General features: G+C 38.6%; 2 protein-coding genes and 1 long non-coding RNA gene across 3 annotated transcripts; 2 read left to right on the top strand and 1 right to left on the bottom strand.

Annotated features, from left to right (window-relative positions):
* Nucleotides 1-36,304: 36,304 nt before the first annotated feature.
* Nucleotides 36,305-38,512, bottom strand: LOC105043370 (uncharacterized). The gene is made up of 2 exons (XR_012140752.1): nucleotides 37,606-38,512; nucleotides 36,305-36,739 (listed from the first exon to the last, which is right to left on the bottom strand). It is a non-coding gene; the product is annotated as an uncharacterized lncRNA (long non-coding RNA).
* A 343-nt stretch (nucleotides 38,513-38,855) lies between these two features.
* LOC105043552 (subtilisin-like protease) lies at nucleotides 38,856-46,143 on the top strand. The gene is made up of 3 exons (XM_073256040.1): nucleotides 38,856-38,903; nucleotides 42,464-44,546; nucleotides 45,938-46,143. Exons 1-3 carry the CDS (start codon nucleotides 38,856-38,858, stop codon nucleotides 46,141-46,143), a joined length of 2,337 nt encoding a protein of 778 aa, XP_073112141.1.
* Nucleotides 46,144-60,993: 14,850 nt separating this feature from the next.
* LOC105043372 (subtilisin-like protease SBT1.1) lies at nucleotides 60,994-65,645 on the top strand. The gene is made up of 2 exons (XM_010920892.4): nucleotides 60,994-61,176; nucleotides 62,936-65,645. The coding sequence occupies exons 1-2, from the start codon at nucleotides 61,128-61,130 to the stop codon at nucleotides 65,242-65,244; spliced, it is 2,358 nt and encodes a 785-aa protein (XP_010919194.3). The 5' UTR covers nucleotides 60,994-61,127; the 3' UTR covers nucleotides 65,245-65,645.
* The last annotated feature ends 6,444 nt before the right edge of the window (nucleotides 65,646-72,089 follow it).

The raw sequence follows: 72,089 nt of genomic DNA, 5'->3' as shown, positions 1-72,089 counted from the left end.
AAGAATATGCAAGGCCAAATTAAATCATTACAATCTTATCAACCATAATATTTAATTTCAACAATAATTCATAAAACTTACATAATTACAATTAACATTCCTTCAATCATCTGATCAAGTATCAACAGTACTCTATCTATGCATCCGCTCACTCACAAATCCATACCATAGCCAACCATGGACATCTTGTAACTCTGAGAAGAAAAGAAAATGAAGGGGTGTGAGCTTACAGCCCAGTAAGAATTTTCATATCACACCAATATAATAATATAATCTGAAAATAATGATAGGCAATAACACGTAAAAGTCGATGTTCACTGTCCAGAATACTGCAAACATTTATAGATTATCTGTTTTATCAAAAGAGATGTATCATCATAGGTTAAATAAGTGAAACAATTTTATTCAACGATTGTTTCATGTCTTATCTTTCTATTTTCTTCTATTATCACATCATCTTTAATCTTTTTTTTTTTCGCTTTAGCTTTAGCTTTGGCTTTGGCTTTGGCTTTGGCTTTGGCTTTGGACTACCAGGATCATGCGACGATCTTTTATTCAGATCGATTTCTGTGATCTTCCTCGGATCGAAATATTCATGATTTTTCTCGGATCAAAGTGGCCATGATCTTTTTCGGATCAAATCATTCATGATCTTTCTCGGATCAGATTCTTCATGATCGTTCTTGGATCATATTCTTCCACACATAAGCCTGTGGGGGCTGTCCCAGGCATAAGCTCCTGGCAGGCTATTCCACATAACAAGGTCAGTCCAAACCATATTTCTCTTTCTTTTCATTTTCATGAAATTATGATATTTAACTTCATTAATCAATTCATTTTTGCAATGTAATAAATATATCATACATATAATCATGCCATCAATCGCTGATACATTTGTAATGATATAGCATACTCATGCTCAAAATTACATAAATAAATAATAATATCTCAGATATAACAAATTCATCGATCTCAAATCCAACGATGCAAAATCAATGAGATAAAACCAACGGTAAAATAATATATATAATGATGATATGTGTAGGAATTCTTACCTTTACCGATGACTGATCCAAGCACAGAAATCAATGTTCTTTTTTTGACTTATGAATTTTTTTAACAAAATATTCCACTCAATATTATATGCAGACAATCATCTCTTCATAACCCTGATCAAATATAAAAATCATATATAGAGAAAATTATCGATAATCGATCTTAATAACACAAATCGAGGACCTCTCTTAGGATTAATCAAAATTAGGATTTATCTAAGTATCTAGATCCTCCACTGATCCATAAGACTTTTAGAGAGAGAAAATCCATGAAGAGAGAGAAAGTAGAGAGAGAAATAGAGAAAAAATCTTCATATTCTTCTGATGAGGTAATCATGATCGAGATCATCAAAGGTCCTATCAGGGTGACTCAATATGAATCAAGTGTTACAAATTTCAAATAGAATCGGACTGGGATCAGATCTACCGTACGAATTTCGGAGCAATCTCAAATCATCATATTTTTATTTTAAATTTATCCTAGGGTCTGTGATGTAATCAGAGAGAGAGTAGAAAGATTCTAGAGAGATAAAATCCACAAAAAGAGAGAAAGATCTAGAGAGAGAAAATAGAGAGAAAATCTAGAGAGAGAAATTGGAGAGAGAAGGTAGAGAGAGGAGAGAGAAATTTTTTCTCTCTTCTTCTTCTTCTTTATTTTATTTTATTTTTATTTTTTTTCTTTCTCTTTTTCCTTTTTTTTTCTTTTTTTTTTTTTTTCTTTTTTTTTCTTTTTCTTTTTCCTTTTTCTTTTCTTTTCTTTTCTTCTTCTTCCTTCTTCTTTTCTTTTCTTCCCGTGGCTTATTTTTGACCGAAACAGGGGATCTTTGATCCCCTTCTTGGTTGGCCGATCGACGGTGCAGTCGGTGCAGGGATGGTCGGCGGCCAAAGGAGAGATGATCCGACGGCAAGAGGCGGCCAAATCGGTGGTCGGCGGTGACCACCGGCGACGGAAAATGATAAAAATAAAGATTTTTTTTGCAACAAAATCCGACGACTCCGGTCGCCGGCAAGCGTGCACATCGGCACGGGAGGAAGGGGAAGGAGAGAGGAAGGAGAAGAGGCTTACCTCCGTCGTCGGCGAAGCTTTTTTGGTGAAAAATTGAACGTCACAGTGATGGGTCTCCGTGAGGAATTTTCGACAATTGCCGTCGTTTTGCCCCGAGATTTTTGATGGAAAGGAGAGAGGAGGGATCTCCTCCTTAAATAAGGCCGGAGGGAGCTTGTCTCCGACTCCGATTGGGAGCCGGTGAATGGAGGAAGAAGACTCCCTTCAGGAGTCTTCTCCCCTGTTTCTTTCTTTTTTTTTTTGATTTGGGCTGTGGCTGATTTTGGGCCGGGGTGTTACATTCTCCTCCCCTTCAAATAATTTCGTCCTCGAAATTAAGTTATGTTATTTGAAATATATTTCAAAGTATACATTCTTCATGTCATTTTCAAGCTTACGATAATGTCTTATATATTATTTATTTCTCATGATCTTCCAACAAATTTTATATGTAAACTCTCATCTTAAAAAAAATCTCAATCTTGTATATCAGTTCGAGTAACAATATTAAATTAAAAAAAAAATGAGATCTATGTCAGGATATTCTAAGTTTGAACTAATATCAGAACTATCAAGCTGTTAATAAACTTGAGATATCTAGGATTTCTTGGTATTATCTACAATGAAGCAACCTACTGACAAAAATTATCCAGCTATGATCAGATTAGATCATTCTTTATTTACAACTAATGTATTCTATAATATCTTCAGAATCAAAGAATTAATATTTCTAATCAATTTAACCCACCATACTTTTGCTGCGCACTCTGATCTTAATTTATCAAATTATATAATTATATCAAAGATAAAAATATCCTCATATGTTAGATCAATCCAGGATAGATCCAACCTTCAAATTTCATATAAGACTTAGGACAAAATTTTAAGTTTCTTCATCTTTACTACCTTTGGGCATAGCATATAAAAATTAAATCTTGATCTACTTCTTGTATTTGAAATCATTGTATAAGTTTCATCACTCTTCAAGAATTCAATATGTCTAGAATTAATTGGAGTTAATCTTAGATTTACCTTACAATCATTTAGATAATTTCTAAATCAATCTTCCTTTTTAAAAGAATTAATTCTAACTTGACAACTAAAAGAACTCAAGCCAACATCCTTAAGTAGAATCAACTTGATTATTTCTTATAGAGCTCTCTTCATCACAACCCTTAATATTAATCGATAAATCCATACAAAATCTTGTCCCTTGTATAAGTCATTCAAAAATTAGCACTAGCAAGATGTCTTAGTTCAATTTAAAAATCCAAACTTTGACTTGAACAATTAGTACACTTCACCATCTTCAACAATCACAAGAAAATTTTAAAAAAAATCCAATACAAAGATGGTAATACGAATTATTAAAGATTTCATCATAACCTGTATATCATACTCTGACAAAATAAATTTTTCTTCTTTAATTTAACAACAATATCAAAATACTTTTGATCCCCTTAAAAAAATAAACTATTGACTTGAAATTCAATGCAACTTGAAAGATCAAGGAATCATATTCAGAATATGATATTTTGAGTAACCAAAGATTTCACCAAAATGTGTATCTCATATTCTCATAATAAAATTCAAGTATATATATATATATATATTTTTCATCTAAATTGAGTTATATGACCTCTCATAGATTCAATGTTCAAAAATATTTCTCTCTCATATGATGTAATTTCTTCTTAGACCATACCCTAATTAACTTTCTTTAATAAGTCCAAAATTCATAATGCTCAGACAATTATCATCGAAATTAAAAAAAAATTATCATGATCTTCAATCATATAAGTTTTACATTCCAAAATCCTCTAGTATACTCAACATATCTTATCAATACCTCCCACTTTATTTCAAGGTCAACTCTTTCATACTTAGGTCAACCTTACTAATTGAAATCTAAGATATAACTCGTCAATTCTATTATAGATATCATATGCCACTTATACATAAATTTTATCTTAATATCTATTGATTCAAAATCTAAATATTGAATCTTCTCTTTTATATCTATCATGTTCCTCATGATCATAATCTAAGTTCAGATATCACTAGAATTACAATTCTGAATAATTATAACCTTAAACTCAAATACCACTTAAATCATATTTCCTAGTGATCATAACCTAAACTCTAATATCATTCTATCATACCTTTAATGATCAAAATCTTAAACTCCGATATTATCAATCATACTCTAGTGATTATAATCCCAAAATTTTGATATCACTTATATGACAATCCCTAGTGACCTTAAACTTGGGCTCTAGTACTGTTCTGTCATATCCTAATCACTTGTATCATTGTCTCCAAATGAACATAACCTATGCTCTAAGCTCAGATATCACTCTGTCACATCCTATTGATCTTACATAAAGTTTTGATATCACTTCATAATCTTAGTGATCTTAAACCTAAGCTCTGATATTATTCTATCACATCCTAATTATTTATATCGTAATCTCCAATGATCATAACCTAAGCTCTATTATTACTCTGTAATATTTAAATCACTTATATTATAATCCTTAATGATCATAACCTGAGCTCTGATACCATTCTACCACGCCTCGAACCCAACACCCGGGTCGGATACGTGATGGCCGCACACTCCTTAGAGCAAACCCTAAAGAATATGTAAGGCCAAATTAAATCATTACAATCTTATCAACCATAATATTTAATTTCAACAATAATTCATAAAACTTGCATAATTACAATTAACATTCCTTCAATCCTCTGATCAAGTATCAACGGTACTCTATCTATGCATCCGCTCACTCACAAATCCATACCATAGCCAACCATGGACATCTTGTAACTCTGAGAAGAAAAAGAAATGAAGGGGTGTGAGCTTACAGCCCAGTAAGAATTTTCATATCACACCAATATAATAATATAATCTGAAAATAATGATAGGCAATAATACGTAAAAGTCGATGTTCACTGTCCAGAATACTGCAAATATTTATAGATTATCTGTTTTATCAAAAGAGATGTATCATCATAGGTTACATAAGTGAAACAATTTTATTCAACGATTGTTTCATGTCTTATCTTTCTATTTTCTTCTATTATCACATCATCTTTAATCCTTTTTTTTTTCGCTTTAGCTTTAGCTTTGGCTTTGGCTTTGGCTTTGGCTTTGGACTACCAGGATCATGCGACGATCTTTTATTCGGATCGATTTCTGTGATCTTCCTCGGATCGAAATATTCATGATCTTTCTCGGATCAAAGTGGCCATGATCTTTCTCGGATCAAATCATTCATGATCTTTCTCGGATCAGATTCTTCATGATCTTTCTTGGATCATATTCTTCCAACATAAGCTATGGGGGCTGTCCCAAGCATAAGCTCCTGGCAGGCTATTCCACATAACAAGGTCAGTCCAAACCATATTTCTCTTTCTTTTATTTTCATAAAATTATGATATTTAACTTCATTAATCAATTCATCTTTTGCAATGTAATAAATATATCATACACATAATCATGCCATCAATCGTGATACATTTGTATTGATATAGCATACTCATGCTCAAAATCACATAAATAAATAAAATATCTCAGATATAACAAATTCATCGATCTCAAATCCAACGATGCAAAATCAATGAGATAAAACCAACGGTAAAATAATATATATAATGATGATCATGTACAGAAATTCTTACCTTTACCGATGACTGATCCAAGCACAGAAATCAATGTTCTTTTTTGACTTATGAATTTTTTTAACAAAATATTTCACTCGATATTATATGCAGACAATCATCTCTTCATAACCCTGATCAAATATAAAAATCATATATAGAGAAAATTATCGATAATCGATCTTAATAACATAAATCGAGGACCTCTCTTAGGATTAATCAAAATTAGGATTTTTAAGTATCTGGATCCTCCACTGATCCATAAGACTTTTAGAGAGAGAAAATCCATGAAGAGAGAGAAAATTTTAGAGAGAGAAAGTAGAGAGAGAAAATAGAGAGAAAATCTTCGTATTCTTCGATGAGGTAATCATGATCAGATCATCAAAGGTCCTATCAGGGTGACTCAATATGAATCAAGTGTTATAAATTTCAAATAGAATCGGACTGAGATCAGATCTACCGCACGAATTTGGAGCAATCTCAAATCATCATATTTTTATTTCAAATTTATCCTAGGATCTGTGATGTAATCAGAGAGAGAGTAGAAAGATTCTAGAGAGATAAAATTCACAAAAAGAGAGAAAGATCTAGAGAGAGAAAATAGAGAGAGAATCTAGAGAGAGAAATTGGAGAGAGAAGGTAGAGAGAGGAGAGAGAAAATTTTCTCTCTTCTTATTCTTCTTTATTTTATTTTATTTTTATTTTATTTTCTCTTTTTTCTTTTTTTTTCTTTTTTTTTCTTTTTTTTTTCTTTTCTTTTTCTTTTTTTCTTTTTTCTTTTCTTTTCTTTTCTTCTTCTTCTTCCTTCTTCTTTTCTTTTCTTCCCATGGCTTATTTTTGATCGAAACAGGGGATCTTTGATCCCCTTCTTGGTTGGCCGACCGGCGGTGCAGTCGGTGCAGGGATGGTCGGCGGCCAAAGGAGAGATGATCCGACGGCAAAAGGCGGCCAAATCGGTGGTCGGCGGTGACCACCGACGACAGAAAACGACAAAAATAAAGATTTTTTTTCGCAACAAAATCCGACGACTTTGGTCGCCGGCAAGCGTGCACATCGGCATGGGAAGGAAAGGGAAGGAGAGAGGAAGGGGAGGAGGCTTACCTCCGTCGTCGGCAAAGCTTTTTCGACGAAAAATTGGACGTCACAGTGATGGGTCTCCGTGAGAAATTTTTGACGATTGCCGCCGTTTTGTCTCGAGATTTTTGATGGAAAGGAGAGAGAGGGATCTCCTCCTTAAATAGGACCGGAGGGAGCTTGTCTCTGACTCTGATTGGGAGCCGGTGAACGGAGGAAGAAGACTCCCTTCGGGAGTCTTCTCCCCTGTTTCTTTCCTTTTTTTTTTTTTGGTTTGGGCTGTGGCTGATTTTGGACTGGGGTGTTACACAAGGTAAACCGGAAAACATCTGCTTGGATAAAGAACAAGGAGGCTTTGGTATTAAAGACATCTCCCAATTTAATGAATCACTACTTGCTAAATGAGGGTGGAGACTCATCAAGAAGGATATGGGGTTGTGGAGAATGTTGCGCCATCAGGATCCGGTACTATACGATGCAGCAAAAAAAAAGAAGACATAAAATAAGAAATACAATACAAATACGTGGATCGACCTCAAGCCTACCTCCATGGGATGTGCAAGCTTCATTATGAGAGAATAAAATAAAATCAATACAAGAGGAACTCACCACTCAACCCTTGTACAAGAGTCTTTCAATAAAAAGCTTCAAAATTCTCATAAAAGCTCTTTAAAATCTCTATTAAAGTTTTTCTACACCTCTAGAATGTCACCAACTTTTCAATGCAACTGACGGCTCATCAATCGGGGTTTTATAGACTCCAGAAACTCTAAAATTTTGTTATACTAGGAAATAGAGTTCTAATCAAGCCTAGAATCATCCGTGGTTGTCCGATCATGATCGGCTCACATCAAAACTGTCCAATCACACAAAACAGTCTCTGATCATGTCTGATCAAACTCAGAATCATCCTCAGCCATCCGATCACAATCGACTGTGATCTGGGGCCCTTCGATCATGCAAAAAGTAGACCGAACCGCACATGGACCGTGTGTTTAGTCCACGCCAGTCCCATGGACCGCCAGTGCCCTACAGCCAACAGTGGACCACGTGGGGGTGTTGGGCATCCGTGCACGCTGGGCCGGCCCATGCGTGCACTCGCATTGGACCCGCCCGCACCTGGGCCGCGCACGCCCGTGCTGGGCCCGCCCACGTGCTGGGCCACATGTGCCTGTTGCGCGCATCTCCATCGAGCTCGGTGATGCTCCATTGGTCCCGTCAGTCACCGTCGCCTCGTGCATCGTGCGTTCTTCTTTCACGTGTATCTTCATCGTTTGGACTTCGATTGGACTGTTCTTGGGCTCGTTGGACTCCATTCACCATCCTAAACCTCATTGTAGGCTCAATGTGAATCAAATCTTGAGATATTTTTTAATAATCTTTATCTCGACTCGATATTTGATCTTCATCTATCTCTGAGAGCCTGTGATCCATCTCACCCCCATGCCCTAGGGCATGCCTGCTGTCTCATGAATGGCCAAACGTGGGAGTCAAGCTAGGCCACTCGATTCCACCTCCATCATGGGCTGTGTCCACTCTAACAAAGATCTGCTCGAAGAAATCTCCTGTGGCAATAGGAATCTCATCCTATGATGTCGTCTCTTGTCCTTTCAAGTCCCATATCTCGTGTCTGATCCACCTCCACCTAGAGCTCCATCTCGTTCTGGGCTCCTCCTGGCTCCTAAAGCTTCATCTTGCACTGGGCTTCCTGCCAAGTAATAATATTCTCTCATTCTCTTCTTTTCCTTCAGAACAATCCTATCGTCGTGCAGCACCTTTAGGATTTCTCCATCAGCTACCGTACGTCCTGTAGCCTCTCGAATCCAGTCTGCTCAGTGAGATAAAATTCTGTCTAAAATCGGATATGTATCAGATCTCCCCCAATCTCCTTACTATACCATCATGTATCCTCCATCTGATAGTTTCAATGCCTCTGATCGCACAGTTCGATTCATCCGATAGATAAACAGTACCCTCACTACTTTCCAGAGAGTCAAACTACTCCTCTTTGTAACATACATGATAGGTGCATGTAGAATCTAAAATCCATTGTTGAAAAGAATTTGTTAGATTTGTACCCTAGAAGCCAATTGTTGGCTGACACATTATATATTTTCAGGACTTAAACTTGTACTTGTAATCTTTTTATTATCAATAAAGAATTTTTTCATTTCAATCATGTATGTGTCCATGATTTATTCTAAAAATTAACAAAGATGATTTTTGTATATTCTCAAAGAGTTAAGAATTTGAGACATACATTAATTAGTGGTTAATTTCTAAATATTTTCGATCAATGGATCGTCACGGAGGATAGTGATCAATCCATTTGAGTTCGATGCACGGTTCACCTCCCTTATGGACAGATGAGTCTTGGGTCTGCTATGGAGAGACATTGGGGTGAAGGTGTGGATGTTGTTAAAGAACAACTTGCATTGAGCATGACCAACACGAGAACCACATAGATATCTTCTCATTCATCAGTGGTCTTCTCGATGCTGCAGTGGTGTGAATGGTTCTTTGACCTGCAGTGTCATTGGCTATTTGCAACGAGGCTATTGGATTTGACTACATATTTTTTTGATCCCTAACCATTCGGGTCCTTACTGTGTATGTTGGCTTCAGTAGGTTCAAGTTCGTTATTTGGAGTAGGATGCACCTAAATAAAATCTATCGACCTTGGTAGAAAAGAAAAAGTCTTATGCCACTTGTGAGACTGAGTTCAAAAAGTCTTTAACCAAAGCAAGTATGAATACTGAAAAAAAGTTTTCATGAGATTCACAAATGAACTCGAGTCGAACCAATCTAGTATATGACTGACGATGGGGTCTGACGAGTTCTCCATGATCTCTGTCAAGTCGGGGCTCATGATAGAAGGACTAAATCATACGATAACTGTACCTAGAGGTTCATACTTTTATTCTACTAGATTGTCACTACATACTGCTAGATATCACTGGTAGATTGTGAGATCTATCGGGCGTCATCTTGATGATCGATGGCCCTCGAAGGATAGAATTAGAAATGTTCCAATCCATCGAAAAGAGTTTCAATGATATTGTGATGGAAATCATAATATATCTCACTACCAAATAGAATGAAACCTATAGGGTCACATATTAAGCGATTTAATCTTGAATTTATCAATTGAGCTTATGAAGTTCCAATTGGGTTAGGATTTATCGAAATCCTATTAGGTTTATGAGAACCATGCTAGCACACGGTTAAATCTAATTTTTCTCGAGACTTTGATTTGATCGAGCCTTGAACCTAACCTAAATCCATTTGGATTTAATTGGACTCTTAATTGTGAGCTCAAGAGGATTTGATTAAGTCAATTAGTTGGCATAATTATCCTAACATTATCTCTTCTTTATCTCCTAATTATTTCTAAGTGTGCATGTGGAATAGTTGGAAGATTGGATGGCGCATCCCTTTTCTCTCGGTAAATGTTGGGCACCATATTCTAGAGGTGCCCACCCCCTCTTATGTGTCATGGCGTGGAGGAGAGAGTGTGGGGGCCATACCCCATCTCTTTTGGCTTGAGATCCCTTTGTAGGGTGCCAAGAGTTGGCACCCCAAACTCTTAGCGCCCTAAATATCTGACAGGTATTTTATGGATGCCTCTTGTATATACTTTAAGGGGCTGATTATGTACCATTTATGTTTGATTTTAATTGACATAAATTAGATTAAAAAGGTAGAGGATTCTTATGAGATAAGGATCTATCTTTTTAAGATAATTGGGTTCCTAATATATGTCAGGATAGTATCTATATAAAGAGAGGTCTCTAGGATTCTTTGTTAATAGAATTTTTCATCAACAAAAATTCCTTTCTCTCCCTCTCCATGCCTCCTCTCCTCCCTCTCTTCCTTTCCACACACAAAGGTTGAGTGCCTCTCTTCCACACGTCCAAAAGTAGTGTTGGAGACTTAGAGATTGTAGATCAAGGAGAAGAAGAAGAAGGCTAATCAAGGAGTTGATCCTGCAGTCCAGATCAAAGAGGTTGATCAAAGTGTTCAAGATTGAAGTTCTTCTTGGGAAGAAGAATCTTCTACGAAGAGAAATAAGTTTGAGATTGATCTCCGTGGATACCGTAGAGGTCGGACATGTGTGCGGCTCAACCATCTACGAATCCAAGATCATCAGAAACGGTGAACAGCTATCCGTGCAAAGATAATAAGATCTGATCTCATAAGTATTTTTTAATTCTAGATTATTAATATATGTTTTCTCCTGGGTTTAGGTAGGTTTAGATTTGATATTTTGCATGTGGGGTTAAAGGGTTTAATTTATTTATTTTTTCACTGTCTATTTTTCAAAGTTTTGAAATCTACACATACTGTCTATCCGATTTTCTAGCAATGGTATCAGAGCCACAGGTTTTGAAAATACATATAATTTGACTTTTAGATTAGATCTAAAAGTATTAATGATTTAAAATTAATTTTATACTGATATAAGGTTGTCCTGATATCGGATTTACTTCCTATATTGCAAAGATTGTCCTAGCACAAAATTGATCGATTTTGAAAATAATTTTTAAAATAATTAAATCAAATATTTTAGATCTAAAAATTAGCATATGTGATATATTTATTTTGAGTTTAGATATGAAATTAGAATGATTAAAAATTTAGATCAAACTAATATAAGGTTATCCTGATATAGAGTTTACCTCCTATATTATAAAGATTGTCATAATTTGATGTGGATTAATTTTTGAAAAGATATTTTTGAAATATTTTAATCATTATTTTTGATCTGATTTTACATGTATTTGATATATATAAATTTGGTTTTGGATCTGAAATTTAATGTATATGTGATGTATATTTAATTTAGATCTAAAATTATATTTATTTAATATATAAAACTAGGTTTAGATCTGAAACAGTTTCAAGATCATAAGTTGTTAATTGCATGCAATAAAATATAATCTAAAAATTATTTTGAGATTTGAAATTATGTTGTTGCATGTGGGTATGGGTTGAACAAATTAAGTCTAAGTGAACAAACTACAATTAGGATTTAATTGATTAGATCAGGCTAGAATCCATTTTCGATTTTGAGCAGTTGATTGAACCTAATCGATCGATAGATAATTAGAATATGATCAAAGGGGCTCAAAATCGACTTTAGTTGTAGTTGATCGTATCGATTCACATTTTGATGTGAGTTGATTGACTCAAAACTGAATTTGACTCAGTGGTTCGGATCCATTTCAATAGGTTAATCTAATCGATTCTAATCAATCATTTTGGTGTCTAAGACAAGTATTTAGATGGTAGTTATTTAATTGGTTTCGTTATCTGACCTGATCAATTTTGATTGGTGTCTAAGGAAAGCAATGGGGGGACCCTCACGCATCTTAACTCACCTGACCATCTTGAGAGATTCAGTTTCATGTTAGGTTACTTGTTGACTCGAGTTCACCCATGCCAACTAAGATGGTTAGACATATTGATGTGCTAACCTGATTTAATCAGTCGGATATCAGATTTGCTGATTTAGAAGGGACCTAAATCTAAATCTCCTCATTAAATATTAAGTCTAGAGGTCTTCCATCATTGTAGAGATGCGGATGCCTTCCTAGCATTGATCATTCTCGACTGGTTACAGTGGTTCGATTGCATTGAAAAGGTACAATCATTCTATTGATATTTGATATCTCGAGGTAGAGATGTGGTTGGGTTCAATAACTGTTAGGTGAGGGTTTCAATAATGGCTTTGCACCCATTGGTGAACGATAGGTCTGACTTAACTAACCAATGTGCTAATAACTGTTAGATGAGGCCACAGGACTTAGAGACCAAGCCCACTGCATCTTACTTAGAGAAGCAATGGATAAAGTATTATCCACTCATTAGTCTGTGCTCACCAATAACTATTAGGTGAGGTGTGTATAGATTAATGAGACCATAGTACCCACTTGAAATCGATCGCATATAGATTTTCATTTCTCCATCCGAGGAGTGTGAAAGATTTGAGAAAATAGTGGGAGCCTTTGTTTGTTTTTAAAATTTTTAGAATAAATAATTTTATAAGTATAAAATTTAACTAGAAACTATTTTTTCTACAGATAACTATGACGAGTTCAAACCCCTTAGTCCGAATCCTGGATACAAATAGGTTGACTGGCATCAATTACAAAGACCGACTCTAAAATTTGAGAATTATTCTCAATTCTCAAAAATTCACCCATGTCCTCGATTAGGAAGCACCTGCATTATCTGCTCGTCCATCCGCTGATCAATGAGCTATACTTGAAAGTGGATGGATGAAAATAACAAGGTGAAGTGCTATATCTTAGCATCCATGTCCAATGATATTCAGCAACAGCATAAAGATATGAGGACTGCTAGAGAGATGCTGGTCATCTAATAGAGTTGTATGGTGAACAGAGTCGCACAGCTCGCTTTGAGGTCTCCAAAAAATTTTTAGAGTGAAGATACGTGATGGACAATCTGTCAATGATCATTGTTTAACAATGATCAAGGACATAGAGGAGCTTTAGAAGCTCAAAATGAACATGGACAATGAACTTCAGATGGATCTGATCCTCCAATCTTTTTCTGATTCATATGGGTAGTTCATCATGAACTACCATATGAATAAGATTGATGCCACTTTATCAGAGTTATTGAATATGCTGGTGACTGTAAAAAGCACCCTAAAGAGTTCAAGGAGCACAGTTCTAGCTGTGGCGTAGGCTTCCTCCAAAAGAAAGTCTTCTTTCAAGAAGAAGAAAAAGCTCATAAAGAAGCAAAAGAACAAGGCCAAGCCCAAGAAATAGGTTTTGAAGAAGGCCAACGATAAAGAAAAATATTTTCATTGCAACGTCGAAGGCCACTGGAGAAGAAACTGTCCGGCCTACCTGATGACTGTCAAGAGCAGGAAAAAAGATGGGTCTTATGAAGGTATGTCTGAGTTGCTCATTATTGAAACTAATCTAACGATTTTCTCTTTTTCTAGTTGGGTTCTTGATTCTGGTTTAAGTGTTCATTTGTGTACTTCAATGCAGAGTCTTGAAGAAGTTAGGAGGCTGAGGGAATGCGAAATCACTCTTCGGATCGGCAATGGAGAGGGTTGCTGCTGTGGCCGTCGGGACCTACCCTCTACGACTATTGTTATGATTTAGTTAGCTTTTGAAAGATTGTTACTATGTACCTGTAGTCAGTAGAAATTTGATTTCTATCTCTGTACTGGCACAGGATAACTATAATTTTTATTTCAATAATGATATGTGTTCTATTTATTTTGAAAATAAACTTGTAGCACGTGCTTTCTTGATTGACGGTCTTTACCATTTGTATATAAATGCAAGTATAAACATTAACAAGCAAATAGTGAATGCCATAGGATCAAAGAGATCTAGAAATAGGATCAGCCAAAAGTATCTGTGGCACCTTAGCTAGGTCATATTGGAGAGGACAGACTCAACAAACTGTAAAAAGATGGTTTTCTTGGACCATTAACTTTCGAGTCTTATTCAGTCTATAAATTGTGTCTTCAAGAAAAAATGATCAAGCTACCCTTTGTGGGACAAGAAAAAAAAATCACTGAGAATTAGCCCTGGTACATACTGATATGTATGGTCCATTTGATGTTTAAGTCAGGAACGGCTATATTTACTTTATAACTTTTATCGATGATTATTCATGGTATGGGTTCATGTATCTGATGCACCGACAGTCTGAATATTTTGAAAAGTTCATAGAGTTCAGACATGAAGTAGAAAAATAAACTGAAAAATCTATAAAGATTCTTCGATCAGATCGAGGAGGCGAATACCTTAGTAGAGAATTTCCGACCTATTTTAAAAATAATGACATAGTCTCACAGTGAATACTTCCAGGGATGCCTCAGCTCAATTAGATATCCATAAAGAGGAATCAGATCCTATTAGATATGGTCTGGTCCATGATAAGCTTCACAGATCTTTCTGACTTTCTATGAGGACATGCTTTGCTTATTGTGATTCATCTTTTGAATCAAATTTTCTCTAAATCTGTTCCTACTACACCATATAAGTTATAGCATGGTAAGAAGCCATCTCTTAGGTACCTTAAGATTTAGAGATGTCCAGTCTATGTCAAGTGACAATAGACAGACAAGTTAGAGGCTAGATCCTTTAGGGCTCGCTTTATAGGATATCTCAAAGAAACCATAAGATACTACTTCTATCTTCTTAAGGATCACAATATGATTGTGAGCCGCCATGCTGTCTTCTTGAAAAAAGAGTTTATCCAAGATAGAGGCAGTGGGAGGAAGATTGAGCTCAAAGAGAAAGTCTCTGAAGAGCATCGAGTCCAAGAACCTAAACCCAGTAATGAGCCAGATGTGATACCTCCTCCATCTCGTAGATCAAGTAGGATCTCCTGTCCTCCTAAAAGATACTTAGATATTCTTACAGAAGATTTAGAGGAAGCATTCCTTATGGAAGATAGAGACATTAGGAATGATCCAAAACCTATGATGAGGTGATGTTAGATGTAGACTCTGAGAAATGGATAGAAGAGATGAAGTCAGAGATTGACTCCATGCACTCCAATCAGATTTGGTCCTTAGTAGATCCACCTGAAGGTATTGTACCTATTGGGTGTAAATGGATTTACAAAAAAGAGATTGAATCGGATGGTAAGGTAGAGACCTATAAGGCAAGACTAGTTGCGAAAGGTTATAGTCAATGCGAAAGTATTGACTATCATAAAATTTTTTCACCTGTAGTCATGTTGAAATCTATCTGTACTCTGCTTGTCATAGCAATATTTCATGATTATAAAATTTGACAGATGGATGTGAAAACTATTTTTCTAAATGGATATCTTGAGAAAGATATCTGTATGGAGCAGTCTCTAAGTTTCACGTCCAGTGACAGTGATCACAAAGTTTGCAAGCTGAAAAGATTCATATATGGACTCAAACAAACATCTCGGAGTTGGAACACTCACTTCAATGATGTGATCAAAATATTTGATTTCATCAAAAATGAGGAGGAACCGTGTGTGTATAAAAAGGTCAGTGGAAGCGCTGTCACATTCCTCGTATTGTACGTGGATGACATCCTCCTGATTGAGAGTGACATTTTCATACTGACGTTGATTAGAAAATAGTTGTCGAAAAAGTTCATCATAAAAGATCTAGGAAAAGCTTCCTACATTCTTGATATAAAAGTCTATAGAGATATATCTAAGAGAATGATAAGACTCTCACAGCATATGTACATAGAGGAGATGTTGAAGAGATTCAGTATAGAAAACTCCAAGATGAGTCTTTTGCACTTTAGACATGGCATTCATCTCTCCAAGAAGATGTGTTCTGACACATCTGAGGAGATCCAGTGCATGAGCAAGATCCCTTATGCTTCGACAATAGGGAGTCTTATGTATGCCATGTTATGTACACGCTCTGATATAGCAATTGCCGTGAGTGTCACGAGTAGATATCATGTGAATCTACATGAAGAATACTGGATTGCTGTTAAAAATATCCTTAAGTACTTGAGAAGGACTAAGGATTTGATGTTGGTCTTTGGTGGAGGATTTAAGCTGAAAGTTGAGGGATATATTGATTCAGACTTCATGACTGATGTTGATGATAGAAAGTCTACATCGGGATGTATCTTCTTATGTAATGGTCGTGCGGTTAGCTGGAAGAGTTTCAAGCAACCGATCATTGCAGATTCGATCATGAAAGTCGAGTACATCATCACCTCTGAAGCTGCTAAAAATTCTTTTGATTTAAGAAGTTTGTTGCGGAGTTAGGTGTAATGCCATCAGATGTCATTATACTACACTGCAACAATAATGGCACCATAGTCCTTGCTAAGGAGCTCAGATCTCGTCAGAAGTCCAAACATATAGAGCGGTGGTTTCACATCATACGCAAATACTTTGAGAAGAAGTTCGTCAAAATATAGAGAGTCGACTCCGTGCTAAATATGATGGACTGACTGACCAAGCTTCTTAGCCAGCAGAAGATTGAAACTCACATTGAGAAAATGGGTCTTAAGTAAATGGCCAATTGACTTTAGGTCATATGGGAGTTTGTTAGATTTGTGTCCTAGAAGTCAATTGTTAACTGACACATTATGTATTTTCAGGACCTAAACTTGTACTTGTAATCTTTTTATTATCAATAAAAAATTTTTCATTTCAATCATGTATATGTGTCCTTGATTTGTCTTAGAAATTAATAAAGATAATATTTGTATATTCTTAAAAAGTTAAGAATTTGAGATATATATTAATTAGTGATTAATTTTTAAATACTCTTGATCAACGGATCGTCACAGAGGATAATGATCAATCCATTTAAGATCGATGCACGGTTCACCTCTCTTTTGGGTAAATGAGTCTTGGGTCTGCGGTGTAGAGACACTGAGTGAAGGTACGGATGGTTGTTAAAGAATAACTTGCATGGAGCGTGACCAACATGAGAACCACATGGATGTCTACTCACTCATCAGTGATCTTCTCGATGCTGCAATAGTGTGAGTGGTCCTTTGACCTGTGGTGTCATTGGCTATTCACAGCAAAGCTACTGGGTTTGACTGTATGTTCTTTTGGTCCCTAGCTATTTTGATCCTTGCTGTGTATGTTGGCTTCAGTAGGTTCAGGTTCACTATTTGAAGTAGAATGTATCTAGATGGAATCTATCGATCTTGGTAGAAAAAGAGAAATTCTATGCGATTTGCGAGACTGAGTTCAGAAGGTCTTTGACCAAAACAAGTGTGAATACTGAAAAAGAGTTTTTATGGGATTCACAAATGAATTTGAGTCGAGTCAATTTAATATATGACTGATGATGGGGTCTGATGAGTTCTCCATGACCTCCGTTAAGTCCGGACTCATGATAGAAAGACTGAATCATACGATAACTATATCTAGAGGTTCGTACTTTCATTCTACTGAATTGTACTACATACTGCTAGATGTCACTGGTGGATTGTGAGATCCATCGGACGTTATCTCGATAATCGATGGCCCTCGAAGGATAGAATTGAAAATGTTCCAATCCATCGAAAAGAGTTTCGATGATATTGTGATGGAGATCACAATATATCTCATTACTAAATAGAATAGAACCTATGAGATCACATATTAAGAGATTTAATCTCGAATTTATCAATTAGACTTATAAAGTTCTAATTGGATTAGGATTTATTGAAATCCTATTAGGTTTATGAGAACTATGCTAGCACATGGTTAAACCTAATTCTTTTCGAGACTTTGATTTGATCAAGCTTTGAACCTAAGCTAAATCTATTTGGATTTAATTGGACTCTTAATTGTGAGCTCAAGAGGATTTGATTAAGTCAATTAGTTGACATAATTATCCTAACATTATCTCTTTTTTATCTCCTAATTATCTCTAAGTGTGCATGTGGAATAGTTGGAAGATTGGATGGCGCATCCCTTTTCTTTTGATAAATATTGGATGCCATATCCTAGAGGGGCCCACCCCCTCTTATGTGTCAAGGCATGGAGGAGAGAGAGTAAGGGCCACACCCTATCTCTTTTGGCTAGAGATCCCTTTGTGAGGTGCCAAGAGTTGGAGTCCCAACTACCTGACAAGTATTCTATGGATATCTCTTGTACATGCTTTAAGGAGCTGATTATATATCATTTATATCTGATTTTAATTGACATAAATCAAATTAAAAAGAAAAAAAATTCTTATGAGATAAGGATCTACCTTTTTAAGATAATTGGGTTCCTAATATATGTCAGGATAGTATCTATATAAAGGGAGGTCTCTAGGGTTCCTTGTTAATAGAATTTTTTATCAACAAAAATTTCTCTCTCTCCCTCTCCACACCTCCTCTCCTCCCTCTCTTCCTTTCCAAGCCCAAAGGTTGGGTGCCTCTCCTCCACACGCCCAAAAGTAGTGTTGGAGACTTAGACATTGTAGATCAAGAAGAAGAAGAAAAAGGCTACTGATCAAGGGGTTGATCCTGTAGTCTAGATCAAAGACGTTAATCAAAGTATTCAAGGTTGAAGTTTCTTTTGAGAAGAAGAATCTTCTACGAGGAGAAAAAAGATCGAGATTGATTTCTATAGATATCCGTATAGGTCGGACATGTGTGCGGCTCAACCATCTATGAATCTGAGATCATCAGAAGCGGTGAACAGCTACCCGCACAAAGATAATGAGATCTGAACTCATAAGTATTTTTAAATTTCAGATTATTGATATGTGTTTTCTCCTGAACTTGGATAGATTTGGATTTGATATCTTGCATGTGAGGTTAAAGGGTTTAATCCGTTTGTTTTTTCGCTGCCTATTTTTTAAAGTTTTGAAATCTATACATGCTGTCTATCCAATTTTCTAACAGTGATACCTCGTTAGATATCTCTAGAACATCACCCTCTGAGTCCAAAAATCATCAAAGCTGAGCTGCGCCACCTAAGCTCGAAGCTGGATTCACCCTTCTGAGAACCTCGTTCTAAAGAATCACCGTGGTGACCTCATCTATCTGGATGGTGCTATTCTCTATTAGAAGAGCAGTCATCAAAGACTCATATAAAGGAAGAAGCGACACTAGCAAGACCAGCACCCTGATCTTCTCCTCAACTTTCTCACCAATGCTGAGAAGATCGATGAGGATCTTCTGAAAGTGGTTGAGATACTACTGCACACTCTGTCCTTCAGTCATCCACAGCTGGTAGAACTGCCTCCAGAGAAAGAGGATATTAGTGAGAGACATCACCATGTACAACTCTTCGAGCTTCGACCACAGCATCATCGAAAAAATCTCGCCAAGTACATAGATCACCACCTCCTCTGTTTGATACAAACGAATCATACTCACCACCTGCATCTAGAGCTGCCTCCAATCCTGCACCTCCATGGTGGTCGGCTTCTTGTTACACAAGAGAGCATTGATCAATCCTTGTTGGATGAGCACGTCTTTCACCCTTGTCGTCACAAGGAGAAATTACTCTTTTCATCAAACCTGTTGATCTCTACCTTGATTGTACTTATCTTCTCCATCTTCTATCTCGATCACCACCGCTGCAACCTATGCTCTGGCACCACCTTGCTCTGATACCAATTGTTGCGTCGAGATCCGATACCGCATAGTGCAGTAGGAAGAAAGAAGAAACAAAATAAGAAATACCATACAAATACGTGGATCGGCCTCAAACCTATCTCCATGGGGTGTGCAAGCTTCACTATGAGAGAATAAAACAAAATCAATACAAGAGGAACTCACCACTCAACCCTTATACAAGAGTCTCTCAATAAGAAGCTCCAAAACCCTCACAAAAGCTCTCTAAAATTTTTGTTGAAGCTTTTCTATACCTCCAAAACATCACCAGCTCTCCAACATAACTGACGGCTCGTCAATTGGAGTTTTATAGACTTCAAAAACTCTAAAATACTGTTATACTAGGAAATAGAGTCCCAATCAAACTTAGAATCATTCGTGGCCATCCGATCGTGACCGGCTCATACCAGAGCCGTCCAATCGTGCAAAACAGTCTCTGATCATGCCTGATCAAACTCGAAATCATTCTCAGCTGTCCGATCACGACCAACTGTGATCTGAGCCCTCCGATCATGCAAAAAGCAGTCTGAACCATGTGTGGACCATGTTCGGTCCACACCGGTCCCATGGACCGCCAGTGCCCCACGGTTCATGGTGGACCACACGGGGTGCTAGGTGCCCACGCGCGCTGGGCCGGCCCACGCGCAAGCCCACACTAGGCTCACCTGCTCCTGGGCCGCACGTACCCGTGCTGGGCCCGCCGCGTGTTGGGCCACGCATGCCTGCTCGCGTGCGCGTCTCAGCCGGTCCCCGCCGGCCCGCCACCGACCGCCGCCGTCTAGTGCATCGTGCCGTCCTTCTTTCATACGTATTTTCATTATTTGGACTCCGATTGGACTGTTCTTAGGCTCATTAGACTCCGTTCATCCTCCTAGACCTCGCTATGGGCTCAATATAGACCGAATCTTGAAACGTATTTCCTAACAGAGAAGACAAATTGAGTTTGCATATCCCAAGAGAGTTAAGCTTTCAAGTGTCTTGGAAACCTCTCAAAAGATGCTCCTCTCTTTGCAGAGGTGTTATCCACTCTTTATCAGCATTCTGGAACCGAGTTGGTTTTAGGATTGGGAATGGTAGCCAAACTCTCTTCTGGAATGGTAATTGGTTAGGGGATGCACCTCTTCAATCTCTTTTTCCCTCCCTCTACTTCTGTAGTCGCCATAAGACAGGTTGTGTTGCTGATTTTTTTAATAGAATATCTGATTTTTTTAATAGAATATCTCGTTCCTGGTGTATCAGACTGCCATCTCACCCATCCAATGATGCTCTCTATGAGTACAATCTTCTCTCAAATATGCTCTCCACTTTAATCTAATCACAGTGGATGATCAGGTTACTTGGACTCAAACTCCTCAGGTGAATTCAGCTCTGCATCTCTTTATCTATTTTTGAACAGCAAAGGAATTAAATATATGTCGCTTTGCCCCCTCTTTGGAATCAAAGTGCACCCTTGAAGATTAAATGCTTCTTATGGCTTTGTTGGAAACAGAAGTTAAATACAAGAGGTTTGCTCAGCAAGAAGCTTAACAAAAATCTTGGGGGATGTATCTTCTGTCCTCATTTACTTGAAACTGTTAATCATCTCTTTGTGGATTGTTGCCTTGTTAAGCAGATTTGGAAGATGATTTGTGCCCTTTTCGGCGTGCTGCCTTCTTTTTCCTCCTTTGAAGGATTGTGTCTTGATTGGAGGTGCAAAAATTTTGATAAGAACACTCAGCCTGTCATCCTAATGTTGATTGCTGCTATAACTTGGGCCACTTGGAAAGAGCGCAACAATCGAATCTTCTTAAACAAACAGTCCTCTGCTTCTTCCGTTGCAGCTGCAGGTCTCCTTTTTCTCAATGAGTGGTCCATCTTATGCAATTCAAAAACTCTACCTCACTACTGCAAGGTTTGGCATAAGTTGAAAGGTTTGGTACAAAGGTTGGCCAGTGCTTGATTTGATATACTGGCCGGGTTCTACTGCTGTTTATTTTCTAGCTGGGTTTCTTGTACTCTCAAGCTCAAGCTAAAGTATTCGCTGGCAGCAGACTATTGCATCTTCATCAACCAGTTCTCCTGGATCTTTTCATGGTCACTGTAACCACCATTGAAGGGCATCTTCAAACAAGTCAGAATTGGTTGGACTCAACCAACTCGAGATCGTTCTCCAATTCTGAAATCGAAGCAGTTTATCTTATCTACCTCTTTTGGTTGGTCGGATTTCAGTTTTCTATTTTCTTTGCGTCTCTCTGTGCTCAAAAGTTACTGCAAGAGACTGGGAGATCATCCAGCACTTGGTGATACTTCCAGGTTTCGACAATATGAGATGAAGTTTTCAATGTTTCAGAATGAGTATATATGCAACCTGTCTTCCGTTTAATTCGATCAGGTTTGAAGTTTCATATAGAATGGTACTTGGCTGCTTGATGCTAAGGATGCTTGTTAACCTCAGATGATGACATAGGGCTGCCTTTGTTCCACTCTATTTTTTTACTCTTTTCTTGTAATCTTGGCTAGAAAGTTCTGCTTTTACTCGTCTTTCATGTAATCTCTGTTTCTTAAGCTACTCTGTATCTTCCTGTACTTCTCTTGAAATAAAAGCCAGGTGGCGGCTGTAGCCTGTAGCAGCCTCCTTTATCATCAATATATATATATATATATATATTTGCTGCACCCAGCATCCTCTCCCATCGGAGTCCAAGAACTTCACAATTCGACGCTGGGAATGTTGTAGCTTCGTGCCAAATCCTTTTTGGCCCGGTATCACTTTTACATTATGCTTTTATTACAAGATCAAATCCTCCATGTGTGTGTGTTTTTTAAAATCTTCTAGTTTTTTCCTTAATAAAGGCATGTGACTACCGTGGCCAGTCTCCTTTTTTTAAAAAAAAAACTTCTAGTTTTTGTATTGAACCATTCTTCTTCAATTGATTCAACATCTGAAATTTGCTTGTATGCAAGTTATATGTGCAATTTACGACTGTGCTGCATGCTGTTATGCATTCTTAGGCCTTAATTAATGACTGCTTTTTTGCCACTCTTTTACAAGCGCTGAGAGACTGCTTTCTCTGCCTTTGCACTCAAGACTCATCCGCCCCGCTAACAGTGCAAAACGTTCTTTTTCTTGCATTTTTTGACAGAATGTTCTTTTTTGTTGCTTTGTTTCTTAAAAAAAAAACTTTTTTCAGGATTTATCTGTAACTGGCATCCCCCCATCGAAGAGGTGTTTAGTTATCTCCAAAGAGTAATCTTCTTCTTCTTCTTATTTCTGAGTGGTAATGGAGTTACTTTCAATTACTATAAGACATTCTCACATGCTAATTCCCGTCCCGGTAATTATGCAACCAGTCATCAAAATGTAGCTTAGAAAGCAGATTTTTTCGTCTCAAACACTGGACCCCATTATCATGAAATCATGGCAATAGGCACTGCTAGTGTCGCATGTGCTTTTCCACTGATGCCATCAAAAGCACAATGGCGATACTGTTGCATAATTTGTGATGAGACCATCCAGCTAGGCCCATCACAGTAAATGCATTGTCGTAGGTGGCTAACCCTTTTCTGTTTCTTTTAGATTTTATCCTTTTTCTGAATCAGGCGCATAACACTTTTCAACCGGAAAAATAAAAACCGATCGACTTACCATCAATTCCTAAAGAACCATATGGTGATGGTGTAAAAAAGAAAGAAAAATAATTCAGTAAAACAGGGGAAATAGAAGTCAAGAACATCAGAAGAAGAGAATGAATTTAGATTGGAGGAAAGAAGCCAAACTTGGTCGGAGGGCTTGAGATCGGTCGCCAGGGAGTCCATGGGGACACTTGGGTTTCTTGGGGTGGCGAAGATATTGCGCATCGACGCCATGCGGCAAGGACGGAAATGGGAGGAGGTGGTGGAAAATAGAGCGATTGCTGCTACTTATAAGGCGAGGCCGCAGTTGAGGCTCGAAGAAGAAATGCTACAATCTTATTTTGAGACTTTTTGTCTCTAATTAGTCTTCCCTCCCGAGGCCTTCCACGTTTCCCTTTTTTTTGCCCCCTTTTTTATTGCAATAGTACTTGCTAAAAAAAATAGAGACATGATCTAATAAAAGAAATTCTCTGGACATTGGAAGGATACACCGGTTTGTGTTTTTCAAAATCTTCTAGTTTTTGTATCGAACCATTTTTCTTTAATTGATTCAACATCGTCTGAAATTTGCTTGTACGCAAGTTAAATATGCAATTTACCACTCTGCTTCTTGGTATAATGTATTCTTTGGGCATAATTACTGCTTATTTTCCACTTTTCTACAAACACTGGGAGACATTGCTTTCTCTGCCAAAGGTACTCAAGACTCACCTGGCCCGCTCGCAGTGCAATGTTCGTTTTCTTGCCTTTTTTGCCAGAATGTTCTTTTTGTTGCTTAAAAAAAAAAAAAAAAGTCTTTTTTTCGGGATTTATCTGTATCTGGCATCCCCACTTCGAAGAGTTTCTTACTTGATCTCCAAAAAGCAATCTTCTTCTCTTCTTCTTCTTTTGTGAATGGTAACGGAGATACTTTCAATTACTATAACACATTCTTACATGCTAATTCCCGGTATGCAACCCAGTCATCAACAATTGATGAAGCTTTGAAAGCAGATGTTTTCGTCTCAATAACTGGACCACCAATACCATGAAATCATGGCAATAGGCACCGCTGGTATCGCATGTGCTCTTCCATTGATATCATCAAAAGCACAATGAAGATAATGTTTCACAGTGTGTGTGTGATAGACCATGCACCCAGCTAGGTCCACTACACTGCATTGTCGTCGTGGTGCCACCATTGGCCGCGGAGGGCCTTCCACGATCGTCGTCATGGCGTTTGGTCCACAACCATTCCCCTTCCACGACAGCAACATGAGGGGCTATCACGATTCCACCACTTTGCTTGCGTTGAATGGTGCGCATGGATACCCTTCAGTCTGCAGTGAGATTGCAATTGAGGTCTTTTCTATCTTGTGATTGCTCATATCCATTTGCAGATGGGTGTGGGTGTTTTGTGCCTTTCCTAGATGGCTAGTTTTTTCATATTTGATTACCTTCGGTGGACACTGCCTTTGTTGTGGGAGCGTACCAAAGGATCTCTTGAAGAGAGGCATTTGGCCTCATAGGGGCCATAGTATATCTAGACAGAAAACTGAAACTTGTAGAGATGGAATGACAATATGGAGAACTGCAAACGGTCTGGTGGGATATGAACTTTCGATGCAGTGCTACACCATTGAGTGTATAGAAGGAGGAACCAGGAGTCCTGACAGGAGAGCTGCTAAACCTATGATAGTTCCATATGGTTGTAGTACTGCAACAATGACCCTGAGAGACCTATTTCAAGATATATATACTACAAGGGCAAAGGAAATGAAGTTGAGTTAGCAGTATATTAAGCTGATATCCAACCAGAAATCCAAGACATCAAGCGGAAGGTTGCATCATAATCATTGAAGCTGTCTTGAAAAGGCTGAGCAAAGAGTATATACTTGGTGACATTTTGCCATCATACAGAGTCACTGTAAAAAATAAAAATCTTAGGTGATGTTCAGGCTGACCTTCCTGAGAAAGTTAGGAAGCATAACTGAGTATTATTAATTATGTAAAAATTTTTGATCTACCACCATTACCATTCTTAATTAATTCCATGCATCTACCCATATGATGTCACGTCGATCATATCTTTTAGACCTGAGGTGAATAACCAGAGGCATGCACCACAACGATGCATATGATTTGCTGCTATCTAAAATATTGTTAACTAAATGTTACCGGCTTGACCTCAAGGTGACAGGCCACGCTTGATGCAACAAGCTGTATACTTCTAAGTATGCAGCTGTTCTAGTTATTATCAGGACATAGGTTGTGCCTTTTGCACAAAAGAAGGATTCACCTTCTTTCAAACAAATCCACCATTGGACAAGGGTGGCAATTGGGTCGGACCAAATATAAATGGATCAGATCAGATACAGATTAAGTCAAAAAACTTTGAATCCAGATCTAACCTGTTTATTTAAGCAAGTCAAGTTCTAAATCCTGAATCTGATCTTCTTAATAAATAAGTTATCCGACCCGATCTGTTTATAACCTATTTATAATCCAATTTAAAAAAAAAAAAATGACCTATTTGTGGCTCGTTTAAAAAAAAATAAAAAATAAAAACTTGATGTCACCTCTCAATCTCCAATCTCTGCGGATCGCCATGCTCTCCACCCAACCACCCCTCAACCCTCACCCTCTGTCCTAGCTGGCGTCACCACGCTCTCGGCCCAACCGTCCCTCTACCCTCACCAACATTGCCGCTCTCAACCCAATCGCCCCTCCAATCTCTGCGGCTTTGCCCTTGCTGCGCTCTCGACCCGATCGCTCCTCCACCCGACCGCTCTGACTCCACCTTAGAAGGCTTGATCGTGCTTTCGGCCGCTTCTTGACTAACTGGCCCAAACCCTACTCTCACCACCTCCAGGCTCCAACTCTACCCAACTGCTCCTTCAACCGCTTTCGGCCCTCCGCCCCATCGAGATCTCTCGATCGCCTCCATCAAGCCTCTATGGTCATGGCCTCAGCACCGTCTCTAGAACGGCGGTAGTGTGCAGAAGAAAGAAAGGAAGGGCCGAGGGGAAGACCAAAAGAGAAAAAAACCCTAGCAGGATAGGGACTTGGGCCTCGGTCACTCGGCATGAAGGCTCGAGCGCCCTCCTCTTTATCTATTCTAGTTCCCAACACTATCGTTGATGGGATAATCAAAGCCGAAGTTTGCAAGATTCAATTGAACAATTCTTTTTTGTTCTTTTACTCTATTTTCTTTTTCTTTTATTTTTGATTATCTCCTATTCTGAAATGCTGCCGCTGCTACCGCCATCATTGGTTGTTCCCGGAGCCTTTGTATTATGAGTTAGGATGAGACCTTTGAGCTTAGATGATGGTTTGAGACTTGATCTAAACATAGACACCACAATCCCCAATTTTTCCTTTGGTTTTGTTCTTCCTTCTTTCCTTCCAACTGATCACCATCGCCAGCTGCCATCGGGCATTACCTTGGAACACCACTCATCCAGCCATGGCCATTGATGGGCAACCTTCTTCTTCTTTCCTTGGATGTGAGGACGAGAGAGATGCCATGCCTCTCTTATTTCCCTCTTCTTATTCTCTCTCTCCTTTTTCTCTATTTTTTCTTTCTTCCTCTCTACACACTCTATCTTTACATGGTTATTGATCTAGTAGAAGGATTTGGATTTTATGAATCTCAAGTTGACTGCTAGTAGAGGGTCTTGGACCAATATTGATGCAGCCCACTATATTAATTAATCTTCACTTTGATTTCTATAGAATATCTATCATTGACAATGCTTGCCGCATTATATTGGAACTTATTAGATTCTTACTTCATGACCTACTAGTCGAGCCAATCATATGTAATCTACTTGATTACCAGGCATCGTTATCTGAATAGTTACGATCTTCTTTCATAAATTTTCCAACTCGATCATGGTCACATTATGATTTCTCCTAATCATTGGTATCGGCTATATTTGGGTACATCAACTGGATGAGATGTTTGGTAAGAGGATCTGCACTTTGATCACTTGATTAAGTTGATGACTAATCAAGGATGAGCTGGAATTATAATAATTGATTTAATATGCTAGGTATAGACTGGTAGATACTATAATTGGATTTAGTTGATAATAAAGATAAGAACTTCTATACATGATCACCATTAATATACTATTTTTTTTGTTAAATTTGTATCGTTGGTTTTGTATTATTGGATTCATGTTCATCAATTTGTTATGTTTGAGACATTATTATTTTTGATGCAATGTTTTATCATGAATACATTATGTGTTGATTATATATGTATATCAGAGATTGATGGTATGATTATATAGATTTGATATGCTTATCTTGATCAACTATAAACTGAAATAGATATGATGAAAATTAATATGGTTTGGACCAGTCTCATCATGCGGATAGCCAGTCAGGAGCTTATGCCTGGAACAGCCCACTAAGAGCTTATGTTAGGAACAGTCAGTCAGGAGCTTATGTAGAAGCTTATACCTGGGACAGTCCGTCAGAAGCTTATACCTGGGACAGTCCGTCAGGAGTTTATGTTCGGAACAATCTGTCAAGAGCTTATACATGGGATAGCCCGCCACAGACTTAAGGTTGAGATTTTGATCAAATAGAGATTGAGGTATGATCTTGATTAGTCCATAGTCGAAAAGAAAAAGATGAAAGAATTTAGAATTGTAATAAGAGGAACAAATGACAAGACACAAAACTAATGTTGAATAAAAGGATTTACTTATTGACATACGATGACACATCTCTTTTGACAAGACAGATATTTGATACTTATTTATATAGATGCTTAAGTTATTCTAGATATTTGATATGAGATTTTATGCTTTATTACTTATCATTATTTTTAAATTTTATTATTATATTGGTGTAGATGTGAGGTGATTTTTACTGGATTGTAATGCTCATCCTCCTCCATCCCTTTTTTTTTCTCAGAGTTGCAAAATATTTATGATTGGCTATACTTTGGGTTCACAGATGAAAGGATGGATAAATAGAGCATTATTGATACCTGATTGAATAATTAAATGAATTGAGTATGTAATTCTATAAAATTTTGCTAAGTATTATGAAAGTAGATCGTTACTATTTATGAATATTGAGGTGTTGTAACGAATTTTAAAACCTTGCATATTTTTTAGGATCTTGATCTAAGAAGTATACGACCATCATGTATCTGATCCGGATGCTTGGTTCGGATATGACACTTTTGACCACCAACATAATGCGATATACAAAATGGTACTGATCCAAAAACCATAGATATATATTTAGAAGTGATAAGTAGGTTTTTCTTTTTTGGTGAAAGAAAAGACCAGCTTAAGTGGTATATTTTCATTAATTTAATTCTATCTTCAATCAGTAATATTTTATAACAAATATATTTTTTTTACAGATGAAAATATTTAGAAAAGGTTTTGAAAGTTTTGGAGGCAAATTAGCTATAATAATCAAATATAAGATGAATTTAGGTAGATTAGATATCAATAACAACAACATTTAGTTGTTACATAATTACTATATGATACATTAATGTACAATCTTATACATAATTTTGCAGCCTAATGGTTGATTCATTTTGATTTATCGATAAGAGATTTTAAGCGAGTTGCCATTTAAATTTTCTTTCAAATGATCTTCTTGAGTGACATAAGCGCAATTGGTTGATCTTCGCTCTCATCCAAAGCAAGTAGAGGAACTATCTGATATAGAATGCCACAATAATTTATATATATTCACTACAATCTAAAGTTGAGATTGAATTGCACATAAGAGGAAGTTAAGCTAAAGTACTCTACGGATATATTTATTCATGAAGACAAAGATCTAATGATCGAATAGTTGATGAACTAGCAACGAGAGCCAAAGCTTGATGAGCTAGAATTACCTCTATAATCAATTAATTTTATAGCTAACAGGTTAAAATGAATGCTAAACAATGGCCGTGCTATCAATAATATTTTATGTCGGCTTCTGCTGATCATCCATGGTTAGAAGGATAACTAAGAAGCCATTCATCTCATGACTCCATGTCTGAGACATCATTACAAAATTTGACTGAAAAGTATTTACACTAAAAAAATTTACTTTTTTGCTACAAAAATAATTACTGCAAGAAAAAAAAATATGTCACCACAAAATAATTTTAGCGATGAAAAAGATGTTACCGGGAAGCCGCTGCTGAAGAGTCATGGGGAGATGTTTTTCACGGCAAAACAAAAAAAATTTGCCACAAAAGAATAAACTCTTTGTAGCCAAAATGTTATTGTCGGGAAACGTAGGCCTTTTGTGGCAAAAATAATTGCCACTAAAGGGCACACTTTTTGCTGCATTATCAGCATATCCGCTGCAAAATAAAAGCTAAATACATATTTAGCCGCAAACAATTTGCCGATAAAGATAAGCTTTTAGCAGCAAAACCTATCATCAAAAAATGAGAACATTTAGGATCCAATATATTGTCACAAAAAAAAATAACTTTTAGCTACGTTATAGTCGCCGCAAAATAGTCCTATGTTAATTATTGTAGTTTTTGTGATGATAAAATATCACTGCTAAATATTATTGATGGCTAAAATTTATTATTAAAAAAATTTGATTTTTTATGGCAAAATTTTACCGCCGGTAAAGACTGTGACTTTTGGCAGCAAACTTACCACTAAAAATCTTAACGGGCATTACCAATCCTTTTGCGGCGACAAGATGTCACCATTAAATATTTTTGTGGCAAAATATTGTCACCGTTAAATATTTTTTGCGGCAAAAAGTTGTCACCGAAAAAAATATATATATTTTTGTGACCAAATAATATTGCCGCTAACTGAAGACCAATTTTTAATTTTCCAGTTAACAAATCTAACATTACAACAAATAAATATTATTTAATATACCATCACATAAAATCCAAAATCACATTACACTAATACAAATCCTCCATGTGTCACGTTTGTCAACATAGTATGTAAGAAACAAAGTCCTCCATATTGTCGTTAATCATAAGCCAAAATGTACTACATATCTTATAAAATTTAAAAAAATCTAAAACAGAAATACTCCTGGAGCCGGTTCTTGAAATCTTCTTCGATGGCCAACATCTTTCAATATGTAACAAAGACAAATATAATACAAATTAGTTTAAAAAATTAAGAGCTGTGACTAATATTCGGTAGCATTTCCGCTAATATCTGAACTCAACCAAAAATCAAGAGAATAAAATAGCAACCATGATATAAACAGCACGGTCAAAGATATAACATCTTTGTAAGCAGGTATTATAAACTCTGTCACATGCATTGCAACATGTACACACAAGAGATGCCATATATGGTAGATAATAGCAACAGTATAACTAATACACTCTGGCAATATAGTTATACTCGAATGGAAGGAAAAAGGCTAAAAGATGTTGTGATTGTTTAGCCAGTGGATCAAATGCAACGAAAATGCTAGATCAATCGATAGTGCACTGAGAACCACATAACAAACATTTGTTTCTTTCTTGTTGAAGACTAAATCAAGTACCATAACAAATTTGATGATGCTTTATCTCTCTTCTGATCACTATGCAGTATAAGTTCCTTACGTATCTGAAATCTGCATGACAGGTTCATGGTCCATTCTGAGTATACCAAACAGTTACATTCAACAAAAAAATGCAATTACATTAGACTTTATCTGTAACAAGTAGCATGGCAAACAAGTGGTAGACTGCATAAAGCCAAAGTATGAAAAGTCCACATTAAGGTTCAGAGCCTCACATGTAAATGTCTACCTAATCATAAACAATGATAATTTTGTTTTGCACCCTCCATGTTCTCGGAATTATCTTCCCATCTTATCTCACAAGCACCGCCTCATACCCAAAACCGGGGGATACTTTGATCATTCATCACTTCTATGTTTTGATTTTCATCATTTTCACCTCCTGAAATATCTGCTAAAAAAAAAAAAATGTTCCTCTTCACAAACACCCAAATCAATTTGTACCCTGCAATCCTGCACAAGTTTTTCAATTATCAATCGCTCCCTTCTGCCATTTAATATGTAGACCGCGTCATAGGACTTAGATATGTGAAAAGGACTGTTTAATTATGGAACTTGAGAAAGTGGCGATTCACTTCCACTCAAAATGCGGTACAATAAGATGGTAAAATATATCGTGTGTCAGTATGGTACAAGACTATATATCAATACAATACTACCGGCACAACAAACTTGGATTATGACTTTATTCTAGCCCAATATATATGAATAATATATGAAAACATTGTTAGTGGATGTCGGGCCAGGACACCACCTCTCAAGATCTTTTCGATACCGCACGATGCAGCAAAAAGAAAGAAGAAATAAAACAAAAAACAATAAATTATATGGATCAGCCAAAAAAAGACTCGCCTCCACGGACATAAAAACTTCACTATGAAAAAAGAAATATTACAAGAGGAGATCTCACCTTCAACCCTCGTATATCCAATTTCTCTCTCACAGAAAGTTCTTCCTCACAAAAGCTCTCTCTGGGAAGACCCTCCTGAATCCTGAAGCAACTGCTGTCCGCTGTCCAAAGCCTCCCTGCTCCTCTCAGCATCGCGTGCTCTCTTCTCCATGGATCCTTTTCTCTGATTCACGCACGTAGCCGTCCACGCGTCCACAAAACCAAGCCACTGAACCACACACAAGTTCCAGTTCGTGCACAGGCCCTTTTGAAAGGCTAAAATCCAATTAGATGCTTATTAGGACTTCTAATCAAGCCCATATAAGGACCTGGACCGTTAAATCATGATCAGGAACTACCCACGCCCTTCGATCCACGGAATAGTACCATGGACCGCGAGAAACGTATGGGAAACGCCCATGCGATCCACAAAGCTCCCTGTGCACCGCCCGATCCATTGTGGACCGAACAACAGGCTCCCAGTGGCGCACTGGGCTTGGGCCACGCCTGCGCCGTGCACTGGGGCTTGGGCCGCGCCCGCGCCGCGCACCGAGGCCTAGGTCGCGCCCCGCACGCCCGAGCTTGGGTTGGCCTGCACGCCCGCGCTTAGACCACGCCCCGCGTGCCGGGGCCTGGGCCGCTTCGCCGACCCACCACCGGCCGCCGATGGTCCTCCGTCACTCCGAGTTCCGTGCCGACTTCTCTCGCGCATATCTTGACTATCCGGACTCGTTTGAAGTGATCTTGATCTCGTTAGACTTCATTTTTCATCACGGACCTCGCTATTGACTCAATATGGACCGAATCTCGAGGCATCAAATCCTAACAATCTCCATCTCGACTCGATATTCGACCTCCTCCTGACTCCGAGAGCTTCTGGATCTCCTCGCCCCCATGTCCTGGGACAATCGCCTGCTGATCATGAATGAGCAAACATGAAATTCGAACCAGACCGCTCGATCTCATCTCCATCGTATGCTATGCTCCTTCTGATCTGAGATCTGCTCGGGGCATCATCCTGCAGCAATAAGAATCTCATCTTGCGACGTCGCTTCTCGTCCTCTCGAGTCTCCTGTCTCGTGCCCGATCCATCTCTACCTGGAGCTCCATCTCGCTTTGGACTCCACCTGACTTCTGAAGCTCCACCTCGCACTGGACTCCCCGTCAGATAATAATATCCTCTCCTCTCCTTCTTTTCCTCCAGTACAATCCTATCGCCGTGTAGTACCTTAGGATTCCTCCACCAGCTACCGTCCTATAGCCTCTCGAATCCAGTCTACTCAGTGAGATAAGATTCCGTCTAAAATCGGATATGTATCGGACCTCCTCCAATCTCCTCACTGCACCATCATGTGTCCTCCAACTGACCGTCTCGATGCCTCTAATCGCACAGCTCGATCCATCTGGTAAATAAACAGTACCCTCACTATTCTTTAGGGAGTCAAACTGCTCCTCTCTGCAACATACATGATGGATGCATGTAGAATCTAATATCCACTGTTGGGAAGAAGTAGATACCTCGTCAGATATTTCCAAAATATCTCTCTGAATCGCTACTGGCCGTCGCTACAGCAGCCATCATCCGATCTTTGAGTTGAGAGCAATCTCTGGCTAGATGCCCCAACTCGTCACACCGATAACATTTGATTTTGCTCAAGTCCCTCCTGAACTTGGACCGCTCTCGTCGCGATCTCTTGTCGCTCCATCTACCGCCTCCTGCTTCTCCAGAAACCACCAAAGCTGAGCTACCGCCACCTGAGCTCGAAGCCAGATTCTCCCTCTTGAGAACCTCGTTCTGGAGTATCACCGCGGTGACCTCGTCCATCTTGATGACGCTCTTCCCCATTAGAAGAGCAGTCACTAAGGACTCGTATGAAGGGAGAAGCGACGCTAGCAAAACCAGTGCCCTGATTTTCTCCTCAACATTCTTACCAACGCTGAGGAGGTCGGTGAGGATCTTCTAAAAGTTACTTAAATACTCCTGCACGCTGTCCCTCAGCCATCCGCAATTGATAAAATTGCCTCCAGAAGAAAAGAGTGTTAGTGAGAGATTTCGTCATGTACAACTCCTCGAGCTTCGACTACAGCACCGTCGGAGAAGTCTCGCTAAACACATGGATTACCACCTCATCCGCTAGGTACATACAGATGGTACTCACCACCTGCATTTGTAGTCATTTCCAATCTCGCACCTCCATGGTGGTCGATTTTTCCTTGCACAAGAGAGTATCTTTCAACCTTTATTGGATGAGCAAGTCTTTCACCCTTGCCTGCCACAAGAAGAAATTGCTTTTTTCATCAAACTTATTGATCTCCATCATGATTGATCCTGTCTTCTCCATCTTCAGTCTTGCTCACCACCGCTGCAATTTGCATCTTTGTACCACCTCGCTCTGATACCACTTGTTGGTGGATGTCTAACCAAGACACTATCTCCCAGGATCTTTTCAATATCGCGCGATGCAGCAAAAAGAAAGAAGAAATAAAATAGAAAACAATCAATTATGTGGATCAGCCAAAAAAAACTCGTCTCCATAGGGCATGCAAACTTCACTATGAAAAAAAAAATATTACAAGAGAAGATCTCATCCTCAACTTTCGTACATCCAATTTTTCTCTTACAGAAAGTTTTCCTTCATAAAAGCTCTCTCTACGAAGACCCTCCTAAACTTCTGAAGCAACCACTATCCGCTGTCCAAAACCTCCCTACTCTCAGCGTCACGTGCTCTCTCTCTCCACAGGTCCTTTTCTCTGGTTCACGTATGGAGCCGTCCACGCGTCCACAAAACCAAGCCACCGAACCACACACAAGTTCCTATTCATGTACAGACCCTTTTAAAGGGCTAAAACCCAATTAGATGCTTATTAGGACTCCTAATCAAGCTCATATAAGGATCTGGACCGTTGGATCATGATCGAAAACTATCCATGCCCTTCGATTGTGCTCCGATCCACGAAACAGTGCCATAGACTGCGAAAAACGTATGAAAAATGCCCACACAGTTCATAGAGCTCCCTGTGCACCGCCCGATCCATCGTGGACCGAGCAACGGGCTCCCAGCAGCGCGCTGGGCCTGGGTCGCGCCCGCACCCACACCACACACCCGGGCCTGGGCCGCGCCCTGCCGCCATCGGCCCACCGCTGGCCGCCGGCGGTCCTTCGTCGCTTCGAGTTCTGTGCCGACTTCTCTCGTGCGTATCTTGATCATCCGAATTCTGTTTGAGGTGATCTTGGTCTCGTTGGACTTCATTTTTCATCGCGGATCTCACCGTGGACTCAGACCGAATCTCAAGGCATCAAATCCTAACAAACATATAAGGGAAAAAAAATCAACTGAGATCTGTTCCTTAATCAAACCTCAAGACAGCATACTTGTTGAGTGCTGGAGATTAAAAGGACCTTATATGTGAGGTTAATGCCAGGCGTTTGTATTCCTTTTGTATTTTAGTTTCTTTATATCTTGATATTATACTACCTGCATCCTCATACACAGCATGATGCCTTGTTAATAAGCAAAGTTGCATTGATCTTCATGTTCCACTCTAGTATATCATGCAACTTTTTCTGTGCTTATGCAGGATCCACAATGTTATTACCCATCTTATAGTACTAGTGATAGCACTATTCGCTGAAGGTTGTAAGGACCTCAGTAAGTGTCATGAATATAATGACAAACAATCTATTCTTCTCTTTATTTTAGATTTACCACCAACCTCTTGATATTAGTATAGTTTAATAAGTAAATGTAAGAGTGATCAATTTCCCTTTATTTGACTTTCTATCCTTCCCATCTCAGCTTCTACTTTAATTTTTTTTTTAAAAAAAAATTACAACAGCTTTATGAATATCTGTCCCTGGTGCAAACAAATACATGGCTGCGATATCAAATGTATCTATTGGATGTTTTACCAACAGAATATCACCAAAAACAAACCATTATGACTTGGGGAATACTAGTACCTGATATGAAATATTTTAAAGAGGCCAAAAAAGATTCCCAAACATTGAAGAAAAATGATTGTAGTGCAAAGAACAACGATTACAACATTGATGCATGTTAAAGGTATCAATTCAGTCGTGATACGTTCTTTTGTTGATAAATCAATTCGCTTCCATTTCCAAACTTTATTGTAAACCACCTGACCACCTAAATACCAATCAATCAATTGATTTTTGTCTATATACTCCCATAATCCTAATACAAAAAAAGTATAAGGATACCAATGGCCATGAGAAAACCTTTCTATTCTCAGAATAAAAACTTTTCTATTCTCAGAATGAACTTATAATGCCTCAAATTTATTTAGCTATTCTGAGAAAGCCCCTGTTAAACCTCCCAGTTCTTCCCATTTACTCCTCAAGCTGGATAATCTAAAACAAAGAGTGCAGAGCTTCAAATTACTTTCTTTCAACTATTGCATTGCAATTGAAGAATTAGCTTTTTAATTGTACATCTTATGAATCACATGGAAACTGAGCTGCACATGACCAGTGCTGTTCATAAACAGCTTGAGATTCACTCAATAATAGCCTTACTTGGCTCAGATCAAGTCGGAAACAACCAAGCTCAGACAAATTTTAAAGCTAGGTCCAAACAAGCCAAGCCTGAATGCTAAAGGCCTACAAAAATACATATAAGGTAGCTCGGCTCAGCAACAAGCTCATTCAAGCTTGGCTCAGGTCTCTTAGGAGCCAAGCTTGAACACCTTCTGTTAAGGTCAGCTCAGGCTTGAACGGCCCTTTTTTATATAGTGATCCAAGCCTGAGCAGCCTCCTAGTCCGCTGGGCTCAGCTCATTTACATCCCTGCAGATAACATCATGCATCCCTGCAAACAAACATGTTAGAAGGTCTTACCAAAGCCTATGCATTTGATGTTCAGTTCATGGACGATCCTAGAGTTATAAAGAAAGGAATTTAATCATCATAACATGACGAATCTATTAATGAACAATCATTCATGTCTATCAAAATAGATTGCAAGATAATAAGAAATGTTCCGGATGGCTCACCAAAACTTTTTCTAATTCCTGTTTTGTCAAATCATTCAAGCTAACAATATGAAATAAAGTGGAATTCCTTCAACAGTTCCCACGGTTAAAAAGCATTAAAAACAGGACAAGCAGGAACATTTCATCTAGGATATCACCTTTTCTTCCTTCTCAAATCCAGATGCAAGCACTTTTACTCCATCCATTGCAAGGCAACAGGTGTAGCCTTGTTTAGGCAAAATCCGACATTCTCAAGCGGGATTACTCCACTAACTCTCTAACGCCTTTCAGCTCTCAAACTCCTCCCATCTTGCATATCTTCTTTACTATTGCTACTATATCAAAGCATTCTGTTCTTTTGTGTGAAAACTTTCATGAATCTAAAATACCGGTATGCCAAATATTGTGCCTCAAATAAATGCTCATGCTTAAAATAGTTCAAGAAGGGTTTCACAATCTTATGTCATCCCATAATTTAAGACAGCAGATGCCTTATTCTTATCTCAAGACATGGGACCTAATTGACTTGGAGTCCGAGAGACTGGTGCTTCATGGTTCATACAGGCATAACATCGAACATATGGCGGGCATCAAGAAACACGAGGATAGGGTCAAAAAATAAACAATGGAGAGGAGAGAGGAGAGAGAGAGAGAGAGGAGAGAAAGACAGAGAGGAAGAGAAGCATAGAAGAAGCGTACTCACCCTCTTCGCAGGTGAGGACGAGGGGGTCGTCGTTATTGATGTCGTAGGGGAACCACTGGGTGACGCCGATGAGCTTCTTACGGAGAGGAGAGAGGAGAGAGGAGAGAGGAGAGAGGAGAGAAAGACAGAGAGGAAGAGAAGCATAGAAGAAGCGTACTCACCCTCTTCGCAGGTGAGGACGAGGGGGTCGTCGTTATTGATGTCGTAGGGGAACCACTGGGTGACGCCGATGAGCTTCTTACGGAGGATCGTGTGGGGCGAGTGCTTGCCTGTCGAATATCCACGCGGACGTCCCTGTCACCCCCTCCACAGCCACCGCGCCTCCGCCCTCCTTCTCCACCCCTCTCTCCTCAACTCCTGATATCCCTTCGGATTAGAGATCCAACGGCGTCGTTTGGAGACCCTAGGAAAGGAGGAAATAAAAGATGTCTTTTGCGGCGAAAAAGTATCGCCGGCTAATAAAGTTTTTTGCGGCGAAAATACTGTCGCCAAGAAAAGTGAGCTTTTGCGACCAAAAATTCAGTCGCCAGGAGACATCTTGCGGCGAAATTCTTCGCCGGTAAAAACGATATCAAATGAAAAAAATTTTGCAGCAGCCTAATGTTGCCGTTAACGGTGAAAACTTTTTGCAGCAAATTTTTTTGCTGGAAAGAGTTGGTACCAAAAACAAAAAATTGGTACAAAATATTTCGTGGCGAGATTTTAGGTGAATTATAAAATCATCATAAAAAAATTTTATTCGTAGATATTTTGTGGTGATATATTTTATCGTCAAAAAAAATTATCTTTTCGCGGTGAATTTTCTATCACCTTAAAAAAAAATTTGTCACTTAATATTTTTTTTCTTGTAGAATTAGATGAGGTCGGCATGTTACTTGGTCAATTTACAGAGCATGAGGACATTCATCCTCCCAGCATAGCTAGTTAGAGCAAAGGTTGGAGAGGAAGGCAAGTAGTTGTTCAACATACAAACAAACAAAAAAAAAAAAAAAAAAAAGAGCGGCCCTAATGTGGAGAGATTGAAGGAGTTAGTCCACTTAGATTCAAACACAAAAAAAATAGTGATGATAGTTCTGATTATACTGGATCTGGTGATCAAAAAATGAGTGGTGGATAGGTGACCACCATATATGAGATGCTGTCATAGGTTGGTCTTTGATTCACCGAAAGGTCTCAAATTATGCATATCACATAGGATAGGATTAAGTGCATTGGTGGTAGAGCCACAAGAAATTTATTACATATAGGCGATGGGCTCCTCCAAGTTGTTCAGGACTGATGCACCTACAAATAATCTTGTATGTGGAGTTGGATTCATAAATATATCAAGTTTATTATCGTATTTTGGATCCTGTTGCTTATAGCCACAAATATTTTATGATCTATATGGATATAGATATCGTGTATTCGAAGCATTATTATCTAGTGACTATTATCCTATGCAATCTGAAACACCTTTGTATGAGTTAGATTTTACCACTAGTATATTCGAATGGCTCCTCCATAGTCATGCTATTAGTTTGAGGATATCTTATAGGGTTAGAGCTCTAGTGAGAGATCTAAGACTAGTTACAATTCAACATATATATCTTATGAGATGAGTGTATAGGACATAATGCTACTTGGATAGAAGAATGGGTTGATGTTTCTTTTGATTATACAAATAATTTAGATATTTATGAGTGATATCGGCACTTGACAAAATTCTAAATCTCGGTATGTATATTTTAAATACATGCAATCAATCATATAATTTTTTAGTTATATGTTATTAATTAATTTGAGCATATTATAGTTCAATAATACTTAGTCCTTGCAATGTTGTTCCTAAAGATTGGTGTCATGCATGGTTAAAGGTGTACTAAAGTGAGAGAAACATCAAATAGCATCAACAAATATACATTTGGGTTTAAAATTATTCAAAAAATCCAAACAATTTAATTAGAGATCTTAAAAAATAAAAGAAATAAAAAAAGGTTAGTGTGCCTATTTGAAATTAGCATGCCCAACCGTATTGTGTGTTAGTATGATATAGTATTGAATTGGTCACTGACCGATATGGGTCCTGATAATGATTGGCCAATCCTTGACAGGATAAACTTTAGAGCCTACAGTCCTTCATCCACCATTCCACATGCTTTGTAGGGATGGACTATAAGGTATTGATTCACACTGTATGTTCATTGACTGTCATAGAGCTACAATCCATGCTACATAATAATTTGAAAGTCTAAAAATGCTTAAAATTTTCATATGGTTGGCTTTGAAAAATAATTTTCACACTAGAGCAAGAAAATGATGGAAAGAAGTTCTAGAAGTTCACTAGATTATAAGAAAAGGTTGGGATCAACTTTTTATGCCCATTATATGGTATATATGACATGAAAGAAATACCAAGATTTTCTTGAAACAATGGCTATACTTTTTCTTGTGCATCTTCTTTCTACATGAAGTGCCCTTCTCTTCCCCTTCCCATTGTAATTTTTCTTCTTCCCTCCCTTCTCAATTCAAGTTGCTTGCTTTATAATTATTTTTATCTCAAAAGAGTTTTAGTTATACATACTTATCACCTTAATTATCTTAAATTATCTCTAGAGATAATATTGAAAGTTGGCCATATTAAGTAGCTAATAATTAGATAGGGAAACGTACAACAACAGCCTCTTTACGGTATATGCCGAGGACTCCGAATGTTTTCTTTTCTTTTCTAACTCGTTTGATCTCTCTATAGTCTAGTGCTTCTATGTCCAAGAATTCATCCTTTTTCTTCTTATTCTTCTTAGGGTTTGTTTTGGAGTGCGGGAAAGGGGGGTCGAGGGGACTTGAATAGATCATCTTATGATGGAGTATGAAGCGTTGTTCTTTTTAACCCTTACAAATAGCATTAGGTAACAAAAAATGTATTTGACATAAAACAAAAGAAAGATGGGGTATATGGAAAAAATAATCACTTTTAAAGATGATTAAACTTTCTTAGAGTTTTTTTGCTCGGTTTTCATATTTCCACTTAGTATTTAGGTATGCTGCGACAATATTGTTGTGTGCTTCAATAGTCACGTGGTTTTGTTGGTTCATTTTGGGTTTGGATTCATAGTTTGTAGTTTTCTCCTCCTCAATGAATTGGATTTATTTAGAGTATGATCGGAATCAATTTTTTTTTCTATTATGCTTTTTTTAATTTTTATTGATAAAATGGTTTGAATTTATCAACATATACAAGGTGAAATAACGTAGAAATATTTTATAATTGTTAAAAAGGAGTTAATTAAATAAAGCTTCATATGGGATTCCTATGTTGCTTAATACCCTAAATGTTATAGAAACCCCTTCAAATTTTATCAATTCATAATTCACTTCTCATTTAATGAATTATGTAACTTTATGTGCTCTAGCATATATCACGTGATCATAGTTACGGCTTATGATCCAAACTGGTAACATTATAGGGTTTTTTTTTTTTTTTTTGATGAAAAATTGTTAACATTATAGGGTTTAGCCATGTTAGAAGAAAACATGATCCACTGAACTTGTTCACTGTAGTGTGTATCAGTAAACCTTAGTATAATCGCTATGAACCTGTTCAAGTTAAAAGTGATTGTAAGAAAATCTCTTGAAAGTTGAGTAGTGTGAAACTGGAGTCAAATTAAGCTAAAATATGTATAATTGATCAAATCGGCTAACTAGATCTCAAAGGAATATGCATTCTAACCGCAATCTTAGTGAAGTACTAACAATTTCTGGCTCATCCTATATCAATTATATATCCTTTATAGGTGAGAAAAGGCCTCACATTACGGACTCTCAATCCTACATCCTGGATCACCAACTCAATAATCACTTGACTTCCTGGAATTTCAAAAAATTGACCCAACGGAACTTCCGATCGAGTTGTCTTATTTCATTTCTTGACTTCTGATGCATGGGTACAAAGAAGGAAATGCAACATAGGCGTAGACGGCTTGCGTTAATCACTTCCTATCTTAAAATAAACGATAGCAAACAAGGAAAAAAACTAACGCTGGAGTTGCTATAAAAGCTCTTTCCAACTTAAATTTATTGAATTGAATGCCAAATCTCTCTGTATCTTAAAAAGAAGCAGGTATGCAGAATCACCTTTTTAATTTGGGTACAGCTGCGGATAGTTTAATTTAGCTGCATGGCAAACAAGAAGAGAAATAAAAGCTGCAAATGACGCCATCAAAGATCCCCATGTAAATCTAGAGCTCCACATTGTCGGACGTCAAATCTATCCTTAGACAAATCGAAATTAAGATATAATTATGGAAATTGTCGAAGTTTTGATGTCCTAATTCTGTCATTTCGCGTCGGGACGACAATTGAAAAGAGCACACATTCACTCAGTTTCATCATCCCTGTGAAAGCGAATAAACCTTCAGGCATGCATTCAACCCATGCCATTTTTAACCGGGGAGTAACATATCCGATCCAGTTCATTTTCCCTTTCCAAACAACGAAATCACTCCACATTAAACGACAGCCAGCACAGCTTCCATTCCAGTCTCTAATATACAACAAATCTGCAGGATATTTCCATAAAGGTTCAGCCTCAATCCTTATCAAAAAAAGAAAAAAAAACTGCAACACCTCCGCAGCTATTGATATTTTTCTCTCTTTTTTTCAGCAAATTATTATTTAAAGGTTGCAGGAGCACTATATATATGGCACAACCAAATGCTAAGCACTTGCAGGTCCAAACAATCCAAATCAATTCCATCTCTTTGCTCCCCTCCAACATGGAAACCCACAATATGATGTCCTTCTCTATACTACTCTCCTTTCGGTCATCCAACTCCTCTCTAATTTTCATCCTGTCACATGTGGTTACAACCATGCCAAGGCTGACGATGCTAGTCAGCTACGGGTTTACATAGTTCACGTACTACCCCCTTCAAATGCTCCCAATGCCGGCCCCACTGATCTGGAAAGCTACTACAAATCCTTCTTGCCGGACTCTATTTCTGAGTCGGCTGAGAAGCGGCTGATCTACTGCTACTCAGAAGTGCTCAGCGGTTTCGCTGCAAAGCTAACCGAGGTGGAGGCGAAGAGCATGGCCAAGAAGCCCGGCTTTCTGCGTGCCTATCCGGACAGGCTCATACCGCTGCTCACCACCCACACGCCCGACTTCCTTGGCCTTCATCAAGGGAGGGGGCTATGGCAACCTTCTGGCCTTGGCAAGGGGGTAATTATTGGGATTTTGGACACTGGACTCCACGCCACACATCCTTCTTTCAATGATGATGGAATGCCGCCTCCCCCTTCCAAATGGAAGGGGTCGTGCGGATTCCCCGCTGGTTGCAATAACAAGCTCATCGGCGCCAAGTCCTTTTCCAATTCTGGAGTGGGTGCCCCAGACGATGAAGTTGGGCATGGCACTCACACTGCAAGCACTGCTGCGGGAAACTTTGTGCAGAAAGTTGAATCTTTTGGGCTCGCGAACGGGACGTCAGCTGGAATGGCACCTCATGCACATCTGGCCATCTACAAGGTGTGCGATGCAGACGGCTGCTCCGGTTCCGATATTCTAGCTGGGCTAGATGAAGCCGTAAAAGATGGTGTCGATGTGCTCTCGCTCTCGCTTGGAGCAGCTTCTATGCCTTTTTACTTGGACCCCATTGCTATTGGCTCCTTTGGTGCCACTGAAAAGGGAATTCTTGTCATTTGTGCTGGTGGTAATAATGGTCCGATTGCTAGCTCAGTTTCAAACGAGGCCCCATGGATACTCACCGTGAGTGCCAGCTCCGTGGACAGAAACTTCAGATCCATTGTGACGCTTGGTAATGGAGAGCAACTCTATGGTGAGTCCCTTAATCAACCTAAAAGCTTCAAACCGTCCTCGCTTCCTCTAGTCTACCCCAAAGATGGCACCTGCGCCATTTTGGATGCCAAGATTACTGGCAAGGTCGTAATGTGCGATGTTGCTGGACGTGAACAAGACGTAGCTGCCGGCATCAAGGGTGCGGGTGGGGCTGCGGTAATATTCCTCAATGATCAGATTGCCGACTATTCCATTGTTCTTCGAGATCACGAATTACCTTCATCCAAACTGACCGTTGAAGATGCCTCCAAGATTAAAAAATATGTGAATACAACAAGGAAGCCAACAGCCTCTATCACCTTCAATGGTACTGTTCTTGGAGTATCCCCGGCTCCCGTGGTTACCTACTTCTCTTCCAGGGGACCGAGCCTGCAGACCCCGGGCATTCTAAAGCCCGACATCTCGGGACCGGGCCTTAACATCATGGCTGCTTGGCCTGCCCAGGTGGGATCTGGGAACGATGGTGCAAAGACCTTCAACATTATTTCTGGTACCTCCATGGCAACCCCTCACTTGAGTGGTATCGCAGCACTCATCAAGAGTGCACACCCTGATTGGTCGCCAGCTGCGATCAAGTCTGCTATCATGACAACTTCTGATGTTGCGGCCAATAATAGGAAGCCGATCCTGGATGAGAAACACTTACCAGCGAGCTTCTTTGCAATGGGCGCTGGCCATGTGAACCCATCAAAGGCTGCTGACCCGGGGCTGATTTATGATCTGGATGTCGATGATTATATTCGGTATCTCTGTGGCTTGTTAAAAGGCAATGTGGGTGAGATTGTTCGCCGAGATATTAGCTGTTATCTGTTTGGGGGCATTTCTGAAGCTGACCTTAACTACCCATCCATAGTACTGCGTCCTGGATCTACAGTGAGCAGAACGGTGACCAATGTTGGGAAGGCAAATGAGGTATACAAAGTCGAGGTGGAAGCACCGAAGGGGGCAAACGTTACCGTCACTCCACCGATCCTTGAGTTTTCAAAGGTGAAAGAAAAGAAGAATTTCACCGTGCGTGTGACTGGCGGGCAGAGTGGTGCGGAGGGGAATTTGAGGTGGGTTTCTGGTCGGCATGTTGTTAGGAGCCCCATTGTCATCACTGGCGGTTCATAAAGTTGGAGAATGCAACAATTCCGCCCCGTTTGCTAGTTGGCTTTTCAAACGATAATTACTTCCTTTGCGTTCGTTTATCTTGTTTGAAATTAATAAATAACTAGTCGAAGAACCACATATTGCACGGATCGAAAATAATATTTCAAATATTATTATTCTATTTTTTAGATATTACTATATTTTTATTATTATTTAAATTATTATTAATAATAAATTAATATTTTAAAAATAATATTTTTATTATTATTTTAAAAATAATATTTTGTTATTAATTTTTTAAAAATAATATGTTATTTTTTAAAAATAATATGTTACTATACAAATAGTATTTTTAAATTAATAATAAAAATATTATTTTAAAATTCATATTTTTTTACTTTAATTATTATTAATAATAAAATAATAATATTTTTTCTTTTTTTTTCCTCCCTCTGCCCAAATTTTTTTTTCTTCTTTTTCCTTCCTCCAGCCGCCCCCGCCCACCCCCACAACATGAGACCTAAGTCATGGCCATCCACCCACCCTCACCACAACCTCACCCCACCACCATCCGCACCAGATATACGAAAATAATTTTTCTAATATTGCTGTATTTTTATTTTTATTTAAATTATTATTAATAATAAATTAATATTTTAAAAATAATATGTTTATTATTATTTAAAATTTATTTTTAAACTAATATTTTATTATTAATTTTTAAAAAATTTAAAAAATAATATGTTATTATCATTAATAGTATTTTTAAAATAATATTTTGAAAAAATAATATTTTTATTATTATTTTAAAATTAATATTTTTCTTCTGCTTCAAATTATTGTTAATAATAAAATAATTATATTTTTTTCTCCTCTTCTCCAAATATTTTTTTAATTAATATCCTAGAAAAATAATATTTTAAATTATTATTAGTAATAAAATAATGCTATTTTTTTTCTCTCCCTCTCAAAATATTTTCTTTTTCTTCTTTTTTTTTCTTTTTCCCCTTCCCTTCCCTTCCTCCCCCGTCTCCCCCCACCCCCTGCCCTCGCCCATCCCCCGGCTCTAGTGCCACCAACCCCCTTACCCTCCTCTCTGCGGTCTGCCGCGTCACCGTCCCGTCTTATTCCTCTCTCGAGCCCGACGAACCCAAGCCCTCGCGGCTTGTGCGACCTCCAGCGACTATCCCTCTCCTCCCTTGACTCCGGCGCCACCAACCCAACCTCGCTCCTCTCCTCCGACTCCGACACCGCACCCACCATCTGCACCACACCGGCTCTACATGACTACCAAACCCCCTCTCCTCCCCCGACTCCGATGCCACCATCTCCCTCTCCTCCCCTCCCCTTCATGGCCCTGCCCCATCACCGTCTCCTCCTATTCCCTCCCCTGATGCACTTCAGCAAATTCGAGCCCCGTGGCTTCGTACGAGCACCGACAATTGCCCCTCCCATCCCTGAATCCAGCACCACCGACCCTCCTCCCCTTCCCTCCCTCCCCCAGCTCCGGCACCACCAACCCCCTCACCTCCCCTCCCCGGCCTCAGCCGTGGGTGGTTGCCGGTGCTCGTGCAGTCATCGGCTTGGAGTGGCCGAATAGGGAAGCTTGAACGGTGGCTTGAGTTCACCGGTGCTCCCGTGAAGCCGTGGTGGCTCGGGTCGTGATGTTTTGTAGGGGGCTTCCTTAAATCGGTAGAGGTTTTCAATGCTTTTCTGTCTAAATGGCACAATCAAACTCATTTGAGGAGCTAATTGGCAATATCTCAACATTCCAAATATGTATGTATGTATATGTATATATGTGTGCGTGGCGTGGGTGCTTGCGTGTGGTGTGTGTGTGATGTCATCAAAAAAAGGGATTAATAAATAAGAATTTCTAATGGATGCGCTTTTTTGGGGGGTAAAACATAATGGATGCTTTTCACCGGCGTTTCTTCAGACATCTATGTATGTTTTTCATTGTTAACCGATTTGTGGTATAAAAGTTGCTGGAGCTAAATAGATGCTAATATGTTTGGATTGGGTTGGATTTAGGAGGTTTGTTCTCCAATCATGAGTTGTTCATGATTGGAAGATTATGCCTTGATGTAGTGGGCCCTATCTAATTTACGCCATCACGATACGCGAGCAGACGGTGATGGGAGATTGGAGCTTTTTCCATTGTATTGCCCCGGCAGAATCCCAAACTTGACTACATTTGTTTCAGAACCTTTTGTTTGATATGTGTGCTGACGTAATATATCACGATATCTTCCGAGTTTTACACAGATCCGAATGAATCTTGGTCCCCAGCGATGATTGGTCTGAAATCGTCGGAAAGTCGTCAACTTAATATTTGCGTGCTACTACATCTCCTTTCATTCGCCCCCGTCCCATCCCAAAACCGATATATTAATAGCCCGCGCAATCCTCTAGCACTCATTACTCAAAGTTGTCCAAACCTCTCCATGTTCGCTTGTCAGTCTCCATGGTATATTATTTTTTCTCATTCCTTGCTTTCCTCCTCGTTTCCAATAATGCTCCGGTCAATGGAGAAGACCGGGCTTCGAAGCTATACACCTAAATTCTCGTCCGACTATGAGAAGACATCATGGTTCATAGCCCTCAAGTTCTGAAGAACTGGTACAAATCTTTCCTACCGTTACACGGTTCTGCAGACGACTCCAATGCGTCACGCTTAGTCCACACCTACAATGGAGCAATTACTGGCTTCGTTGCAAGTCATGAAACAGGACGGAGAAAATGCTCATTTAATATGATGGAATTTCTTGGTTAACTGCAATTTTGGGCGAGATTGCCGATTTTGTGGGCCTCTCTCAAACTGTTACATTGAAATCACTACGCTCACAGGCGACCTCCCAATTGTTCCAGGTGTCATTTCTTCAAAGGAAGATGTTAATGGAGGCACGGGACTCAGTGAGGTACCTGCTCATCGTTTCCCCTGTTCTGAGCTGCTTTACTCTGTAAAATCTCGACATCATCTCCCCTGTGCAGAGTTTTCTCCTCTTCTTTTCTCCCTGCTTTGGTCTCTTCCACTTCTCCTGTACACTATCTTCGGTATCACACCCATCCTGACTCATCTGTACAAACTCTTCTTCTTATCAATAAACGATAGGTGGCTGCGCCTCTTGTAGCCTCCTCTGATTAAAAAAAAGGTACATGGGAAGGAGACCTTGCTGGAGGCTTACCCAGATCAACTATTTTCTCTCATGACCACCCAAACACCTGCCTTCCTAGGCTTGCAACCAAGCAACACAGTCCGGAGAAAACTCAGGTACGGGCATGGGGGTGATCATTGGGATATTGGATAATGGGATCGTGCTTGGACTGTCATGCTCAAAATTTAGGGCATAACACAGTCAAATTATTGAGGGATACAAGCTACGATAACGCAAAGTCAGTCAATCATAATTAATTAAAATTTATTATAAATAAAATATAATAAAAAATTAATTTCATTATTCATCGAGCAAATAACTCAAGATTGGTCCAAAATATCTAAATCCAATACCAAATACCAAAATCTAAAATAAAAATAATTATCTATAAGTACACAATTATCCAATAATTTTCAAGCTTACTAGTGTAGACTCCCAAACCTAGATCACCTATAGTTATTAATCTTATTTTTCTATTAAAAAAAATCAAATGAAGAGATATGAGCTACATTAGCTCAGTAATAAACTTTACATTATCTTACTGGACCAAACATACATGTATACATACATCAATAAATCTTTTAAAGAAGATGATTATCATTAGAAGATAAAACTTTCATAATAACAATATATCATAAATCAATCATACTCTTGTATATGCACAAATCATGCAATTTACATAAATATGGTTTCCAATGTATGGTATATAAAAATTTGTAAATCATCTTAATTTTATAGATAAAGTTATAAATTATCTATCAATTTGTCATTTCATAATTCTTAATAATTCTCTCATACTAAATGCTAAGATCACTATTATATCTGTGACGAGGCTGTAATCAATAAAATACTAACAACCATTATCTATTGGCAAGGTCATGTGTCAACTACGATTACTGCTGGCAAGATCATATTCCAGCTTTGATTATCCTTTGGTAGGATCGCATACTGACAACTATTATCCACTTTTAGAGATCATATATAGTTATTTAAGAATTTTTTATCATATTTCTTAAAATAAGCATTCTTGAATCATATTACATTGAATCATATTACATTAAATCATGCATAAATAGGATACTAAATAATTTTATAGAATTCATGGCCCACAAATAATCTTTAACAGTAAAACAATCATGAGATCATTCTTTTGATAATAAGATATAAATTTTATAAATATGAAGTTCATATTTTATAAACAAATTATTCATGTTAAAATATTCATAAAATCATCATTATATGATAAATCATGAGTTCCATAATACATATGCTTGATGATTATTTTATAAAAATATAGAATAATTCTTTTTATGATAAAGTAATTGATAGTTCAAAAATAAGTAAGAATTAAGTTATAGGGTTCATTAATCTTCAAACTTCGCTAGATGAATTTATTGAACCTATTTAATATATTGAAATATAATTAATTTTTATTCAATAAATTCAATCATAAAGAAAGAAGACTGTAGATTGGATGGTCAGTTCAACATGCTACTTAGGCATCAAGGTAGTTTAGGGCCTCCTAGACGAGGTTAACATGAATCTACGACATAAGGAGATAAGACTCGATACTAGGATTCATAGGTCATTTTAAAGAGAAAATGGAGAGAGTCTTCATATCCCTCAAAAAAAAAAATCATGATTGAGATCATCAAGGATCATGCCAAGGTAACTTAACAGGGATTAATATTGACTAGATTCTATGAATATTTGATAAGGATTGGATTGAAATCTAACATATTGCATGGATATCGAAGCAATTCCGTGCTTCCTTTCTAAAAGAATTTCTTGGTTCATAGTAGGGGGCACAACAATAACATTAGGGTCCATTGATCAAATAGTGAGAGAAAGAGAGAGGATAGAGAGAGACATAAGAGAGAAGAAGAGAGACACAAGAGAGAGAACCTCTCTCTCTTCTTTTCTTTTTTTTTTTTCTTTTCTTTTCTTCTCTTCTTCTTCTTTTCTTTAGCCGAATGGGAGAAGGTGGGTGGTGGCTAGTCATCAGAGGACTAATAATAGGTGGCAGCAGCAGATGGCCAATGACGATGGGGTAAGAGATAGCTGGCAGTGAGGTTTGACCTCTGGAAAATCAAAGAAAAGAGCCAAAAATAGGGGAAGGCATTCATGGAGGAAATCTAGTGGGATTTTGATAAATCCAACAGTCGATAGGACTGCCTAAGGTCGTGGAAAGGAGGGTAAAAGAGAGAGGAGGTGAGGCCGAGCCCACACTTTGGCTCCGGTGAGCCCTCAACTTCGATTTTTGGCGGACATGGATCTTGGAAGATCGATAAAAAAAATAGGAGAAAGAATGAGGAAGAAGAGAGGAGAGCCAATGCTTGTAGTGGCTTGAAGGAGGGCTTTTTTTATAAAGGAGATCTATCATTTTGGTTGCCCTAGATCTCTATTTTCTCCGATGGAATCGGAGAGGAAGAGGACTTCTTCGAGGGGTCTTCTTTCTTCCATTGGTTCGCCTAACTAGAACCTAGCTAGTTGAGTAAACCAGATCGGGTCCAAGCTATTTCATAGGCAACCTTTCATTTCATGACCATGGAGTGCCCCCCACCTCCACACAAATGGAAGGAGGCATGTGAATTTAAGGGGAAAACCCGCAACAACAAATCATTGGAGCCAAACCATTCGGTGATGAAGGCTTGGAGTTAGAGTCTCCAATCGATGCTAAAGGGCATGAAGCCCACACAAATAGCATCGCTGCTGGAAAGTTTGTAAGCAGTTGCTAATGTGCTTGGGAATGGCAGTGTCATGGCTGCTGGCATGGCACCACATGCGCACTTGGCCATCTACAAGGTATGTGGTTCTTATGGTTGCCAAACATCTGCCACACTTACCGGAATGGATATGGCAATCAAGGATGGGGTAGATGTGATGCTCTCTCACTTGGAGGATCTGCATCAACTCCTTTCTATGAAGACACGGCCACAGTTGGTGCCTCCAGTGCAATCGAGAAGGGGATCTTGGCAAGTTGTGCTGTTGGTAATAGGGCTCACTTAACAATGATGCTCCTTGGATCCTTATGGTACGAGTTAGCGCCATTGACAGAAACATGCATGAAGGCGATTCTGAAGCTTGGAGATGGACAGAAATTTAATCGCGAATCAGTCTTCCATCCCATGGACTTCCCATCAACCATGCTACCTCTCGTTTACCCTCAAGATACTTTTGGGCCTAGCTGCAGCTCCTTCTCGAAGGCCACTTCAATCAAGGGGACGATGGTAGTCTTTGACCATGCTGAAGGTTCTAGAATCGACATGGGCACAGAAGTTAAGATTGTAGCTGGCGCAGCATTAATGATAATATCAAACAAGGTTGCATAATGGATATGTCACCCTTGCTGAAGCTCACAATCTCTCAGCATTAAATGCAAGTTAATTATGTTGATGGACTAAAGATCAAATCATACATCAATTCAACAAAGGAAACAACTACCTCCATTATTTTCAAGGGCAAAATAATCAGAACTTCTCCAGCTCGTACCATCAGTTTTTTCTCTTGTAGGTGTGGGGACCGGGGGGCTGGTGCCGTGGTGGGGTTGTGGGTGCATAGTTTCAAGCACTGCACTGGTATCTGAAAGCGTGACATCTTGGCCCGGGTGTTAACATTCTTGCGGCATGGCCATTTCAACTAGGATCGACTTCCACAAATCAAAATGAAATGATCTTTACTGTCACGTCCGAGACCTCGATGTCAACCCTGAATCTTTGCTGGTTTGCAGCACTTATCGGGAGAACACACCCAGCTCGGTCGCCAGCCATAATCAAATCAACGTTCATCGCAATTTCTGATAGCTGGAATGTAGCCTCATCTAGGGTTGGAACCAAAAATCTAATTCTAAAAATTCGACACATTCATGTGGCTTTCAGATCATAAAATATTAATTTGATCAAATCCAATGCTAATCAAAAATCAATTCTATTACAAAATATTCAGAAGCTCGACAACAAAGAAGATAGTTGCCCCCTCTCTTCTTCTGAGTTTGATTGCAGAGCATTCTGGAGGCAAAAACTTCTGTCCCTTTACAAGTGTAAGAAAATTTATTGGAAACAAATAGCCAAGGTGAGGTGGCTTAAAGAAGGGGATGGTAATACTATCTTCTTTCATAGAGTCGCCAACTATCACAAAAAGGTCAATTGGATTCTCCATTTATCATGAAAGGGCCAGCATTTCATTGAGCATCACCAAATTCTTAATCAGCTCACTTCATATTTTAAAGACATCTTTGCGAAGCTAAAAAAGCCTTGATTACATTGAATTGGAGAGCTCTTTATCCTAATTTGCATTCTAAACTATCTATTCTTGATGCTCTATTTTTTCCTGAGGAAATCAAGGCTGCTGTGTTCAGCTTTCTCACTGATAGGAGTCTGGAACCGGATGGGTTCTCTATGACCTTTTTTCAGAACTTTTGGAACATTATCAATTCTAATCTAATCGATTTATTCTATCAGCTCTATGAGTCAAATATTGATCTATACAACTTAAATTATGTCCATCTATATCTCATCCCCAAAAAAGGGGCGATTGTAGCTCCTACCGACTTCCGTCCCATTAGTCTTATCCACTCTTGTATTAAAATTGTCTCCAAAGTTCTGATGATTTGTCTTTAACCATTTATGAACTCACTCATTGATCATGCACAAACCACATATATTAAAGGTAGATCGATTCTGGATAATATCTTTTGTGCAAATAAAATTATCTATCTTTTCAAAAAAGAAAGAACTCAAGTAGTCTGTAAACTTAATTAATTTCTCAAAGATATTTGATAAAGTAAACTTGAACTATCTTCATCAATTACTTATCCATAGAGGCTTCCCTCCAAATGGTGTGGGTGGATCCAAAATATTCTTTGTTCTTCTAAGGCTGTGATTTGTGCAAATGGATTGATTGGAGATTGGTTCTTATGTAAAAGTGGATCCAAATAAGGTGATCCTCTTTCCCCCTATCTCTCCTGTCTTTCGACCAACCCTCTTACGAAACTTCTCTTAAATACCAAAGCTGTTAGTCTTTTTTCGGGATTAGGGGGTTCGGAGATCCTCTATTATACAGATGATACTCTTATCTTCATTAAAGGAGAAAAATATTTTTTTGCTGTTCTCAAAATGCTACTTTATTGCTTTGAATTATTATATGGCTTGGCTATTAATTTCTCCAAAAGCCTAATTGCTGCTTTGGTCTTTTTTCCTATTTTTGTGCTATATACTCCTATTGGCTAAATTGTAAGATTCCATCTCTTCTTTTCAAATATTTGGGACTTTCTTTGAAATTAGGAAGACTCTCAAAAATAGATTAGATGCCTCTTATACAGAAACTGGAGACTAAGTTGGCCATTTGGAAAGAAAACTTCTAAGCTTTGGTAGGCAGCTCACTTTGGTTAATTCGGTACTTTCCACTATCCCCACTTATTTTCTCTCTCATTATAAATTGCCTCGATGGTTTGGCAAACATCTGGATAAAAATTCGACATAATTTTTTGTGGTTGAGTTCTGCCTCAACATCAAATCTTTCTTGCAAAGTTAGCTGGAATAAGGTTTGTTTGCCCAAGGAAGAAGGAGGTCTTAAGGTAAAGGATCTATACCTATTTAATCAATCTCTTCTTGCAAAATGGGGACGGAGGTACATATGTCATGATCCAGAAAATTGGAGGGTTCTCTCAAAGTTTTATTTCGAAAAATTCAAATTGTCCCCTTGTTGGAAACTAAGTAACTTATGCTCTAGACATTGAAAAGATATTGTTGCTTCTCTACCTCCAATCTAGAATAGAAGCAAGTTTTTTATCGAAAATGGAGAAAACACTTCTTTTTGGTTAGATCCATGGCTCTGTAATGCTTCTCTCAAATATTTACTCCTTGATTTGTACAGAGCTTGCAAATTAAAGCTGTAGTGTTGCATCGTGTTATGATTCGACCTCTCTATCGTGGAGGCTTAGATTTGCCCGTCTCTCAGCTGAAGGGATTCTTCAAAAAGATTTTCTGTCTCATTTGCTGATGGATAAGAATCTATCTATGGTATCTGATACCATTATTTGGATTCCTAAAAATAGTGGCTACTTTACAATTGCTTCTCTTTATAATTTTCTCATTCGGAGAGGGATAACTTGATCTCTTGCGAAGGTAATATGGAATGCTACTATCCCTTTTAAAGTCAAAGGCTTTCTTTGGCTAGCTCTTTTAAACAAGCTTAACACTAGAGCCATCCTGCAAAAGAAATTGGGCAAATTCTTTGGCTGCTATGGTTTCTGTGATCAGGCACCTGAATCATTTGACCATCTCTTCATCTCTTGTCCTTTTTCTGCCTATATATAGAATCATTGCTGTTTTACTTTTCAAGTTAACTTACCTCCAAATTCTCTAAAATCACTTTTTTCTACCTAGAGGAAAGTTAATTTCTTTCCTTCCAAAAGAGTAGCAATTTTAAGCTTCATTTTGGCCCTCTGCTGGTGTATTTGGATTGAGCGCAATGTCAAAATTTTTCTCCATAAATTTGCAGCCCCTGAGGTGGTTGCTTGAAAAACTTTAAACTTGGTTTTGGCTTAGTCGATTCTCATTAAAGAAAAAGACCTGCAAGGCTTTTCGATATTGGTTGTCAAGCTTAAAGCTTACTTCTACTCTTAGATACGATAGCTGGTACTTGAATGATCCATATCTATATTTTTGTGGCTGCTAAAAATTCTAAATTCTTGTCTTAGTCTCTTGGCTTACCATCTCTACATGGCAGCACATTCATGTTTTGGTTTTTAAGTTTGGTTTTCTCATCATGGCACCCAACTCCTATTCTATGACATTGATGAAGATCGGCTTCAACGATTCTCTTGATACTTCATTTCTATTCAGATCTTCAGAGTTAATGCTTCTGCTTCACTCTTGTAGACAACGAGATGATGATGATTTTGCAGATAGAGAAGTCTTTGTGATTTCCTTTGCAACTCTCATTCTAGAAGGTATTAGGTAGTTGGTTTTGTTTGAGTCTCCTGTCTAAATTTTTTTATGCTTGAGATGGTTGGTTTTTTCTCTTTTATCAATATTCATATCTTTTGTACAAAAAAATTAAATCTGAGTCCCTTATAGGTTGCCCAATTCTATACACAACTTTTTATTTATTTTAAATAATTTCAGTGACTAATGTTGCTACTACACATTAGTCTCCTTTTTACTCTAAAAAAAAAGGCTAGGTTTCTTGTAATAGGTGTTGGCCATGTGAACCCCTCGTAAGAAGTCGATGCCGAATTATTGTATGGCCTGGATGTAGAGGATTACATATCTTATCTTTGCAGTATGGGATATACTAAGGGATTTTTTTTAATAGATAAAAAATTTATCTAAAAATTTATATTTTTTTAGATAAATTTTTTCAGACAATATTTAGATAAAAAATAATTTATCTATATTCTTTTACATATGAAAAAATGACTTTGAAATCTATTATCCATATTTTTTTGTAGTACCCTACTTTTCTGGATAAGTTGCTAAAATTTATCTATATTTTCTATAATACCCTGTATACTTTTAAAATTTGAAAATAATGGATGGCTTAGTTATTGAGAATTGAATGATGAATGCATTGTAAATAAGGATGAGATATTTTGGACATAAAATTAAATACCTACTTTATTGATTGATGAGAAAATGATTTAGCCAACTCCTAGATTGATAGAATTTTTCTCCATTTCATGGGTAAATACTATCCATTGAAAAGTAATATATTTATCTTGAAAAGTATGAGAACATGAATAAGTTGGTCAACACGAAAGTTAATCAATTTTTTTATGATATTTATCCACCAAAAAAGGAGTCCTGACAAGCAAGTGACAGTGATCACTGGATGCAGTGTTATCTGCAGAAATGTCAAGAAAATCAAAGAAGCGAAGTTGAACTATCCATCAATAATGGTGCATTCAGATGGTAGCATTCCAGTTAAGCCGGAGCTGCTATTGCGAAATATCGCTTTTATATATATATATATATATATATATATATATATATATATATAAAAGGCATACGACGGTCTGAATTTGAACTTTTTTGAGACTATACCGTAGAAAATGGGGTTTGATTCCCATCGGATTCGTCTGGTAACGACATATGTACGGACCCCAATATATATATATATATATAGATAGTCGCAATTCCTTAGGCGCTTCGTGGCCCCGTTAGTTGGCTTAGAAAGACTACATTCCGGGCCTACTTTTTCGATGAAAGAACACAGGCGTGGCAAGAGAGCGAGTTCGACTCGCGAGCGATCCGCAAGTGAAGGACCGATCCTTTAATGCCAGTACTGTTGCGAGACTGGTAATTGGCAGCTCACGAGCAACATACCACGCCAAATATAAGGAAGGCAAACTCAACGTACAGAGTCAAGGTGGACATGCCCAAGAGTGTCTCGGTAAGTGTGACACGAAAAACATTGCAGTTCTTTGAAGTGCATGCTGAAGGAAATTTGAGATGGATTTCAAAAAAGCACGTTGTGAGGAGTCCAATTCTCATCTTTCTACTTAAAAATTAGTGAAGTCCAATTGCCATTATGAAGGCTAGATTGTTACTGAAAGATATAGCTATTATAGGAACACAAATAAGTAGTCCATCTTGTGCAAATAAGCTAGCTTCCAAGACAAGATAAACTTAAATTTGAAATGCCAAACATCAAGCTGAAAATGAAACCTAGTGCAGTTGGATGAGCAGGGAGTTCTAACTCCTTTAAAATATGTTGCAAATGACAAATGAACAAACACTGGATACTTTAGCTTTTGAGGTTAACGAACCAGTGCTATGATGAAATTTGAGCCATCGATGGAACTATAACATCCTATTCTTGCCAAATTTAAGCCTGGTTTCTGTCATTCTGTGACAAAGCAAATAGGCATTTGTTTTGTTGGCTGTACTTCAGGTTTAAATAATAGCACGTAACCGTACTTGTCACCAGCGAACTAGTAGTTATGTTTGCAATAATTCACAAGCTCGATCCATGCATTACAGCCAATGATCTTATCCAACTGATCTAGATATATCTATAAAGATGTGCCACTATTCCAATTCTGCATCGCAAATTTGAATTGATTTACGTTTCTACATTTGCTGCACCCAGCGTCCTCTCCCATCGGACTCAAAAGAACTTTACAATTCGAGGCTGGGAATGTTTGTAGCTTCGTGCCAAGTCCTCTTTGGTCCGGTATCACTTTTACATTTTGCTTTTATTGCAAGATCAAATCCTCTCTCTCTCTCTCTCTCTCTCTCTCTCTCTCTGTTTCTCAATAAGTATTTTTTTTATTAACGGTGTTTTACTATAAATATTGCTATAAATTATATTTTATGGCATATTATTTGAAATTCAAAAAATTAAAACTACTATTATGATATTTAACTAATATGTCAGTAAATAATATCATAATTTATGAGATTTTGAAAAATTATCGTTAAATCATAAATTATTAATTTTTACGTAGAACTTGATTTAGTCATACCGATCTCATAAAATATATTATTATACATATATATTATTAGTATTACTTATTTAATGATATAAATGTATGTGAATAAGTTAAATAAAATATATTTATATATTAATAATATAAGTTATAGGTTAGTGGTTAAAACTTATTATTTTTCAAAATGTAACTTAGAAAGTAGATGTGTTCATCTCAAATACTAGACCCCATTATCTGAGTGATAACGGAGTTACTTTCTATTAGTGCATGTTATCTGACCTCATCATCTGGATACATGACAACAGATTGTTATCTGAGTTAAATATTTTCTCAGGTTACATCGGCATATTATCAATCTGCCTTTTCAGAGTAATATTAATCGGCCTAATGCAGAACAGATATTGGAAGACCTAATGTTCATCTCAGTTTATAGCTAATCTATAATGAATTACTTCAGCACTCAACAAACATGGTTATTAGCACTAAAAGTATGATATTTAGTTTAGTCGATCAGTGATATCATCTGTTCCACATCGGTATGTTATGGATGTGCCACCAAAGATGTAAATGATTATCTGACAGCTGTTATCCAGCTCAGCAATAACTATCTTCCAGCTATATTTCAGTTCATTATCATGTGGGCAAACCCCCACGACCTTCATACAGCTAGCCATTTTGTTATAACAAACTAACGAGCTAAACAAATTCCTAACAGTTTAAACAGATTCTTAACGGACTAACAAATTTTTTTTAAGACCTAAGTGAGTTTCCTCTATATAAAAAGAAACAAGATACTCTCCGGAAGGTAAGTCATAACTCAAAACTTACAGAGATCAAACTCTACTAAATATTTCTACTGAAAGGAATCAGAGTTATCTCCATTTCTTTTCATTTTCAAACTCCTACTTCTTGCTTTCTATTTCTCCATTTTTACTATCTATTCTCAAGGCTCCGACTGACTTAATTATCGAAGAATTTTAAATTAAAAAGTATTTTAATGATTTTAAAATTTTTTTTTGTAAATTCACTCACGATCTATACCAACTAGATCTTTTGCAGATTTCCAGATCAGTCACCGACCGACCTCACCTACTATCAACCGAAGTCTTGCTGCAACACTTCCAATTTCATAAGACATTCTCACATCCTAATTCCCGGTGTATATGCAACCCAGTCATCAAAATGTAGCTTAGAAAGTAGATGTCTTCGTCTGAACCCCATTATCATGAAATCATGGCATCAGGCATTGCTAGTATCGCATGTGCTTTTCCATTGATGCCGTCAAAAGCACAATGGAGATAATGTTTCATAGTTTGTGACAAACCATCCAGCTCGGCCCATTACAGTAATGCATTGTCGTGGTGGTTAACCCTTTTCTGTTTCTTTTAGATTTTATCCTTTTTCTGAATCAGGCACATAACACTTCTCCACCGGAAAAATAAGAACCGATCGACTTGCCATCAATTCCTGAAGAACCATTAGGTAATGGTGTAAAAAAGAAAATAAAAAAACAATTAGAAACAAAGAAGGAAAATAATTCGGTAAAACAGGGGAAATAGAAGTCAAGAACATCAGAAAAAGAGAATGAATTTAGATTGGAGGAAAGAAGCCAGACTTGGTCGGAGGGCTTGAGATCGGTGGCCAAGGAGTCCAGGGGGGCGCTTGGGTTTCTTGGGGTGGCGAAGATATTGCGCATCGACGCGAGGCGGCAAGGACGGGAATGGGTGGAAGAGGTGAAAAGTATAGCGATTGCTGCGATCGCTGCTGCTACTCAGGCGGAGGCCACGGTCGAGGCTCGAAGAAGAAATGGTACCATCTTATTTTGAGTTTTTTTTTTTTGTCTCTAATCAGTCCTTTTTTCCCCGTCTTATTGCAATACTACTTGCTAAAAAAAAAAATAAAAACATAGTCTAATAAAAGAAATTCTCTGGACATGGAAAAGATACATCTGTTTGTGTTTTTTTCCAAAATATTCTCGTTTTTGTATTGAAACATTCTTCTTTAGTTGATTCAATATGCAATTTACCCCTCTGCTTCATGGTATAAATATAATGTATTCTTTGGGCATAATTACTGCTTATTTTCCACTCTTCTAAAAACACGGAGAGACATTGCTCTCTCTGCCAAAGGTACTCAAGACTCACCTGGCCCACTGACAGTACAAAATATTCTTTTTCTTGCCTTTTTTGCCAGAATGTTCTTTTTGTTGCTTTGTTTTTAAAAAAAATCTTTTTCAGGATTTATCTATAACTGGCATCCCCACTTCGATGAGGTTTCAATATGCAATTTACCGCTGCTTCATGGTATAAATATAATGTATTCTTTGGGCATAATTACTGCTTATTTTCCACTCTTCTAAAAACACGGAGAGACATTGCTCTCTCTGCCAAAGGTACTCAAGACTCACCTGGCCCACTGACAGTAAAAAATATTCTTTTTCTTGCCTTTTTTTTGCCAGAATGTTCTTTTTGTTGCTTTGTTTTTAAAAAAAATCTTTTTCAGGATTTATCTATAACTGGCATCCCCACTTCGATGAGGTGTTTACTTGATCTTCAAAAAGTAACTGGAGGAGGGAAAGACATTCTGGGAAATGAAGAAAGTATCTTTTATTTGATTAGAGTTTTAAGAAGAGAGAGTATATTTTATGGGAAGTCATTTTCTATATTTTATAGAAAGTAAAAATCCATAGAGAAGGTAGATTTTGGCACTATCTGTGACATCAAAAGTGATAGTATTTTTTTCTTTCCTAAAATATCTTTTTAAGATCCATAATTAAAATTTAGTAAAATGTCAATAGATGGTTAAGATGAAATACTGAATAGTAATATATTTTTATATTAATATTATCTTAATATTTATATAAATATAATATTAATATTTATTATATTTTAAAATTTATATTAATATAATATTTTTATTAATATTAATATAATATTTATACTAATATAATATCATATTTATATCTATATTAATAAATTTATTATATTAAAATATTCATATTATGTTAATATAATATTAATATATTAGTATTATATTAATATAATAAATTATTATGGTCTAATATTATATTATAATATATTTATATTTATATAAAGTTTATGAGTAAAAATGTATGATTTTATATCTACTAAAGATATAATAGGTATTTTACACAGTTTTTTCAGAAAAATAGGTGTTCATCCAAACATAAGCTACTTTATAATAAGTCATTTTTTCATGGTCAACTAAACATATCAAAATTCTATTTTCAAGAAATAACATCTTGGAAAGTTATTTCTCAAAAAATTATTTTCTGAAAAAAAAAAATTTTCTCGCGAACCAAACGAATCCTCAATTACTATAAGACATTCCCACATTCTAATTTCCGACATGCAACCCAAACATCAATATGTAGCTTAGAAAATAGATGTTTTCATCTCAAACAGTGGACCACCATTACCATGAAATCATGGCAATAGGCACCGCTAGTATCGCATGTGCTCTTCCATTGATGTCATCAAGAGCACAATGGAGATAATGTTTCACAGTGTGCGATAGACCACTCAGCTAGGTCCACTACACTGTATTGTCGTGGTGGTGCCGCCACTGGACGCGGAGGGCCTGCCACGACCGTCGTCATGGCGTTTGGTCCCCAACTTTTCCCCTTCCACGACAGCAACATGAGGGGCTATCACGATTCCACTACCTTGCTTGCGTTGAACGGTGCGCATGGATACTCTCCAGTCTCCATTAATTGGGATTGAAATTGAGGACTTTTCTTTCTTGTGATTGCTCATATCCATTTGGAGATGGGCGTGGGTGTTTTGTGCCTTCCCTAGATGGCTAGTGTTTTTCACATTTGATCACCTTCGGTGGACACGGACTTTGTCGTGGGAGCGTGCCAAAGGATCTCCTAAAGAGAGGCATTTTAGTGGAACAGCACAAGCACAATGGCGACCTGGAAATTCCATATTTCCTTTTGAGTCCCGCGTCCCTTCTATTTAAAGCTTTCCTTGCTCTTGGGATGCCAAGACACTCGACTTGTAAAATGCCTCCTATGATCTCTACTGCAGGTATGCATAACTTTTGTTTTATTATTTTAAATATATAGGCTTTATTTTTAACTCACAAAAATATTATAGCGACCTATGCCTGTTTCCATGCCTGGTAGACCATCAAAGAGCGCGGGAGCCTAAAAAAGTTTGCAGAGAGCATGTAATCTTTTAGATGGAGTTTGAGATGTGATCCATTTTTGAAGCATTAAATACTAATTTAGTATCAACCTTTGATGATTGCTTTCCAAGCTTCGATACCCGGAACAGCTGATCTGCTTGGGTCATATAATACTCTCTGGTCTATATACATAATTGAACACTTGGAAGCTTTGGCATGCAATAATTTAAATTTGCTTTGTCTTCTCAAATAAGCTTATATGAAAACACATCCCTGGAGTTTACCTGCTTAGCGAGGACTCATTTTCAAATCAAACTATGGGAGTACTTGGTTTGCGACTGGAATCGAAATAAATTGGAATGAGAATCGGAATGATCAAATTCTATGAAGCATTTGGTTCATGGTCGGAATTGAAATCAGAAAAAAAATTTGAATCTATAAGAGAAAGTGAAGATCAAGTTTTAGATAGATTGAGCCATTCCCATTCCATCCTGGAATCGGAATTAGAATGAAACTCCTCCCAATCAAGTAACTGGAATGGAAGTCATCCATTCCGCTTCCCATTCCAGACCTCAATTCTTTCCAACCAAGCAAAAGAAAATCTCTTTTTGTACATCACAAAACTCGATCATTAATTAGTCCAAAATTTATATATAATTAAGATGTGTGTCACAATTCAGAATTGATTTCTCCTACAAAAGTTGACTTATAATCTTCCTAATAAATTTCCAAGGTGATGTTCAGGCTGACTTTCCTGGGGAGGTTAGGAAGCATAACCAAGTAGTACTAATTCTGACTTTCCTGGGGAGGTTAGGAAGCATAACCAAGTAGTACTAATTCTGTATAACTTTTTGACCGACCACCATTACCATCCTTAATTCCATGCATCTACGTACCCATGCATCTACCCATATGATCGATGTCCCATCAAGCATATCTATTAGACCTGGGGTGAATAGCCAGAGGCAACACAACGATGCACATGATTTCCTCCCATCTACAATGTAGTCAACTAAATGTCATCGACTGACCTCAAACTGGAGCAAATATTCGTTGTAACAGTGATACCACATCAAACTTATAACAAGCCAATGAAAACACCTGTATTTTATTAATTGCTATATATTTCACTGATTTTCATGATGATACCCCATACTGTCCCATCGATTCTAAATTTTTAATTGACTTGTTACAAATTTAACATGATATCACTGTTGCAATGAATGTTTACTCCTCAAGGTGGCAAGCTACGATTGATGCAACAAGCTGTATACTTCCAAATATGCAGCTATTCTAGTTATTATCAGGACATGCGTTGTGTCTTTCGCACGAAGGAACAATTCATCTTCCTTCACACAAATCTATCATTGGATCATACACAGCACAACTCTTAAAGCTCGATGGACTGAGTATGACCGAGCATGGTGCTTCAATCAACTGGCTTAGCAACACTGATTTGTGCCTATGTAGATATTTGATATTTCCATGCTAAATTGCAAAGTAGTTTTCCCCAGGCAGACATCAGTTTCTGCGACGGCCGCTGGTAGATGTAATTGGCGCATACCACCATCCATGAAACTCTTTAACTAGTTAGGCCATATTAATTATTAGCCCCAAATATCTCATGAGTACCTCATCAAGAGTACTGGTTGTGTGCAGCAAAAATGATGTCTCGGATATCTATTCTGCTTGTGCTGCTTCCTTTTGCACCAGCGGTGGGCCGACAACACTCCTCGGCAACCCAGACCTACATAGTCCACATGGACGCTACCAAGGCCGCGACTCTCGGTCGCTCCCTTGGTGGAACCAAGAGATGGGCTGAAGCTGTGCTAGAATCCATTTTCCAACTCTCCTCCTCAGAAAACGAACGAGAGGTATCAGCACCACCCCAGCTCCTCTACGTCTATGACACTGCTTTCTCGGGCTTCGCCGCCAAGCTTTCGCCCAAGCAAGCAAAATCTCTGCAGCAGCTTGATGGTTTTCTCTTTGCCTATCCCGACGACATGGTGATCCAACTCCACACCACATACTCCCCACAATTCTTAGGCCTAATGCCCGGCAGAGGGCTGTGGACATCGCCCAACCTAGCTGCCGATGTCATCATCGGTGTGGTTGACACCGGTATCTGGCCCGAGCATGTTAGCTTCAGCGACGCCCACATCTCCGGCAGGCCCACCCGCTGGAGAGGCGCTTGCGAAGCGGGCACCATGTTTTCCTCCAAGAACTGCAACAACAAGCTGATTGGTGCTCGCGCCTACTGGAAAGGCTACGAGGCTATAGCTGGACCGATAAATGAGACTAGAGAGTTCCGGTCGGCGAGGGACTCGGAAGGGCATGGCACTCACACTGCATCAACTGCAGGTGGCGACATTGTTGCCGGTGCTAGTCTCTTCGGCAGTGCTAAAGGCTCAGCTACGGGCATGAGGTACACCGCAAGAATTGCAGCCTACAAGGCGTGCTGGAAATCAGGCTGTGCCGATTCCGATGTACTGGCTGCGGTGGATCAGGCCGTGGCGGATGGTGTGGATGTCCTGTCCCTCTCCCTTGGAGGTGGTTCTCAGCGCCCTTTCTATTCTGACAGCGTAGCCGTTGCGGCCTTTGGAGCCATCCAGAAAGGTGTATTCGTGTCATGCTCGGCCGGAAACTCTGGTCCCTACGAGGCTACCGTGACCAATACTGCACCATGGATCATGACGGTCGCTGCAAGCTACTTGGACCGAAGCTTTCCTACAGAGGTAAAGCTCGGTGATGGCCGCACGTTGAAAGGTGCGTCTCTTTACTCGGGGAGGCCAACAAAACTGCTGCCGATCGTCTACGACAAGACCGCCGGCAGACAAAGTGCACGATATTGTGGACCAGGCTCCCTCTCACCAAAGCTTGTTAAAGGAAAGATTGTCCTCTGTGAACGGGGCATTGTTGGGCGGACCCAGAAGGGGGAGGAGGTTAAGCTCGCCGGAGGTGCCGGAATGCTGCTGGTGAACTCTCAAGAACAAGGGGAAGAGCTGTTTGCTGATCTCCATGTTTTGCCTGCTTCGACACTAGGGGCAGCTGCCGCAAAGGCAATTAAAAGCTACATTACCTCTTCGAAGAGGCCCATGGCCATGATCACATTTCTCGGAACGGCATACGGGCAGCCGGCACCAATGATGACAGCATTCTCGTCGAGAGGACCAAGCTTGGTCGTCCCAGACATCATAAAGCCAGACGTAACTGCACCAGGCATGGGTATACTAGCAGCATGGCCACCTTCTACGAGCCCTTCCCTCGTTGAGAGTGATACACGTAGGACTAATTTCAATATAATTTCCGGCACCTCCATGTCTTGCCCACATGTCAGCGGACTCGCAGCACTCCTTAAGGGCGTCCATCGGGATTGGTCTCCAGCTGCGATAAAATCGGCATTGATGACCACTGCGTCCACTCTCAATAACAAGAATGGCTCCGTTGTCGACGTTAGCTCGGGACAGCCGGCAACTCCATTTGCGTTTGGGTCGGGGCACGTTGACCCCGAAAGAGCCTCGAACCCGGGCTTGGTCTATGATATTAGTCCGAAAGACTACTTGGATTACCTCTGTAGCTTGAACTACACTTCCGCACAGTTGGCAACATTGGCCAGGAAAAATTACAGCTGCCCGAACAACAGAATACTTGGCAATATCCGGGACCTGAATTACCCTTCCTTCTCAGTACTATTTGACCGTGGGAGTCCAAACTTTACGGTGACGCAAACAAGGATTGTGACCAATGTGGGGCAGGCAAGGTGCAGATACACGGTGAAAGTGCATGAGCCGAAGGGAGTCACCATGAATGTGGATCCGAAGGAGTTGGACTTTGTGGAGTTAGGACAGAAGCTTAGTTATAAGGTGAGTTTTCTTGGACTGCGTGGGACTGACACTTCTTTTGGAGAGTTGGTGTGGGTGTGTGGTGAGTACTCAGTTAGGAGTCCGGTTGCAGTGACATGGCAATAGATGAACCAATTCTCCCAAGTTTCGGAGGAGTTTGCTCACGAAGCCCTCGAGGCCTCTGCATTTCTGCAACTCCTTGCGGTATCACCACTGGCTCAACCTAAAATAATCATTGTGTGTGCCCAATTTTAGTAGGAGATACGGAACAGAGGAACAGTTACGCTCTTAGCAAGTAATGGTGTAGTGCAACATTGATATTTCACTTCTCATCGTGCAGGCAAAGTTCCAAATCAAAAAAGATAGGGGACTGATATTGATGTCTGGATATGTGTTCGTTGGATTATCACAAGCTAGGAGTTGAGCAAATCACGACAGTTTGTTGTCAGAAATAGACGAGTACAGCATCAAATATGCAAAAAAGAAAAAATAACTTGAGCAATGGATCGATCATCAATTTCAAATGAGTGAAATTTCTCATCTTGGATTGGATAATTATTTATTTTTACAATCCACTGCCATTTGATGTAGGTGGAAGAATGCATAAGCTTTCATTTCTCAGAGAGAATGAACCGAAAAGTAAATTTTTAACAAAAAAGACGTCAGTGTAGACTTGTGAATTGCAGCATACTAAATAAAATTAGCCCAAATCTTCTTGAGCGTCAAAAATACTTGTAGCTTGGACTCCTAAACTTTTTTTTCCAATTTTAACAAAGTTGGGTCAGAGAAGTCCTTTCCCTTGTTGCTAAACTATTGATTGTTACTATGAAGTGCAAGAAAATATTTCAATACAAAGCTAGAATGCAAGATGTTTATAGTGGAATGAAGGACAAGTCATGGCAAATCAATACGCAAAACTAATAACTCGGAACACCAAACAAACTACGTACTTGATAAATTCAGCCATTGATCTAGATATAATAAAGCAAGGGAACATTAAACTCTCGCGAAGGGGGAATAAGCATCAACATAAAATGTTTTCTCGCATTTCAAACATGATCAGCATGCAACAAGTCAGAGGCTTTTTTGCACTTTAACAACCCATCTAATTGGCTCTCGAATCAGGCACTTGAGACCCCAATTGTAGGCAAGTCTTTCAAAACCATACATCTCATCCATCTCGGTGATAGGCGAAATCTTGGTTTGTCTCACATGATATAGAAAAAAGTACGATAAAAATGAACAAAATAGAAAAATCTCAAGATTTTGAATCTAGACAATAACACACTTGTTTTTCCACTATTATCTACTAAATTATGTGGTACAGTTATTAAAGCAAACTGTTGGATCAAATTTGATTCACCTGATGATGTGTCCGATTTTCAAGGATATGGCGACACCTGGCATTATGGTATGAACGACTTAAAACATATGCCCTATAAAGTGATTATATCATCTGTTGACGACTGACCACATAAGATCGGCTCTATGATGAGGTTAGGAGCATTGGTTTTCAACCAATCTCATGATCACCGCTCCAATTCTCTCTGAGCTATACTACAATTTGGAAGCTATGAAAGACTAATTGGTGTGCGTATGATGCTGAGTTGGCATTCTATTGTAATAGCGCCTGCCTCCCACATATGGATAGTTGGCCTGTAAGCAATCGCAAACAACTTTCTAACAATCCACTAATTCAGTTTCAGCAGTTGCTAACCACCCAACAAACCATTCCCTATAAAAGAGGAAAAGGAAAAAAAAGGGAGGACTCTCTAGACACTAGCTCTCTCTGAACACTATCTGTTCTTACTATCTTTCTTCACTATTCTTTCTTTCTAACTCTTTCTGACTTAAGTATTAGAAGGTCTCCCATTCGGGAACCCCATCTTTTCGTGGATGTGAGCGGACTTTCTTTACAGATGATCGAGACCTGGCTGGCACTTGTTTACTCCAGCTAAGCAGAAGATCTGAGCTGACCTTCCACGTCATGTATACCCCCTTTGGAGAGGTGCAACAACATAAACACTCTTGAATCATAAAATATAAACCGCGATGACAAGATCCAACATGGATTCACTGGAGCTCCATATATTATTACAATTTTTTCCCCGAGGATTAGTCACTCAACTAGCCAACCCACCCCTTTGCCTTTCAGACCACTTCGGGCCCTTCTTCTTGCGCACGACTCTATCTCCCTCTTCCTACCTCCAATCCCAACTCCGGTGTCTTTCTTCTTTCCCAGCCTCTTTCATCATATGGACAAACAACATCCCAACAAGAACACGTGATTTTGCAACAAGACCACACTCCCCTCCTCATTTCCTTTTCTGCAAAAAGTGCGCCTGTGTCCAGGAAGTTTAAACCTTTCCGCCTAGAAAATGCCTGGTATCTCCAACCAGATTTTCACAAATTGATTGAGCAATGGTGGAACTCGGCTTCAACGACTCCGGTTGCAATTACAACACTTGTCAAGAAATTTCGCTATCTACGTGCTCAAATGAGAACTTGGAGCAAGAAAATTGTGCGTAACATACTTAACAGGAAGGAGGAGGAATCAAGGATCTCTATTCTAGATAAACTCGAGGAAGATCGTAACTTATCAATTGAAGAAATCAATGAAAGGTCTTCTCTTAAATCAGCTCTTCACACTATGATTCAACAGGAGGAGATGCATTGGAGATAAAGATCCAGACAAATATGGCTTGCAGAAGGGGATAGAAACGCAAAATTCTTTCACATTAGTGCATCCAATAGACAAAGAAAAAATGACATCAACTCCATTCGAAAGGAATATAGGGTATATGACAGTCAGGTAGACATCCACAAAGCGTTCAGAGATCACTACATTCAACTCCTCGGCTCTATTGAAAATCCTCTAGTTGAAGTCGACTGGGACCAGGGCCGGCCCTGGGGCAGGTCGAATTGGGAGACCGCCCCAGGCCTAGGTCCTGTATTGATATTCCAATAGAGTGCAAGGATGACTTTCTACAATATTATAATAAAAAAATAATTACATAGGTTAATGATGGGTTTTATATGCTACTTAACGAATATATCTATAGAAAATTACTGCACGTAAATTAATTTTTTTAATGATAATTAATGTTTAAAGTATGTTAATTTTTAATAGAAAAAATCTCATTATTTAGCCTCAGATCTAAAAAATATCAGGACCGGCCCTGACTGGGACACCCTACTTCCTGCTTGCAACACAGACCTCGGACAATTAGAAATACCCTTCTCACAAGAAGAAATCAAGCAAACAGTGTTTGATCTCCTAAAAGACAAATCACCTGGACCTGATGGCTTCCCCCTATCTTTCTTCCAAACCCACTGGGACCTTGTCAAACCAGCCATTTTACACCTCTTCGATAATGCTTACAACCTCTCTGTTGACGTATCTCATGTGAACCACACCTACATTGTCCTGATTCCACAAACAAAGAAGGAAAGCATTGATGTTAAAGATTTTCATTCCATCAGCTTAGAAGGATGTATCGTCAAAATCTTCTCTAAGGTATTAGCAACTAGATTGAGCAAAGTAATTGATTCACTCATCACTGAGGACCAATCAGCTTTCATCGAGGGGAGATCTATTCATGAATGCTATGCCTCTGCAGCCGAAATAGTTTCCTTCTGCAAAAGATCAAAGCAAAGGGGAATCATGTGTAGAATCGATTTTGAGAAGGCTTTCGATAAGATATCATGGAACTTCCTTAGCAAACTTTTGGAGAAAAGAGGCTTTGGAGCATGTTGAAGACATTAGACTTCGTCTATCATTCAGACCAACACTTCAGCCCCATCATCAATGGAGAAATGGGTAAATGGTTCGGCAACAAGTTCGGTCTTAAGCAAGGGAACCCCCATGTTATTTCTCCTAGTTGCCGACGTACTGAGCAGTAAGATTCATGTCGCGTCGGCCAATCATCTGATCCATGGCCTTGGACCAGATTGCACCAATGGAAAAGTCTGTTGCTTACAATATGCAGACGACACGATTCTCTTCTGCAAAGCAAAGAAGAAAGAAATCAACATTCTAAATTGATCCTCTACAATTTTGAACTACTATCGGGTCTGAAAATTAACTTCAACAAATCTTCCATCGTTGGACTTTCCCTGCCCATCGAGGAAACTACAGCCTTTGCCAGGATGCTCGGATGCTCCGCCAGACAGCTGCCAATTGACTATCTTGGCATTCCCCTGCACAGCTCTTCGTTGAAATCAAGTAATTGGATCTTCTTGCAGGAAAAAATTGACAGAAAATTCGCTGGCTGGAAACAAAAAACTCTATCGCTGGCTGGTTGCCTAACCCTCATATGCTCTGTCCTCAACGCCATTTTTCCGTCTATCGGATGTCAGCCTTCTTGGTACCAGACTCGATCATAAAAAAAATAAATGCACGATGTCGAAGTTTTCTCTGGAGCGGAGGCAATCACCATGGTAAGATCAAGAATTTAGTCAGCTGGTCATAGGTCTGCCGGCCCAAACACTCGGGGGTTTTGGGTACCAGAAACCTTAAAACCATGAACCACTCTCTCCTAATAAAATGGTTGTCAGGTTGACTCGGTCAACATAGCAATCTTCCCTTTCCATTTCTGCCCACGATTTTGGTGGGGGCTCTCTTTTGGCAATGCAGCGGGATTTCCTTTTTCCACAGGCCTCTCTTTTGGCAATGCAGTGGGATTTCCTTTTCCCACACGCGGGCCTCTCTTTTGGCAATGCAGCGGGATTTCCTTCTTTTTTTTTGATTCTTTCAAGAGATATACTTCCTCTCGTTCTGCTAATATATATATATATATATATATATATATATATATTTTCATTCTGTGTTGAAGGTACGATTCTGGTGTCCGTTTGTACCAGTGGCATTATTATTTGTGTTTGTGTGCGAGTTTATCCCAACAAACTGGTATCAGAGTCTGGTTATCAGATCGCTCGTTCTGTCTGCACACAAGCTCCGTTTGCTACTTTGTGAAGGATTCCAGATGGCTGCGAAGTTCGAAATCGAAAAATTCGATCAGAATATTAGTTTCGGTACTTGGCAAGTTAAGATGCGCGCGATCTTGACGCAGCAGGGGTTGCAGAAGGCGTTACTTGGAAAGGAGAAGATGCCGGCCACATTATCTGAAGAAGAAAAACAAGAGATGGATGAGAAAGCTCTGGCTGTGATTCAGTTGTGCTTGTCGAACGAAGTTCTGCGGAAAGTCATCCATGAGAAGTCAGCGGCTGTTTTGTGGTTCAAGTTAGAGTCGTTGTACATGACAAAGTCCCTCACTAGCAAGCTACATTTGAAGCAGCGTCTCTTTATGTTGAAGATGGTTGAAGGTACATCTGTAAAAACTCATCTTGATGAATTTAATTCTATTCTTATGGATCTAGAGAATTTAGAAGTCAAGATTGAAGATGAGGACCAAGCCTTTTTATTGCTCTGCTCTTTACCACCATTATTTAAACACTTTAGAGAAACTCTACTTTATGGTAGAGATTCTATTTCTATTGAAGATGTGAAATCATCCCTATTTTCGAAAGAGTTGATGGATAGGGACTTAACTGGTGGTAGCAGTGAAGGGATTTCTGAAGGCCTTGTGGCCAGAGGTCGGTCTCAAGAGAGAACTTTTGAGAAAAAGAAGGAAGAGCGCAAATCAAAGTCAAGAAACAAGTCTAAAGTCTGCAATTACTGTAAGAAAAAGGGACACATCAAAATTGATTGTTATAAGTTGAAAAACAAACAGAAAAGAGAAGCAGAAAAATCTGAGAATGCAACAGAGATTGGAGTTGCAAAAGATGAGTCCTATGATTATGTTTTATCTATTAATATTGACAGATCCAAAGATGAATAGATTTTAGATTCAGGTTGCTCCTATCACATGTGTCCTTACAGGAACTGGTTCTACACCTATGAGCAGATTGATGGTGGAGTTGTCTTGATGGGGAACAATGCCCCATGCAAGACTGTTGGGATAGGTTCAATTCGAATTAAAATGCATGATGGCATAGTGAGGACATTGACACAGGTTAGACATATTCCTGACTTGAAGAAGAATCTCATCTCCCTAGGCACCCTTGAAGCCAATGGGTGCAAGTATTCAGCTAAAGGTGGAGTTCTCAGAGTTTGTAGAGGTGCTCTTATTTTGATGAAAGCCAAAAGATCCAGTACTTTGTATACTTTGATGGGCACTACAGTTACAGGTGCAGCAGCTGCTGCATCCCCTTCTATGTCAGAATCAGAAGTCACTAAACTTTGGCATATGAGACTGGGACATATGAATGAAAAGGGCATGACTATGTTGAGCAAGAGAGGCTTGCTTTGTGGTCAGAGTACAGGTAAGATGGATTTTTGTGAGCATTGCATCTTTGGGAAGCAGAAAAAAGTCAGCTTTCAAACAGCAATTCATAGAACCAAGGTTACTCTGGATTATATTCATTCTGATCTTTGGGGTCCTGTCCGTGTTCCTTCTAAAGGTGGTGCCAGATATTTTCTAACTTTTATTGATGATTATTGTAGAAAATTTTGGGTGTTTATGCTTAAACATAAAGATGAAGTGTTCTGGCAATTCAAACAGTGGAAGGTTTTGATTGAAAAATAAACTAGGAAGAAAATTAAAAGGCTGAGGACAGATAATGGGCTTGAATTTTGCTCTGATGAGTTTAATGAGTTTTGTAAAAATGAAGGTATTGTCAGGCACCGTACAGTGAAATACACTCCACAGCAAAATGGAGTGGCAGAGAGGATGAACATAACTCTTTTAGAAAGAGCCCGTTGTATGTTGTCAAATGCAGGTCTTAGCAAAGACTTTTGGACAGAGGCAGTGTCTACAGCTTGTTATTTAGTGAACCGTTCTCCAGCTACAGCCATTGCATGCAAGACTCCAGAAGAGATGTGGTTAGGTGATCCTCCTGATTATTCTGATTTGAAAATTTTTGGATGTCCTGCTTATGTTCATGTTAATGATGGTAAATTAAATCCAAAA

The sequence above is a fragment of the Elaeis guineensis genome, chromosome 4, assembly GCF_000442705.2.
Source record: "Elaeis guineensis isolate ETL-2024a chromosome 4, EG11, whole genome shotgun sequence".
In the NCBI taxonomy this organism is placed as follows: Eukaryota; Viridiplantae; Streptophyta; class Magnoliopsida; order Arecales; family Arecaceae; genus Elaeis; species Elaeis guineensis.
This window is presented reverse-complemented; position numbering and strand designations above follow the sequence as displayed.

Excerpts from the sequence above, each read along its gene's own strand:
- LOC105043372 (XM_010920892.4), top strand. The coding sequence starts at position 61,128 with ATGCCAAGACACTCGACTTGTAAAATGCCTCCTATGATCTCTACTGCA. Across the intron at positions 61,177-62,935 it reads TCCTATGATCTCTACTGCAG|CAAAAATGATGTCTCGGATA; the intron begins GTATGCATAACT and ends GGTTGTGTGCAG.
- LOC105043552 (XM_073256040.1), top strand. The coding sequence starts at position 38,856 with ATGGGCTCCTCCAAGTTGTTCAGGACTGATGCACCTACAAATAATCTT. Across the intron at positions 38,904-42,463 it reads ATGCACCTACAAATAATCTT|GCTGACGATGCTAGTCAGCT; the intron begins GTATGTGGAGTT and ends AACCATGCCAAG. Across the intron at positions 44,547-45,937 it reads CCCCATTGTCATCACTGGCG|CAAATTCGAGCCCCGTGGCT; the intron begins GTTCATAAAGTT and ends GATGCACTTCAG.